The 72,089-nt window shown below is 50.3% G+C and overlaps 1 protein-coding gene across 2 annotated transcripts; it reads right to left on the bottom strand.

Moving 5' to 3' along the window:
* Nucleotides 1-31,593: 31,593 nt before the first annotated feature.
* On the bottom strand, nucleotides 31,594-71,878 carry LOC136679615 (atrial natriuretic peptide receptor 3-like). Of its 2 annotated transcripts, none has more exons than XM_066658247.1 (8): nucleotides 70,876-71,878; nucleotides 54,901-55,023; nucleotides 52,636-52,811; nucleotides 39,116-39,251; nucleotides 37,347-37,441; nucleotides 35,711-35,831; nucleotides 34,732-34,819; nucleotides 31,594-33,648 (listed from the first exon to the last, which is right to left on the bottom strand). In XM_066658247.1, exons 1-8 carry the CDS (start codon nucleotides 71,546-71,548, stop codon nucleotides 33,540-33,542), a joined length of 1,521 nt encoding a protein of 506 aa, XP_066514344.1. In that variant the 5' UTR covers nucleotides 71,549-71,878; the 3' UTR covers nucleotides 31,594-33,539. The 2 variants fall into 2 exon arrangements, with proteins under 2 accessions (XP_066514344.1, XP_066514345.1); XM_066658248.1 differs by having other exon boundaries at nucleotides 34,732-34,816.
* Nucleotides 71,879-72,089: the final 211 nt, after the last annotated feature.

Below are 72,089 nucleotides of genomic sequence, written 5' to 3'. Positions count from 1 at the left end.
CAGACCAGACCAGACTAGACCACACCACATCACATCACACCAGACCAGACCAGACCAGACCACACCACACCAGACCAGACCAAACCAGACCACACCTGACCACACCAGACCACACCACAACACACCAGACCAGACCAAACCAGACAACACCAGACCAGATAAGACCAGACCAGACCACACCACACCACACCAGACCAGACCAGTCCAGACAACACCAGACCAGACCAGACCACACCAGACCAGACCAGCCCACACAAGACCAGACCAGATCAGACCAGACCAGACTACACCAGACCAGACCAGACCGGACCACACTACACAAGACCAGACCAGACCACACCAGACCACACCAGACCAGACCAGAACACACCAGACAAGACCAGACCAGACCTGAGCAGACCACACCAGACCAGACCAGACCACACCAGAGCAGACCAGACCAGACCACACCACACCACACCAGACCAGACCACATCAGACCAGACCAGACCACACCAGACCACACCAGGTCACACCACACCAGACCAGACCAGACCAGACCAGTTCACACCAGAACACACCAGACCAGACCAGACCACACCACACCAGACCAGACCACACCACACGACACCACACCACACTAGACCAGACCAGACCACACCAGAACAGACCACACCACGCCAGACCAGACCAGACCAGATCAGACCAGACTACACCCCACACCAGACCTGACCAGACCAGACCAAACCACACCAGACCACACCAGACCACACCAGACCAGAGCAGACCTGACCAGACTACACCAGACCACACCACACCAGACCAGACCACAACAGACCAGACCAGACCAGACCACACCACACCACACCACACCAGACCAGACCAGACCTGACCAGACCAGACCAGACTACACCAGACCATACCACACCAGACCAGACCACAACACACCAGACCAGACCACACCAGACCATACCAGACCACACCAGATCACACCAGACCAGACCACACCAGACCAGACCAGACCAGAGCAGACCAGACAAGACCAGACCACACCACACCACACCAACCCAGACCAGACCAGGCCACACCACACCACACCAGACCAGACCAGACCAGGCCACACCAGACCAGACGATCCCACACCAGACCAGACCAGACCAGATCAGACCAGACTACACCAGACCAGGCCAGACAAGACCACACTAGACCATACCAGCCCACACCAGACCAGACCACACCAGACCAGACCACACCAGACCACACCAGATCACACCAGACCAGACCAGACCACACCAGACCACACCTGACCAGACCAGACCAGACCACACCACACCACACCAGACCAGACCACACCAGACCATACCACACCACACCAGATCACACCAGACCAGACCAGACCACACCAGACCAGACCAGCCCACACCAGACCAGACCAGACCACACCACACCACACCAGACCACACCACACAACACCACACCACACCAGACCAGACCAGACCACAATAGACCAGACAAGACCAGATCACACCAGACCACATCAGACCACACCAGACCAGAACAGACCACACGAGACCAGACCACACCAGACCAGACCACACCAGACCAGACCAGACCAGACCAGACCACATCAGACCAGACCAGACCAGACCACATCAGACCAGACCAGACAACACCACACCAGACCAGACCAGACCAGACCAGACTACACCAGACCAGACCAGACTGGACCACACTACACCAGACCACACCAGACCACACCAGACCAGACCACACCACACCACACCAGACCAGACCAGACCAGATCAGACCAGACAAGACCAGACCAGACCAGACCAGACCACACCAGACCAGACCACACCAGACCAGAGCAGACCAGACAAGACCAGACCACACCACACCACACCAGCCCAGACCACACCAGACCAGACCAGCCCACACCAGACCAGACCAGACCAGACCAGACCAGATCACACCAGATCACACCAGACAACACCAGACCAGACCACACCAGACCACACCAGACCAGACCAGACCAGACCACACCAGACCAGACAAGACCACACCACACCACACCAGACCAGACCAGACCACACCAGACCAGACCAGACTAGACCACACCACACCACATCACACCAGACCAGACCAGACCACACCACACCAGACCAGACCACACCAGACAACACCAGACCAAACCAGACCAAACCAGACCACACCAGACCATACCATACCATACCAGACGAGACTAGACCACACCACACCACATCACACCAGACCAGACCAGACCAGACCAGACCACATCACACCAGACCAGACCAGACCAGACCAGACCACACCAGACCACACCAGACTACACCAGACCAGACCAGACCAGACCACACTAGACCAGACCAGACCAGACCAGACCACACCACACCAGACCAGACCAGACCACACCACACCAGACAAGACCAGACCACACCAGACCACACCAGACCAGACCAGACTAGACCACACCACATCACATCACACCAGACCAGACCAGACCAGACCACACCACACCAGACCAGACCAAACCAGACCACACCTGACCACACCAGACCACACCACAACACACCAGACCAGACCAAACCAGACAACACCAGACCAGATAAGACCAGACCAGACCACACCACACCACACCAGACCAGACCAGTCCAGACAACACCAGACCAGACCAGACAACACCAGACCAGACCAGACCACACCAGACCAGACCAGCCCACACAAGACCAGACCAGATCAGACCAGACCAGACTACACCAGACCAGACCAGACCGGACCACACTACACAAGACCAGACCAGACCACACCAGACCACACCAGACCAGACCAGAACACACCAGACAAGACCAGACAAGACCAGACCAGACCTGAGCAGACCACACCAGACCAGACCAGACCACACCAGAGCAGACCAGACCAGACCACACCACACCACACCAGACCAGACCACATCAGACCAGACCAGACCACACCAGACCACACCAGGTCACACCACACCAGACCAGACCAGACCAGACCAGACCAGTTCACACCAGAACACACCAGACCAGACCAGACCACACCACACCACACCAGACCAGACCACACGACACCACACCACACTAGACCAGACCAGACCACACCAGAACAGACCACACCACGCCAGACCAGACCAGACCAGATCAGACCAGACTACACCCCACACCAGACCTGACCAGACCAGACCAAACCACACCAGACCACACCAGACCACACCAGACCAGAGCAGACCTGACCAGACTACACCAGACCACACCACACCAGACCAGACCACAACAGACCAGACCAGACCAGACCACACCACACCACACCACACCAGACCAGACCAGACCTGACCAGACCAGACCAGACTACACCAGACCATACCACACCAGACCAGACCACAACACACCAGACCAGACCACACCAGACCATACCAGACCACACCAGATCACACCAGACCAGACCACACCAGACCAGACCAGACCAGACCAGATCACAGACCAGACCACACTAGACCACACCATACCACACCAGACCAGACCAGACCAGAGCAGACCAGACAAGACCAGACCACACCACACCACACCAACCCAGACCAGACCAGGCCACACCACACCACACCAGACCAGACCAGACCAGACCACACCAGACCAGACGATCCCACACCAGACCAGACCAGACCAGATCAGACCAGACTACACCAGACCAGGCCAGACAAGACCACACTAGACCATACCAGCCCACACCAGACCAGACCACACCAGACCAGACCACACCAGACCACACCAGATCACACCAGACCAGACCAGACCACACCAGACCACACCTGACCAGACCAGACCAGACCACACCACACCACACCAGACCAGACCACACCAGACCATACCACACCACACCAGATCACACCAGACCAGACCAGACCACACCAGACCAGACCAGCCCACACCAGACCAGACCAGACCACACCACACCACACCAGACCACACCACACAACACCACACCACACCAGACCAGACCAGACCACAATAGACCAGACAAGACCAGATCACACCAGACCACATCAGACCACACCAGACCAGAACAGACCACACGAGACCAGACCACACCAGACCAGACCACACCAGACCAGACCAGACCAGACCAGACCACATCAGACCAGACCAGACCAGACCACATCAGACCAGACCAGACAACACCACACCAGACCAGACCAGACCAGACCAGACTACACCAGACCAGACCAGACTGGACCACACTACACCAGACCACACCAGACCACACCAGACCAGACCACACCACACCACACCAGACCAGACCAGACCAGATCAGACCAGACAAGACCAGACCAGACCAGACCAGACCACACCAGACCAGACCACACCAGACCAGACAAGACCAGACCACACCACACCACACCAGCCCAGACCACACCAGACCAGACCAGCCCACACCAGACCAGACCAGACCAGACCAGACCAGATCACACCAGATCACACCAGACAACACCAGACCAGACCACACCAGACCACACCAGACCAGACCAGACCAGACCACACCAGACCAGACAAGACCACACCACACCACACCACACCAGACCAGACCAGACCACACCAGACCAGACAATACCAGACCAAACCAGACCAAACCAGACCAAACCACTCCACACCAGACCACACCAGACCACACCAGACCAGACCAGATCAGACCACACCACACCAGACCAAACCAGACCAATCCAGACCAAACCACACCACACCAGACCACACCAGACCAGACCAGACCACACCACACCAGACCAGACCAGACAAGACCAGACCAGACCACACCAGACCACACCAGACCAGCCTAGACCACACCAGAACAGACCAGCCCACACTAGACCAGACCAGACCAGACCAGACTACACCAGACCAGACCAGACCAGACCACACTAGACCAGACCAGACCAGACCGGACCACACTACACCAGACCAGACCAGACCACACCAGACCAGACCAGATCAGACCACACCAGACCAGACAAGACCAGACCAGACCAGACCTGACCAGACCACACAAGACCACACCAAACCAGAGCAGACCAGACCAGACAACACCACACCACACCAGACCAGACCACATCACACCAGACCAGACCAGACCACACCAAACCAGACCAGACCACACCAGACTACACCAGACCAGACCGTACCACACCAGACCGGACCAGACCACACCACACCAGACCAGACCAGACCACATCAGACCAGACCAGACCACAACACACCAGACCAGACCAGAAAAGACCAGACTACACCAGACCAGACCAGACTGGACCACACTACACCAGACCACACCAGACCACACCAGACCAGACCACACCACACCACACCAGACCAGACCAGACCAGACCAGACCCCACCAGACCAGACCACACCAGACCAGAGCAGACCAGACAAGACCAGACCACACCACACCACACCAGCCCAGACCACACCAGACCAGACCAGCCCACACCAGACCAGACCAGACCAGACCAGACCAGATCACACCAGATCACACCAGACAACACCAGACCAGACCACACCAGACCACACCAGACCAGACCAGACCAGACCACACCAGACCAGACAAGACCACACCACACCACACCAGACCAGACCAGACCAGACCACACCAGACCAGACAATACCAGACCAAACCAGACCAAACCAGACCAAACCACTCCGCACCAGACCACACCAGACCACACCAGACCAGACCAGATCAGACCACACCACACCAGACCAAACCAGACCAATCCAGACCAAACCACACCACACCACACCAGACCACACCAGACCAGACCAGACCACACCACACCAGACCAGACCAGACCAGACAAGACCAGACCAGACCACACCAGACCACACCAGACCAGCCTAGACCACACCAGAACAGACCAGCCCACACCAGACCAGACCAGACCAGACCAGACCAGCCCACACCAGACCAGATCAGACCAGACCACACTACACCAGACCAGATCAGACCACACCAGACCAGACAAGACCAGACCAGACCAGACCTGACCAGACCACACAAGACCACACCAAACCAGAGCAGACCAGACCAGACAACACCACACCACACCAGACCAGACCACATCACACCAGACCAGACCACACCAAACCAGACCAGACCACACCAGACTACACCAGACCAGACCATACCACACCAGACCGGACCAGACCACACCACACCAGACCAGACCAGACCACACCAGACCACACCAGACCACACCACACCAGACCAGACCAGACCAGACCAGACCAGACCAGATCACACCAGACCACACCAGACCAGATCACACCAGACCACACCAGACCAGACCAGACCACACGAGACCACACCAGACCAGACCAGACCACACCAGATCACACCAGACCAGACCAGACTACACCAGACCACACCAGACCAGACCAGACCAGACCAGACCACACCACACCACACCAGACCAGACCACACCACACCAGACAGTACCAGACCAGACCAGACCACACCAGACCAGACCAGACCAGACCAGACTACACCAGACCAGACCACACTAGACCAGACCAGACCAGACCACACCAGACCACACCAGACCTGACCAGACCAGACCAGACTACACCAGACCATACCAGACCAGACCAGACCACACCACACCAGACCACACCAGACCAGACCACACCAGACCACACCAGATCACACCAGACCAGACCAGACTACACCAGACCACACCAGACCAGACCAGACCAGACCAGACCACACCACACCAGACCAGACCACACCAGACCAGACCACACCACACCAGACAGTACCAGACCAGACCAGACCACACCAGACCAGACCAGACCAGACCAGACTACACCAGACCATACCACACCACACCACAACAGACCAGACCAGACCACACCACACCAGACCAGACCAGACCAGACCACACCACACCAGACCACACTACACCAGACCAGACCTGACCAGACCAGACCAGACTACACCAGACCAGACCACACCACACCAGACCAGACCACACCAGACCATACCAGACAACACCAGACCACGCCAGACCAGACCACACCAGACCACACCAGACCAGACCAGATCACAGACCAGACCACACCAGACCAGACCAGACCACACCAGACCACACCAGCCCACACCAGACCAGACCAGATCAGACCAGACCAGACTACACCAGACCAGACCAGACCGGACCACACTACACCACACCACACCAGACCACACCAGACCAGGCCAGACCAGACCAGACCAGACCAGACCACACCAGAGCAGACCAGACAAGACCAGACCACACCACACCAGACCAGACCAGACCACACCACACCACACCACACCACACCAGACCAGACCAGACCAGACCAGACCACACCAGACCAGACCAGCCCACACCAGACCAGACCAGATCAGACCAGACTACACCAGACCACACCAGACAAGACCACACTAGACCAAACCAGACCAGACCAGACCACACCAGACCAGACCAGACCACACCAGACCAGACCACACCACACCACACCACACCAGACCAGACCAAACCAGACCACACCAGACCAGACCAAACCAGACCACACCTGACCACACCAGACCACACCACAACACACCAAACCAGACCAAACCAGACAACACCAGACCAGATAAGACCAGACCAGACCACACCACACCACACCAGACCAGACCAATCCAGACAACACCAGACCAGACCAGACAACACCAGACCAGACCAGACCACACCAGACCAGACCAGCCCACACAAGACCAGACCAGATCAGACCAGACCAGACTACACCAGACCAGACCAGACCGGACCACACTACACAAGACCAGACCAGACCACACCAGACCACACCAGACCAGACCAGAACACACCAGACAAGACCAGACAAGACCAGACCAGACCTGAGCAGACCACACCAGACCAGACCAGACCACACCAGAGCAGACCAGACCAGACCACACCACACCACACCAGACCAGACCACATCAGACCAGACCAGAACACACCAGACCACACCAGGTCACACCACACCAGACCAGACCAGACCAGACCAGACCAGTTCACACCAGAACACACCAGACCAGACCAGACCACACCACACCACACCAGACCAGACCACACCACACGACACCACACCACACTAGACCAGACCAGACCACACCAGAACAGACCACACCACGCCAGACCAGACCAGACCAGATCAGACCAGACTACACCCCACACCAGACCTGACCAGACCAGACCAAACCACACCAGACCACACCAGACCACACCAGACCAGAGCAGACCTGACCAGACTACACCAGACCACACCACACCAGACCAGACCACAACAGACCAGACCAGACCAGACCACACCACACCACACCACACCAGACCAGACCAGACCTGACCAGACCAGACCAGACTACACCAGACCATACCACACCAGACCAGACCACAACACACCAGACCAGACCACACCAGACCATACCAGACCACACCAGATCACACCAGACCAGACCACACCAGACCAGACCAGACCAGACCAGATCACAGACCAGACCACACTAGACCACACCATACCACACCAGACCAGACCAGACCAGAGCAGACCAGACAAGACCAGACCACACCACACCACACCAACCCAGACCAGACCAGGCCACACCACACCACACCAGACCAGACCAGACCAGACCACACCAGACCAGACGATCCCACACCAGACCAGACCAGACCAGATCAGACCAGACTACACCAGACCAGGCCAGACAAGACCACACTAGACCATACCAGCCCACACCAGACCAGACCACACCAGACCAGACCACACCAGACCACACCAGATCACACCAGACCAGACCAGACCACACCAGACCACACCTGACCAGACCAGACCAGACCACACCACACCACACCAGACCAGACCACACCAGACCATACCACACCACACCAGATCACACCAGCCCACACCAGACCAGACCAGACCACACCACACCACACCAGACCACACCACACAACACCACACCACACCAGACCAGACCAGACCACAATAGACCAGACAAGACCAGATCACACCAGACCACATCAGACCACACCAGACCAGAACAGACCACACGAGACCAGACCACACCAGACCAGACCACACCAGACCAGACCAGACCAGACCAGACCACATCAGACCAGACCAGACCAGACCACATCAGACCAGACCAGACAACACCACACCAGACCAGACCAGACCAGACCAGACTACACCAGACCAGACCAGACTGGACCACACTACACCAGACCACACCAGACCACACCAGACCAGACCACACCACACCACACCAGACCAGACCAGACCAGATCAGACCAGACAAGACCAGACCAGACCAGACCAGACCACACCAGACCAGACCACACCAGACCAGAGCAGACCAGACAAGACCAGACCACACCACACCACACCAGCCCAGACCACACCAGACCAGACCAGCCCACACCAGACCAGACCAGATAACACCAGATCACACCAGACAACACCAGACCAGACCACACCAGACCACACCAGACCAGACCAGACCAGACCACACCAGACCAGACAAGACCACACCACACCACACCACACCAGACCAGACCAGACCACACCAGACCAGACAATACCAGACCAAACCAGACCAAACCAGACCAAACCACTCCACACCAGACCACACCAGACCACACCAGACCAGACCAGATCAGACCACACCACACCAGACCACACCAGACCAGACCAGACCACACCACACCAGACCAGACCAGACAAGACAAGACCAGACCAGACCACACCAGACCACACCAGACCAGCCTAGACCACACCAGAACAGACCAGACCAGACCAGACCAGACTACACCAGACCAGACCAGACCAGACCACACTAGACCAGACCAGACCAGACCGGACCACACTACACCAGACCAGACCAGACCACACCAGACCAGACCAGATCAGACCACACCAGACCAGACAAGACCAGACCAGACCAGACCTGACCAGACCACACAAGACCACACCAAACCAGAGCAGACCAGACCAGACAACACCACACCACACCAGACCAGACCACATCACACCAGACCAGACCAGACCACACCAAACCAGACCAGACCACACCAGACTACACCAGACCTGACCATACCACACCAGACCGGACCAGACCACACCACACCAGACCAGACCAGACCACATCAGACCAGACCAGACCACAACACACCAGACCAGACCAGAAAAGACCAGACTACACCAGACCAGACCAGACTGGACCACACTACACCAGACCACACCAGACCACACCAGACCAGACCAGACCACACCACACCACACCAGACCAGACCAGACCAGACCAGACCACACCAGACCAGACCACACCAGACCAGAGCAGAACCAGACAAGACCAGACCACACCACACCACACCAGCCCAGACCACACCAGACCAGACCAGCCCACACCAGACCAGACCAGACCAGACCAGACCAGATCACACCAGATCACACCAGACAACACCAGACCAGACCAGACCAGACCACACCAGACCAGACCAGACCAGACCACACCAGACCAGACAAGACCACACCACACCACACCAGACCAGACCAGACCAGACCACACCAGACCAGACAATACCAGACCAAACCAGACCAAACCAGACCAAACCACTCCGCACCAGACCACACCAGACCACACCAGACCAGACCAGATCAGACCACACCACACCAGACCAAACCAGACCAATCCAGACCAAACCACACCACACCACACCAGACCACACCAGACCAGACCAGACCACACCACACCAGACCACACCAGACCAGACAAGACCAGACCAGACCACACCAGACCACACCAGACCAGCCTAGACCACACCAGAACAGACCAGCCCACACCAGACCAGACCAGACCAGACCAGACCAGCCCACACCAGACCAGATCAGACCAGACCAGACTACACCAGACCAGACCGGACCACACTACACCAGACCAGACCAGACCACACCAGACCAGACCAGATCAGACCACACCAGACCAGACAAGACCAGACCAGACCAGACCTGACCAGACCACACAAGACCACACCAAACCAGAGCAGACCAGACCAGACAACACCACACCACACCAGACCAGACCACATCACACCAGACCAGACCACACCAAACCAGACCAGACCACACCAGACTACACCAGACCAGACCATACCACACCAGACCGGACCAGACCACACCACACCAGACCAGACCAGACCACACCAGACCACACCAGACCACACCACACCAGACCAGACCAGATCACACCAGACCACACCAGACCAGATCACACCAGACCACACCAGACCAGACCAGACCACACGAGACCACACCAGACCAGACCAGACCACACCAGATCACACCAGACCAGACCAGACTACACCAGACCACACCAGACCAGACCAGACCAGACCAGACCACACCACACCACACCAGACCAGACCACACCACACCAGACAGTACCAGACCAGACCAGACCACACCAGACCAGACCAGACCAGACCAGACTACACCAGACCAGACCACACTAGACCAGACCAGACCAGACCACACCAGACCACACCAGACCTGACCAGACCAGACCAGACTACACCAGACCATACCAGACCAGACCAGACCACACCACACCAGACCACACCAGACCAGACCACACCAGACCACACCAGATCACACCAGACCAGACCAGACTACACCAGACCACACCAGACCAGACCAGACCAGACCAGACCACACCACACCAGACCAGACCACACCAGACCAGACCACACCACACCAGACAGTACCAGACCAGACCAGACCACACCAGACCAGACCAGACCAGACCAGACTACACCAGACCATACCACACCACACCACAACAGACCAGACCAGACCACACCACACCAGACCAGACCAGACCAGACCACACCACACCAGACCACACTACACCAGACCAGACCTGACCAGACCAGACCAGACTACACCAGACCAGACCACACCACACCAGACCAGACCACACCAGACCATACCAGACAACACCAGACCACGCCAGACCAGACCACACCAGACCACACCAGACCAGACCAGATCACAGACCAGACCACACCAGACCAGACCAGACCACACCAGACCACACCAGCCCACACCAGACCAGACCAGATCAGACCAGACCAGACTACACCAGACCAGACCAGACCGGACCACACTACACCACACCACACCAGACCACACCAGACCAGGCCAGACCAGACCAGACCAGACCAGACCAGACCAGACCACACCAGAGCAGACCAGACAAGACCAGACCACACCACACCAGACCAGACCAGACCACACCACACCACACCACACCAGACCAGACCAGACCAGACCACACCAGACCAGACCAGCCCACACCAGACCAGACCAGATCAGACCAGACTACACCAGACCACACCAGACAAGACCACACTAGACCAAACCAGACCAGACCAGACCACACCAGACCAGACCAGACCACACCAGACCAGACCACACCACACCACACCACACCAGACCAGACCAAACCAGACCACACCAGACAACACCAGACCAGACCATACCATACCATACCATACCAGGCCAGACCACACCAGACCACACCAGACCAGACCAAACCAGACCACACCAGACCAGACCAGACCAGACCAGACCACACCACACCACACCACACCAGACCAGACCAGACCAAACCAGATCAGACCAGACCAGACCACACCAGACCAGACCAGACCAGACCAAACCAGACAACACCAGACCAGATAAGACCAGACCACACCAGACCAGACCAGACAACACCAGACCAGACCACACCACACCAGACCAGACCACACCAGATCAGACCAGACCAGATCACACCAGACCACACCAGACCAGACCAGACCATACCAGCCCACACCAGACCAGACCAGATCAGACCACACCAGACCACACCAGACCAGACCAGACCATACCAGCCCAGACCAGACTAGACCACACCACATCACATCACACCAGACCAGACCACACCACACCAGACCACACCACACCAGACCAGACCAAACCAGACCACACCTGACCACACCAGACCACACCACAACACACCAAACCAGACCAAACCAGACAACACCAGACCAGATAAGACCAGACCAGACCACACCACACCACACCAGACCAGACCAATCCAGACAACACCAGACCAGACCAGACAACACCAGACCAGACCAGACCAGCCCACACAAGACCAGACCAGATCAGACCAGACCAGACTACACCAGACCAGACCAGACCGGACCACACTACACAAGACCAGACCAGACCACACCAGACCACACCAGACCAGACCAGAACACACCAGACAAGACCAGACAAGACCAGACCAGACCTGAGCAGACCACACCAGACCAGACCAGACCACACCAGAGCAGACCAGACCAGACCAGACCACACCACACCACACCAGACCAGACCACATCAGACCAGACCAGAACACACCAGACCACACCAGGTCACACCACACCAGACCAGACCAGACCAGACCAGACCAGTTCACACCAGAACACACCAGACCAGACCAGACCACACCACACCACACCAGACCAGACCACACCACACGACACCACACCACACTAGACCAGACCAGACCACACCAGAACAGACCACACCACGCCAGACCAGACCAGACCAGATCAGACCAGACTACACCCCACACCAGACCTGACCAGACCAGACCAAACCACACCAGACCACACCAGACCACACCAGACCAGAGCAGACCTGACCAGACTACACCAGACCACACCACACCAGACCAGACCACAACAGACCAGACCAGACCAGACCACACCACACCACACCACACCAGACCAGACCAGACCTGACCAGACCAGACCAGACTACACCAGACCATACCACACCAGACCAGACCACAACACACCAGACCAGACCACACCAGACCATACCAGACCACACCAGATCACACCAGACCAGACCACACCAGACCAGACCAGACCAGACCAGATCACAGACCAGACCACACTAGACCACACCATACCACACCAGACCAGACCAGACCAGAGCAGACCAGACAAGACCAGACCACACCACACCACACCAACCCAGACCAGACCAGGCCACACCACACCACACCAGACCAGACCAGACCAGACCACACCAGACCAGACGATCCCACACCAGACCAGACCAGACCAGATCAGACCAGACTACACCAGACCAGGCCAGACAAGACCACACTAGACCATACCAGCCCACACCAGACCAGACCACACCAGACCAGACCACACCAGACCACACCAGATCACACCAGACCAGACCAGACCACACCAGACCACACCTGACCAGACCAGACCAGACCACACCACACCACACCAGACCAGACCACACCAGACCATACCACACCACACCAGATCACACCAGACCAGACCAGACCACACCAGACCAGACCAGCCCACACCAGACCAGACCAGACCACACCACACCACACCAGACCACACCACACAACACCACACCACACCAGACCAGACCAGACCACAATAGACCAGACAAGACCAGATCACACCAGACCACATCAGACCACACCAGACCAGAACTGACCACACGAGACCAGACCACACCAGACCAGACCACACCAGACCAGACCAGACCAGACCACATCAGACCAGACCAGACCAGACCACATCAGACCAGACCAGACAACACCACACCAGACCAGACCAGACCAGACCAGACTACACCAGACCAGACCAGACTGGACCACACTACACCAGACCACACCAGACCACACCAGACCAGACCACACCACACCACACCAGACCAGACCAGACCAGATCAGACCAGACCACACCAGACCAGACCACACCAGACCAGAGCAGACCAGACAAGACCAGACCACACCACACCACACCAGCCCAGACCACACCAGACCAGACCAGCCCACACCAGACCAGACCAGATAACACCAGATCACACCAGACAACACCAGACCAGACCACACCAGACCACACCAGACAACACCAGAACAGACCACACCAGACCACACCAGACCAGACCAGACCAGACCACACCAGACCAGACAAGACCACACCACACCACACCACACCAGACCAGACCAGACCAGACCACACCAGACCAGACAATACCAGACCAAACCAGACCAAACCAGACCAAACCACTCCACACCAGACCACACCAGACCAGACCAGATCAGACCACACCACACCAGACCAAACCAGACCAATCCAGACCAAACCACACCACACCAGACCACACCAGACCAGACCAGACCACACCACACCAGACCAGACAAGACAAGACCAGACCAGACCAGACCACACCAGACCACACCAGACCAGCCTAGACCACACCAGAACAGACCAGCCCACACCAGACCAGACCAGACCAGACCAGACCAGACTACACCAGACCAGACCAGACCAGACCACACTAGACCAGACCAGACCAGACCGGACCACACTACACCAGACCAGACCAGACCACACCAGACCAGACCAGATCAGACCACACCAGACCAGACAAGACCAGACCAGACCAGACCTGACCAGACCACACAAGACCACACCAAACCAGAGCAGACCAGACCAGACAACACCACACCACACCAGACCAGACCACATCACACCAGACCAGACCAGACCACACCAAACCAGACCAGACCACACCAGACTACACCAGACCAGACCATACCACACCAGACCGGACCAGACCACACCACACCAGACCAGACCAGACCACATCAGACCAGACCAGACCACAACACACCAGACCAGACCAGAAAAGACCAGACTACACCAGACCAGACCAGACTGGACCACACTACACCAGACCACACCAGACCACACCAGACCAGACCAGACCACACCACACCACACCAGACCAGACCAGACCAGACCACACCAGACCAGACCACACCAGACCAGAGCAGACCAGAGAAGACCAGACCACACCACACTACACCAGCCCAGACCACACCAGACCAGACCAGCCCACACCAGACCAGACCAGACCAGACCAGACCAGACCAGATCACACCAGATCACACCAGACAACACCAGACCAGACCACACCAGACCACACCAGACCAGACCAGACCAGACCACACCAGACCAGACAAGACCACACCACACCACACCAGACCAGACCAGACCAGACCACACCAGACCAGACAATACCAGACCAAACCAGACCAAACCAGACCAAACCACTCCGCACCAGACCACACCAGACCACACCAGACCAGACCAGATCAGACCACACCACACCAGACCAAACCAGACCAATCCAGACCAAACCACACCACACCACACCAGACCACACCAGACCAGACCAGACCACACCACACCAGACCAGACCAGACCAGACAAGACCAGACCAGACCACACCAGACCACACCAGACCAGCCTAGACCACACCAGAACAGACCAGCCCACACCAGACCAGACCAGACCAGACCAGACCAGCCCACACCAGACCAGATCAGACCAGACCAGACTACACCAGACCAGACCAGACCGGACCACACTACACCAGACCAGACCAGACCACACCAGACCAGACCAGATCAGACCACACCAGACCAGACAAGACCAGACCAGACCAGACCTGACCAGACCACACAAGACCACACCAAACCAGAGCAGACCAGACCAGACAACACCACACCACACCAGACCAGACCACATCACACCAGACCAGACCACACCAAACCAGACCAGACCACACCAGACTACACCAGACCAGACCATACCACACCAGACCGGACCAGACCACACCACACCAGACCACACCAGACCACACCAGACCACACCAGACCACACCACACCAGACCAGACCAGACCAGACCAGACCAGATCACACCAGACCACACCAGACCAGATCACACCAGACCACACCAGACCAGACCAGACCACACGAGACCACACCAGACCAGACCAGACCACACCAGATCACACCAGACCAGACCAGACTACACCAGACCACACCAGACCAGACCAGACCAGACCAGACCACACCACACCACACCAGACCAGACCACACCACACCAGACAGTACCAGACCAGACCAGACCACACCAGACCAGACCAGACCAGACCAGACTACACCAGACCAGACCACACTAGACCAGACCAGACCAGACCACACCAGACCACACCAGACCTGACCAGACCAGACCAGACTACACCAGACCATACCAGACCAGACCAGACCACACCACACCAGACCACACCAGACCAGACCACACCAGACCACACCAGATCACACCAGAGCAGACCAGACTACACCAGACCACACCAGACCAGACCAGACCAGACCAGACCACACCACACCAGACCAGACCACACCAGACCAGACCACACCACACCAGACAGTACCAGACCAGACCAGACCACACCAGACCAGACCAGACCAGACCAGACTATACCAGACCATACCACACCACACCACAACAGACCAGACCAGACCACACCACACCAGACCAGACCAGACCACACCACACCAGACCACACTACACCAGACCAGACCTGACCAGACCAGACCAGACTACACCAGACCAGACCACACCACACCAGACCAGACCACACCAGACCATACCAGACAACACCAGACCACGCCAGACCAGACCACACCAGACCACACCAGACCAGACCAGATCACAGACCAGACCACACCAGACCAGACCAGACCACACCAGACCACACCAGCCCACACCAGACCAGACCAGATCAGACCAGACCAGACTACACCAGACCAGACCAGACCGGACCACACTACACCACACCACACCAGACCACACCAGACCAGGCCAGACCAGACCAGACCAGACCAGACCACACCAGAGCAGACCAGACAAGACCAGACCACACCACACCAGACCAGACCAGACCACACCACACCACACCACACCACACCAGACCAGACCAGACCAGACCACACCAGACCAGACCAGCCCACACCAGACCAGACCAGATCAGACCAGACTACACCAGACCACACCAGACAAGACCACACTAGACCAAACCAGACCAGACCAGACCACACCAGACCAGACCAGACCACACCAGACCAGACCACACCACACCACACCACACCAGACCAGACCAAACCAGACCACACCAGACAACACCAGACCAGACCATACCATACCATACCATACCAGACCAGACCACACCAGACCACACCAGACCAGACCAAACCAGACCAGACCAGACCACACCAGACCAGACCAGACCAGACCAGACCAGACCACACCACACCACACCACACCACACCAGACCAGACCAGACCAAACCAGATCAGACCAGACCAGACCACACCAGACCAGACCAGACCAGACCAAACCAGACAACACCAGACCAGATAAGACCAGACCACACCAGACCAGACCAGACAACACCAGACCAGACCACACCACACCAGACCAGACCACACCAGATCACACCAGACCACACCAGACCAGACCAGACCATACCAGCCCACACCAGACCAGACCAGATCAGACCACACCAGACCAGACCAGACCATACCAGCCCACACCAGACCAGACCAGATCAGACCAGACCACACCACACCAGACCAGACCACACCAGACCAGACCACACCACACCAGACAGTACCAGACCAGACCAGACCACACCAGACCAGACCAGACCAGACCAGACCAGACTACACCAGACCAGACCACACTAGACCAGACCAGACCAGACCACACCAGACCACACCAGACCTGACCAGACCACACCAGACCACACCAGACCACACCAGACCAGACCAGACTACACCAGACCATACCACACCACACCACAACAGACCAGACCAGACCACACCACACCAGACCAGACCAGACCAGACCACACCACACCAGACCACACTACACCAGACCAGACCTGACCAGACCAGACCAGACTACACCAGACCAGACCACACCACACCAGACCAGACCACACCAGACCATACCAGACAACACCAGACCACGCCAGACCAGACCACACCAGACCACACCAGACCAGACCAGATCACAGACCAGACCACACAAGACCAGACCAGACCACACCAGACCACACCAGCCCACACCAGACCAGACCAGATCAGACCAGACCAGACTACACCAGACCAGACCAGACCGGACCACACTACACCACACCACACCAGACCACACCAGACCAGGCCAGACCAGACCAGACCAGACCAGACCACACCAGAGCAGACCAGACAAGACCAGACCACACCACACCAGACCAGACCAGACCACACCACACCACACCACACCACACCAGACCAGACCAGACCAGACCACACCAGACCAGACCAGCCCACACCAGACCAGACCAGATCAGATCAGACTACACCAGACCACACCAGACAAGACCACACTAGACCAAACCAGACCAGACCAGACCACACCAGACCAGACCAGACCACACCAGACCAGACCAGACCAAACCACACCACACCAGACCAGACCAAACCAGACCACACCAGACAACACCAGACCAGACCATGCCATACCATACCATACCATACCATACCATACCAGACCAGACCACACCAGACCACACCAGACCAGACCAAACCAGACCAGACCAGACCACACCAGACCAGACCAGACCAGACCAGACCAGACCACACCACACCACACCACACCACACCAGACCAGACCAGACCATGCCATACCATACCATACCATACCATACCATACCAGACCAGACCACACCAGACCACACCAGACCAGACCAAACCAGACCAGACCAGACCAGACCACACCAGACCAGACCAGACCAGACCAGACCAAACCAGACAACACCAGACCAGATAAGACCAGACCACACCAGACCAGACCAGACAACACCAGACCAGACCACACCACACCAGACCAGACCACACCAGACCAGACCAGACCAGATCACACCAGACCACACCAGACCAGACCAGACCATACCAGCCCACACCAGACCAGACCAGATCAGACCACACCAGACCACACCAGACCAGACCAGACCATACCAGCCCACACCAGACCAGACCAGATCAGACCAGACCAGACTACACCAGACCAGACCAGACCAGACCAGACCAAACCAGACAACACCAGACCAGATAAGACCAGACCACACCAGACCAGACCAGACAACACCAGACCAGACCACACCACACCAGACCAGACCACACCAGACCAGACCAGACCAGACCACACCAGACCACACCAGACCAGACCAGACCATACCAGCCCACACCAGACCAGACCAGATCAGACCAGATCAGACTACACCAGACCAGACCAGACCGGACCACACTACACCAGACCAGACCAGACCAGACCAGACCACACCAGACCAGACCAGACCAGACCAGATCACACCAGACCTGACCAGACCAGACCAGACCACACCACATCACACCACACCAGACCAGACCACATCACACCAGACCAGACCACACCAGACCAGACCAGACCAGACCACACCAGACCACACCAGACCAGACCAGACCACACCAGACCAGACCATACCAGCCCACACCAGACCAGACCAGATCAGACCACACCAGACCACACCAGACCAGACCAGACCATACCAGCCCACACCAGACCAGACCAGATCAGACCAGACCAGACTACACCAGACCAGACCAGACCAGACCAGACCAGACCAAACCAGACAACACCAGACCAGATAAGACCAGACCACACCAGACCAGACCAGACAACACCAGACCAGACCACACGTCACCAGACCAGACCACACCAGACCAGACCAGACCAGACCACACCAGAGCACACCAGACCAGACCAGACCATACCAGCCCACACCAGACCAGACCAGATCAGACCAGACCAGACTACACCAGACCAGACCAGACCGGACCACACTACACCAGACCAGACCAGACCAGACCAGACCACACCAGACCAGACCAGACCAGACCAGACCAGATCACACCAGACCTGACCAGACCAGACCAGACCACACCACACCACACCACACCAGACCAGACCACATCACACCAGACCAGACCACACCAGACCACACCAGACCAGACCAGACCACACCAGACCACACCAGACCACACCACACCAGACCAGAGCAGACCAGACCAGATCACACCAGACCACACTAGACCAGACCAGACCAGACCTCACTAGACCAGACCAGACCAAACCAGACCAGACCAGACCAGACCAGACCACACCAGACCAGACCAGACAACACCAGACCAGACCACACCAGACCAGACCAGCCCACAGCAGACCAGACCAGACCAGACCAGACCAGACCTGACCAGACCAGACCAGACTACACCAGACCATACCAGACCAGACCAGACCACACCACACCAGACCACACCAGACCAGACCACACCAGACCACACCAGATCACACCAGACCAGACCAGACTACACCAGACCACACCAGACCAGACCAGACCAGACCACACCACACCAGACCAGACCACACCAGACCAGACCACACCACACCAGACAGTACCAGACCAGACCAGACCACACCAGACCAGACCAGACCAGACCAGACCAGACTACACCAGACCAGACCACACTAGACCAGGCCAGACCAGACCACACCAGACCACACCAGACCTGACCAGACCACACCAGACCACACCAGACCACACCAGACCAGACCAGACCAGACTACACCAGACCATACCACACCACACCACAACAGACCAGACCAGACCACACCACACCAGACCAGACCAGACCAGACCAGACCACACCACACCACACTACACCAGACCAGACCTGACCAGACCAGACCAGACTACACCAGACCAGACCACACCACACCAGACCAGACCACACCAGACCATACCAGACAACACCAGAGCACGCCAGACCAGACCACACCAGACCACACCAGACCAGACCAGATCACAGACCAGACGACACCAGACCAGACCAGACCACACCAGACCACACCAGCCCACACCAGACCAGACCAGATCAGACCAGACCAGACTACACCAGACCAGACCAGAGCAGACCAGACAAGACCAGACCACACCACACCAGACCAGACCAGACCACACCACACCACACCACACCACACCAGACCAGACCACACCAGACCAGACCAGCCCACACCAGACCAGACCAGATCAGACCAGACTACACCAGACCATACCAGACCAGACCACACTACACCACACCACACCACACCACACCAGACCAGGCCAGACCAGACCAGACCAGACCAGACCACACCAGAGCAGACCAGACAAGACCAGACCACACCACACCAGACCAGACCACACCACACCACACCACACCACACCACACCAGACCAGACCACACCAGACCAGACCAGCCCACACCAGACCAGACCAGATCAGAACAGACTACACCAGACCATACCAGACCAGACCACACCACACCAGACCACACCAGACCAGACCACACCAGACCACACCAGATCACACCAGACCAGACCAGACTACACCAGACCACACCAGACCAGACCAGACCAGACCAGACCACACCACACCAGACCACACCAGACCAGACCAGACCACACCACACCAGACAGTACCAGACCAGACCAGACCACACCAGACCAGACCAGACCAGACCAGACCAGACCAGACTACACCAGACCAGACCACACTAGACCAGGCCAGACCAGACCACACCAGACCACACCAGACCTGACCAGACCACACCAGACCACATCAGACCACACCAGACCAGACCAGACCAGACCAGACTACACCAGACCATACCACACCACACCACAACAGACCAGACCAGACCACACCACACCAGACCAGACCAGACCAGACCAGACCACACCACACCAGACCAGACCACACCAGACCATACCAGACAACACCAGACCACGCCAGACCAGACCACACCAGACCACACCAGACCAGACCAGATCACAGACCAGACCACACCAGACCAGACCAGACCACACCAGACCACACCAGCCCACACCAGACCAGACCAGATCAGACCAGACCAGACTACACCAGACCAGACCAGACTGGACCACACTACACCACACCACACCAGACCACACCAGACCAGGCCAGACCAGACCAGACCAGACCAGACCACACCAGAGCAGACCAGACAAGACCAGACCACACCACACCAGACCAGACCAGACCACACCACACCACACCACACCACACCACACCAGACCAGACCACACCAGACCAGACCAGCCCACACCAGACCAGACCAGATCAGACCAGACTACACCAGACCACACCAGACAAGACCACACTAGACCAAACCAGACCAGACCAGACCACACCAGACCAGACCAGACCACACCACACCACACCAGACCAGACCAAACCAGACCACACCAGACAACACCAGACCATACCATACCATACCATACCATACCATACCATACCATACCATACCATATCAGACCAGACCACACCAGACCACACCAGACCAGACCAAACCAGACCAGACCAGACCACACCAGACCAGACCACACCACACCACACCACACCAGACCAGACAAGACCAAACCAGACCAGACCAGACCAGACCACACCAGACCAGACCAAACCAGACAACACCAGACCAGATAAGACCAGACCACACCAGACCAGACCAGACAACACCAGACCAGACCAGACAACACCAGACCAGACCACACCAGACCAGACCAGCCCACACCAGACCAGACCAGATCAGACCAAACCAGACTACACCAGACCAGACCAGACCGGACCACACTACACCAGACCAGACCAGAGCAGACCAGACCACACCAGACCAGACCAGACCAGACCAGACCAGACCAGATCACACCAGACCTGACCAGACCAGACCAGACCACACCACACCACACCACACCAGACCAGACCACATCACACCAGACCAGACCACACCAGACCAGACCACACCAGACCACACCAGACCACACCAGACCAGACCAGACCACACCAGACCACACCAGACCACACCACACCAGACCAGATCACACCAGACCACACTAGACCAGACCAGACCAGACCACACCAGACCAGACCAAACCAGACCAGACCAGACCAGACCACACCAGACCAGACCAGACCAGACCAGACCAGACAACACCAGACCAGACCACACCAGACCAGACCAGCCCACACCAGACCTGACCAGACCAGACCAGACTACACCAGACCATACCAGACCAGACCAGACCACACCACACCACACCAGACCACACCACACCAGACCACACCACACCACACCACACCAGACCAGACCAGGCCACACCACACCAGACCAGACCAGACCAGACCAGACCAGACCAGCCCAGCCCACACCAGACCAGACCAGACCAGATCAGACCAGACTACACCAGACCAGGCCAGACAAGACCACACTAGACCAGACCAGACCACACCAGACCAGACCAGACCAGACCACACCAGACCACACCACACCACACCAGACCAGACCAGACCAGACCAGACCAGATCACACCAGACCACACCAGACCAGACCACACCAGACAACACCAGACCAAACCAGACCAAACCAGACCACACCAGACCATACCAGACCATACCATACAAACCATACCATACCATACCATACCAGACCAGACCACACCACACCAGACCAGACCAGACCAGACCAGACCACACCAGACCAAACCAGACCAAACCAGACCACACCAGACCACACCAGACCACACCAGACCATACCATACCATACCATACCAGACCAGACCACACCAGACCAGACCAGACCAGACCACACCAGACCAAACCAGACCAAACCAGACCACACCAGACCACACCAGACCACACCAGACCATACCAGACCACACCACACCACACCAGACCAGACCAGACCAGACCAGACCACACCAGACCACACCAGACCAGACCACACCAGACCAAACCACACCAGACCAGACCGCACCTGACCAGACCACACCAGACCAGACCACACCAGACTACACCAGACCAGACCAGACCAGACCACTCTAGACCAGACCAGACCATACCACACCAGACCGGACCAGACCACACCAGACCAGACCAGACCACACCAGACCACACCAGACCACACCACACCAGACCAGACCAGACCAGACCAGACCAGATCACACCAGACCACACCAGACCAAACCAGACAACACCAGACCAGACCAGACCACACTACACCACACCACATCAGCTTACATTCACAATTACATGTATTGGCCATAACATTAAAACCACCCCAGGTTTCTGCACTGATTAGCTCCACTGACCACACAGGAGCACTTTGTTGTTCTACAATTACACACCGTGCACAGCAGTTCACCCGGAGTTTTTAAACCCGGTGTCCCCTCACTTAGACACTCTTACCTCGTTGGTCCACCTTGTAGATGTAAAGTCAGAGTCCAGTAGTGACACAGTGGGGTTTACAAATTCCAGCAGCAACTGCTGTGTCTGATCCACTCGTACCAGCACAACACACGCTAACACTCTACCATCACTTCAGTGTCATTCCACCCAATCCATACCTGCTCTGTGAGGGTCCTGACCATTAAAGTACAGGGTGAAAGAGGGTTAAAAGTACGCAGAACTACCAAGTGCACCTCTATAGTTAGTGGAGCTAATAAAATGAACAAAAATCCAGGCCTGTCTTTGTAGCCAGGCATCTGAGAGAAGTGTGGACATCATCTCTCCCTCACCTTCAGGACTGGGAGCCACCTGGTCACTTAACTCTCCCATCGACAGGTTTCTCACTGAGGGCCAGGGCCCTGTGAGCAGATTTAGTCACATAGTCCACAGTCTTTTGATTAAGAAGCATTCAAGGAATTTTTCCGTTCAGTTTTCTGTTTCCAGATGTGGGGTAAAGGATGACTTTGTATCGAGTGTAATTTCATGGGCCTTAGATATTCCTTTGAACTGAGCGCGTAGCCGAGCGACCTGCTCCATTAACACTGCTTTCATACAGAAATGTAGTCTTTCAAAACTGATTTTTATACGTTATATATTTCTCCTATTTCTCTCTCTCTCTCTCTCTCTCTCTCTCTCTTTATCCCTTTCTCTGTTTCCCTTTTCTCTGTTCATCTCTCTCTGTTTCTCTCTCTCTCTCTCTCTCTCTCTCTCTCTCTCTCTCTCTCTGTCTCCCTCCCTTTTCTCTGTGCATCTTTGTCTTCATTCTTTCTTCATTATTAACTAATTAATGTATTAAATGCATGTTTTGCATCTGTAGATGACATAGATGTGTTAAGTTTTAACTGTTGAAATAGTGTGTGTGTGTGTGTGTGTGTGTGTGTGTGTTTGTCTATTTCTGTCACTTTCTGCTCTTTTTTCTCTCACACTCTCTCTTCCCTCTCTCAAAAACAGACACAAAATAAGAAAAATAGAATAATGAAAGACAGAAAGAAAGAATGAAAGTAGAAATCACTTTCTGAAACAGCACAGTGCACTACACAGAGAGCAGGGAGCCATTGGACATTCAGCATTTTAAAGCAGTGTAGATAGCTGTAGGTATTATACATGGTTTTTTTTACAGCTCTAGAGGGTGCTGTGCTCTTAAACCCCATGATCTGATTGAGACAAATGTGATTACAACTTTTATCTGGCTGATAGAAGTGGGTAATCCTGTGAATAAGGGGGTAATCTCTGATTGTGGAACTCTTCTGAAGGAGAACGAGGCTCTAACTAAAGTCCAGCAGCTCCTCTGATATCACTGCAGACTGGTGCAGAGCTGCTACAGAGCGGCGCTAGTCGCCTGGGATTGAAGCGCTGCTCTGTTTTATTTTTGTTCTGATGAAGTCATCACCTTTCACAGAGGAAGATTTTAACCAGGGGGCAAGAGAACACTCAAAAAAAACAAGGGGTAGGTGTCAAAATAAGAAATGGGATGGGGCCTAACAAAAGGAAAGTCTTGACAGCCATGAGAACACACCCCACGCTGGTGAAGAGGAACCGGCGTCCCTACCCCAGAAGAAGGATTCAAGGGTTACAAGGAAAGTGGCTCATCTTCCCAGTCCTCACGTATCCAGGGCCAGTGCACTAATGAGCATAACACAGTGTAAAGGGCATAAAGCCTGGATCCCTGGGCAATGGAAAAAGTGACGGAGAATTGGTTCAATGAGTCATGTCCCACTCCTTCTCCTTCGCAAAGACATGTTTACCTTCAGAGAAAGAGTTTACCTTTGGTCCACTGTCTGTTCCCGACTCCAGTCATTTTGTGTCTATGCTCAATTTGGCCAAAGGTTTGTGGACACCTGCTTGTGCCGGGTTCCCCATTTATTCAGTAGCAATTTCTGCTGTCCTTTTTTTTTTTTTCATTTATTTATTTCTCATTTCCAACTTTTAACAGCTCTAAAAATTAAGAATAAACAAACATACAAGTAAATAGACGAAAAAAAAAACAACAAATGAGGGTCACAAATACATAATATACTTCAGAAGACATCTTTATCTAATAATATAAGAGTTTCTTGTTCCAGTTGCAATGTTTCAGTCAAGATTCCTCTGAACAGATTGAAAGTTGGAAGCCTTTGCTGATTCCAGTTAAAGTAAGATGCATTTCTTTGCCATAAATGATGTCATTGCCATTGACAAGGATAGGGTCCAAGGTCCTTTCCAGATCAGTACCAAACAGGTGTTGTATAGGTGTCAAATCTGTTGGTATTCCCAGAGCCTTGACAGTCAAGTTGTGTATAACTTTCCAAAAGTATTTTAATTTCCTCTATTCTGAAAAGTCTTTGCAGTAGCTGCTGGAACATTACTGTGAGGACACTTTGGCAGAAACATTAATGAGGTCAGGGACTGAGGCTGGATGTTTAGTTCTGGATCACAAATTCCACTCCAACTCATCCTAAAGGTATGGGATGGTGACACTTCATTCCACAGAACACAGTTCCATTGCTCCTCAGCCCGAAGCTGAGAGGCTTTATAACCCTTTGGCCCGTGCTTCGTACTGAGCATGGTTCCATAACTTTGTCCACACTGGGTGCACTCTAAAATAGCTGAGGTCACTCATTATAAGGGGGTCCTGGACAACAAATCTGGGGCATTTCTAACAAAGCTGAGGAACTGCTGGCCCCATGTTAGTGCTGTAACCTGCATGTGAACTGGAGGTCTGCACAGGACAGGACACTGCAGCATTTAATCTGCAGCATTAGTCCCGCTCTGGCCCACACCGTAAATATTTTGGGCCGGTCCTGCCCACAGTGCCACATACTTCACCCAAAAAACCCATTTACTTCTGATGTAGTATAGATACTGGACAGAATGCCACTTTAGTTTTATTCTTAAGCGTCCTGTTTTATCTTTTGTTTATAAACAGAAATAAAGAATTTAAATTTATAATAGTGCTGTCAAGCGGTGCAGTGGTGCAGCAGGTAGAGTCTCTGTCACAACTCCAGGGTCCTGCAGGTTGTGGATTCGAGTCCCGTTCCGGGTGACTGTCTGTGAGGAGTGTGCTGTGTTCTCTCTGTGTCTGCATGGGTTTCCTCCGGGTGACTGTCTGTGAGGAGTGTGGTGTGTTCTCCCTGTGTCTGCGTGGGTTTCCTTCGGGTGACTGTCTGTGAGGAGTGTGCTGTGTGTTCTCTCTGTGTCTATGTGGGTTTCCTCTGGGTGACTGTCTGTGAGGAGTGTGGTGTGTTCTCCCTGTGTCTGCGTGGGTTTCCTCCGGGTGATTGTCTGTGAGGAGTGTGTTGTGTTCTCCCTGTGCCTGCGTGGGTTTCCTCCAGGTGACTGTCTGTGAGGAGTGTGGTGTGTTCTCCCTGTGTCTGCGTGGGTGTCACGCTCCAAAAACACACTTTGGTAGATGGATTGGAGACTCAAAAGTGTCCGTAGTTGTGAATGTGTGAGTATGTGTCACCCTGTGAAGGACTGGTGCCCCCTCCAGGGTGTGTTCCTGCCTTGTGCCCGTGATTCCGGGTAGACTCCGGACCCACTGCGACCCTTAACTGGATAATGGCTACAATGAATTAATGAATATTTCTGTCAATATTAACAAGATAACACATGGTACAGTTTTTTATGCTAATTAATCATAGTCACGTATTAATTGTTTTATTTAGCGATGTAAACACACGGTCACTCCTGTTGAGTTCAAAGGGTTAATTGCATTTTATTTATTCCGAAATATATGTGTAGCATTCATTTCCTCTCGTCAGTTTGTCCTTCATATCTCACTGTACATCTATCTACAGCAGTAAACAGTAAATATTCTATAAACATACACCTACATTTGAAATGATGAAATAGACTAAATTATTACAAATAAAGGTGCAGCCTCTAGCTTTACTAGAATACTATGAATAAAAATTAAAAATAGAACAAATAAACATTAATAAAGCTTTATATTTAACAAATGCGTAGCCTATAAATAAAAGTTATCCAACTGAATCCTGAAGGTTGTATGAGATATTATTTTTCACTGAAGGCTATAGGTGCTGCGAGTTCTGCAGCACAGTGACGTGAAATGCATCTGTTAGTCACGTGATTGTTTGCTTTGCAATAATTTAGAATGACTTTATTAGTTTATTTTAGATTAATAAGCTGCTTTCCCTTATGTTAATTATAAATGGTTATTATTGTTATATTATGGTGACCAATAAGCTATTCATCTTGTGGGATTTTTCTGGATGCTGTCCTGCTTCCTCACTCACTGAAATGGTTAACCTCGTGCTCCCACACACGACACTGATATTTAGTCTGTGACAACGAACGAGTCAAAAGTGGCCCAAAAGATGACCTCCGGTGACCTCTGGCCCTAGGTTTTGGTCTTAAGTTGCAAGCGGGAGTGGCCCCCTCAAGTGCTGTCAATCCATTTGGCAAGTGGGTCATGAAAATGGGGGATGTGGGCCAGAATAGTTTTGCTATCTGCGGTGTCCACAAAATTTTGGACGTTTAGTAAACAGGAGAGATCAGCCCTCAGTGTTTCGGTTGTCCACACCCTGTCTCAGGTCCATGAGGAATTTCTAACCTGTGAATTTGGCCATAGGCTCTGCACAGTGCTCTGCAGAAGAAGCAGTGACTCTGAATTAGTCCTGAACTACTGGGCTCACTCAAATACATCAGCTTTACTACTTACAATAAATATACACTTATTAATGTAAAGTTAATTTGTTAAGAATGTTGCTCACAGGACTGCTTTAAAATTTTGAGATGAATGAACTTTGTATGTAAAACTGATTTGTGCTCTATGAACCTATCATTAGAAGTTTAAAAATCTCAGTGTTAAGTCAGGTTAGTAACTCTCTGTGTGTGTGTGTGTGTGTGTGTGTGTGTGTGTGTGTGTGTGTGTGTGTGTGTGTGAATGAGCTCAAATTGCCATTTGCAGTTTCCATAAGATGCCAAATATTATACATCACAATATCATACATTTGTATTCCATTTTAAATGGTCAGAAAGTGGGAAATAGTTTAATTTTTCTCTTCGGCCTTCCGGTGTCAAAACATGACCAGTGTGTCTAAGTTAGTTTCTTTTATATATTCTCCATTCCCCTTTAAACGTGAGAATAGTTTTTTCTAAGTTGAAGCTAGTTAGAAGTTAAGTTCTTTGTTTGATTTTGTACATTCCTCCAAGAATACAACTTAACAAGGCCAAAGCGTTTCATTCCACCTTAAATGCTAAATTTAAAGTGGTTGGAATGGCCTTTTATTTGTTTTGATTCCACCTTAAATGGTCTGGCAGGTAAACGGTTTACCATTTAAGGCGGAACAGAATCTGAAAAAAGTGGTGCATTTACACTGCAGTGGTGTGAGGAGAATTGCATTTCATTTGCACACAGAGCATTCTGAGAATAAATGCAATTAAATTAATTTTATGTAAATCAGAAGTATGTTTTGCAGGTCAGCAGCCAATCAGAGCAATTCAATCATATGTCATATCCTCTGTTACAAGCTCTTGGATTCTGCACACACTTGCGTTGTGCTAGCGTTTTAGCAACATGACCCCCAGGCAGCCAGCAGTTAGCTAGGAAGTGTGTTGTTTCCCTGTTTTATACAGGCAGTGTAAGAAGCCAAATTTGGCACAATAAGATTCCTCATTTAAGGTGGAATGTAAAATTAGAAGCAAACTCCACCTTTTCAAATTCATCTTCTACCAGTGAAAGAATTTACAGGACAATTAGAACAGAAAGTTAATGTTTAAATAGCATCATTACGTCACCCATTTCAGTGGAACTTCAGCCTCACAATGGGCTGTACTCTATTAAGATTATAACTTTTATTTCACTTTACTTTAACTCTTAACTTTCCTGACTCCTGAAAACCTAGAATGTGTGTAGCTGGAGGAGTAGTGTATACAGCCATTGGCTCATGAGCCTCTGAACTCTAAATGCATTCGGCCATGCCTTAGGTTGATTATTTGTAAATGAGGCACTGGGATTTGGAGTTTTCTCAAACTGAAGCTGATTCATCAACTGCGCTTTAACCTCCCCTTGTTTCCACATTGTATGAATGTTTCATGAAGCAGCCGATGGAAATGTTTGTGATTAGTTGTTGTAACTTTGATGAATATGGGACAGTGTTATGCCTTTATTGGTTTTAAATATTACAATGTCATAGTATTTAATTCTTACTTTTAACGTCCCTAAAACATGCTGTAGAAAAGCACTGGGCTGACAATGGAAACAATGTAAACATTGAGTTATTGAGTGAAATTAACATGAAATATTCATTCATTTTCTGTAACCATTTCATCCTCATCAGGGTGAACTCGCACAGGGCACCAGTCCATCACACGGCACACACACTTGTTTATGAGCAAAATAAACTACACACAACGGTCAGACATCAGCAAAAATGTCAGAACACTGGAGAAATGCAAAAATAAAATCACATTCTGTACGAAATGATGTATTTTCATTTTGTTTATTGTCAATATTTATCAATATCAAGATCTACTGGAATATAAATAAGTTACAGTTCTGCCGGGTTTGTTTACAATGTACACCATAATCAAGCAAAATATGATACGCTCTGCAGCAACTGTTTTCTAAAAAAAAAAAAAAAAGTCTGTATGTTCCACACCAGGAAATAACAACAATATTAAAACCAACACTAAGCACTAAAAAACCTCAATAAATAATCACATCACATCTTTACGTCGATACATTTACTCATATCAGCACACACGCGCTGTCACCCTAGCCTCTGAATAACGTCCTACAAAAAGTGTTCGCACAACTTTTGATGACAGCTGTAAATGTGGCATTTCTCACAATTTTACACTTACAATCGACACGAGGAAAATACAGATAGATATTTTTATATTTTTAAATGTAGAATTAAATCAAGATTATTAGTAAGCATTTCCTGACATAGTAAATTTAGATAAAGATATGAATTTCTTTCAAAAATGTACATGTGCAATATAAATTCTACATATAAACATAGCTTTATTTCCAAAAACACTTGAAGGAGACATTCTTCTGTTCTTGATCAAATCTGTGTTTTTCCCCTCCAGGAGCTTCTCCATCCACGCCCACCCGCTTTTAAAGTCTTCTCTGAGACCGATCTCATTGTCCAGTATCACTCAGTGCACCCATCTTAGGGTTGGCAATCTTACATGCACTACCTGTCCAAAAGTTTGTAGACACCCACTCACTACTGTTAGAGAATTTATTCAGGCCCACTGTCGACAGCTGTGTGAACTCCACAGTAAAGCGTTAACCACTAGAAGACCATGCTCTGAAGAAGCTGCTTAAGGTCACCCTGCTCAGTGCCTAGTGCTGGCTGTGGAGCAGTGGGACTGTCTTCTCTGGAGCAAGCATCAGCTTCTCCAGCATCAGTGCCTTGCGTCAGTGTCGTTCTTATGACGGAGTGCCCTAAATTCCTCACAGAAATGGAAAGCCTATGGGTCGGGGGCAAACTTCCGACGAATTCACTTGGTTTCCGAAGAATCGCTGGATGACCAGGTGTCCACAAACTTTTGAGCAGACGTGCACAAGCTTAATATCAGCTCCGGTTACAGTTCATGCTGGTTTTGGTGTGGATCAGTTGCTCCGAACAAAAACTACACCCAGATCAAAGCAGAATTCTCACCTCTCATGTTTTTTTTAATGAGGCATGAGGAGGAAAACATTCCCTCTTCCACAAACCACTTCCTCTCCATCCATCAGGGTCACCGATATACCCCCAGCTCACCGCCGCCAGTCCCTCCCCATCCAGAGGGAGCAGGTTTCAGCTGAGTAGCCTGTACAAATAAGGGGCCTTTACGAATTCCTTCTCAAGACTAGCTCGTTGAGAAAGCACGAGGCCTGAAGTTGAACAGAAACAGACCTCCCCTAGACCCCCCCCACACCCCCCGCCTCAAGAAGCCTTCGAAGCAGCTCTCTGTGACACATACAACTTTCCTGAGTTTACGAAAAGTCAAAAACAAGAGACATGTACAAGATAAACACTACAGTATGTCTTTAAATATTTCAGGGCTCCTGGGTGGGCCGTTTGAGTCTCTGAGAGGCTCGTCTGAGACATGACACCTTCCCTGGACCTGTCTGTCCATCCGTCTTCTGTCTGTCTGTCTGTCTGTCCAGGGAACCCTACGCTGCCGAGAAGTTGGATCTGATGGAGTCCTCTCTTAACTGACGATGCTTTCCGTCGCACAGTTCCCGCCGTGTCCTCCTCTCGATGGTTATTCTGTAATTCTTCCTGAGGAACACAGCAGATTCCATCTTGGTTAAGAGAGCCATTTTAATCAACTTTACAAAGCAGGGGGATGTTTTACAGCACTAAACATCACTGGACCTTAACACAATCAGAGGAGAACACTATGGCTTTGGGATCTCTGGCAAAAAATTCCCAATGGCTTTGGGATCTATGGGAAAAATTTTCAAAGGGCTCTGGGATTTATGGGAATTTTTTTCAATGATTTTGAAATCTTTTAAAAAGACTTCCCCATGTCTTTGGGATGTAAGCGAAAGTTCTCAGAAAGCAGGTTGACTGAAAGAGCACATTCAGGGCCTGAAGCAATAAACAGCACCCCTTGTGGACAAATTCTTAAACGTCAGGGAGTGAGTGAGTGAGTTATGAGCCATTTCCATGAGGTGATTCACATTTGAAAAATGTCACATCTGAGACATGAACAGACTTTGGGTAGTTCTGTATGTTGTGGGTTGGGTTCAGGGGGGGATTGTGACTGACACATTTGGGTCCAAACATTCATTCATTATCTGTAACCCTTATCCAATTCAGAGCAGCGGTGGGTCCAGAGCCTACCTGGAACCATTGGGCGCAAGGCGGGAATACACCCTGGAGGGGGCGCCAGTCCTTCACAGGGCAACACACACTCACACCTACGGACACTTTTTGAGTCACCAATCCACCTACCAACGTGTGTTTTTGGACTGTGGAAGGAAACCAGAGCACCCGGAGGAAACCCACGCAGATACAGGGAGAACACACCAACTCCTCACAGACAGTCACCCGGAGCGGGAATCAAACCCACAACCTCCAGGCCACTGGAGCTGTGTGACTGCGACACCTACCTGCTGCACCACCGTGCCGCCCGGGTCCAAACATCAGTAAATTAATGGCAAGTTTCTCTGACATCCACACGTTCCATTTTTATCCTGATTTCCACAGGACACGAGAGGTCCCTGAAGGGTTTGCTGAGAATGAGGATGATGTAAACCGTACGCTACTCACTTCACCGTCCACAACTCTCTGCCCATGTTCCTGATTCCATTATCTAAACATATGAAAGTATTCATTTATTTCATGTCTTATTTTTACCTAAAAAAGTAGAAGGCCAGAAGTAGCGCTGTTCCGAGGAGACCCCCCACTATGATCCCAGTCGCTGCTGATAAACCTAGTCCACCTGCTTAGGAGAGAAAATGAAGTCATTAAAAAAACGGTGCGGCTTGATCTACCTCTGCCCCTTATAAACATCTAAATCCTAAAGACAGCGGCCGTGCAGTGGATTATACACTACGTGGCCAAATGTTTGTAGACAGCTTGTAGAATGAGTGTTCAAATGCTTTAAAGACACAATGAAATAAAAAATAATCACGGCAGCAGTGAGGAATGATGTGTGAATGTGCGTCCAAAGCATTTTCATTTGAATCTGAGGGGTTTAGGAAATAGAATAGGTTTCGATTTCTACAGAAGATGGGGAAATAAAGAATGCATGAAATTTCTTAATCCAGTGAATCATTTATGAGAAAATAAAGCTCTTGGTATTGAGTGTTTTTAAAGGAGATCTATTCTGGAAAAACACATGTGCAAGTTAATGTGTGAATCTGGAGCCCACCAAATGTGAAAAGAGACCACCCTCTCAGTTTTTGTCTGCTGCCTCAGTCAGAAAACATGAGCCATTTTGATTATTACCCTTCACTTCTGAGACGTCAAGTGTGGAGACCCGCCCTCTCGTCTGTGTCTGTCCAATCACAGCGCTGGACCCGTGTTTATGTGAGAGCGCAAAGGCGAGGTTAAACTCAGCAAAACAGACACAACGAGCGCGGAGAAATAAGAGCACTGAGTAAAAACGGAGAAGAAAGAAAACAGAGTGAAAACGGCTAAAAACCAGAGCTTCTACTCCTCACTGCTGTGCGCTCGGGGTCGGGGTGAACAGCGAGCGGCTCATTATCTTTGTGTTCAAGAGCATGTGTCCACAAACTTTTGGCCACTAAGAGTTGATGTGTTTTATCAAACCTTTCAAAATCTCCACACAAAGCAAATGTTTACAGGTCTTAAAGTAGCAGAGGTAATTTACATGATTTGTCTGAGTCTTCTGGGCTCTGAGGCTTGGAAGGACTTATGAGAGAGAACCTCTCAGAGTTGAAGCCAGGCAGGATCTGGATACTCCTGTTGGTGCCAAAGTAGTGCATCACAGCCTAGGAGGAAAAAAACAAACAGCTGCATCAGAGGAATTCTGCCTTTTAAAACTGTCCGATGTTGCACAGACTATGGGTTCTGCCTAAGAGTCGCTGAGAACAGAACCGGGCAAATAATGTAGCAGCTGAAGAAGCACTGGCTAATCTTAGATGCACTGGGCTTTTCAGAGAGCTGCCGGATCAGTGTTTGAGACAATGTTTTCATATTTAAATCATTACAATTCAGACACTCCTTGTTGTCAATCACAGGTAATCAAACATCTCTTATAGGATTCCCCTTACAGGATTCACCCCTGTTCCCTATGGGCAGAGGTGGGCAATACCGTTCTGAGTGTTTTGTGGATATTGTCCACACTCATTATTAAGGTAGTGTTAGGAGTATTGCCCAAGGACTTTTACTAGTGTTGCATGGTGCTCGTTACTGAGCTGGGAATCAAACCCTTGTTTGCTATGTGCATTCCTTTCTTCATTTATTGTCTGCAACCCTTATCCAGTTCAGGGTCGCAATGGGTCCAGAGCATAACTGGAATCACTGGGCGCAAGGCGGGAATACACCCTGGAGGGGGCGCCAGTCCTCCACAGGGCAACACACACTCACACACTCACACCTACAGACACTTTTGAGTCTCCAATCCACCTACCAACGTGTGTTTTTGGAGCGTGGGAGGAAATCGGAGCACCCGGAGGAAACCCACGCAGACACAGAGAGAACACACCAACTCCTCACAGACAGTCACCCGGAGGAAACCCACACAGACACAGAGAGAACACACCACACTCCTCACAGACAGTCACCCAGAGGAAACCCACGCAGACACAGGGAGAACACACCACACTTCTCACAGACAGTCACCCGGAGGAAACCCATGCAGACACAGAGAGAACACACCACACTCCTCACACAGTCACCCGGAGGAAACCCACGCAGACACAGAGAGAACACACCACACTCCTCACAGACAGTCACCCGGAGGAAACCCACGCAGACACAGAGAGAACACACCACATTCCTCACAGGCAGTCATATTATTTAATTATTGCAAGTTTTTGCTGATTTTTCTCTGCAGTTGTTTTGAAATCTCTAGTTATCCCGTCAGTGAGTGTCCCCCGATCGCAGACAGTGCCACGAGCCTCGGGATGATGGTCTAGGACCCCTGAAGCCAACCCACCTATTGTTTTCGAACTGCAAGGAGGGGTCATCCTATCCACACAGAGAGTGATACCAACTATGCTCTCCAGGATTCCCAGGCTCTGATGGCATTACCAGGGATCAAGCCAGAGACCCCCCTGAGGATAGGGCCAACTCTTAGACCACTGCACCCCTTGAGAGTGCATCACCTTTGTTTTTAAGACTCCTCTGCACACTCGGTTGTCCTGTTTTGTTTTTTTTTGTCACTTTGCCCACTCCTGAATCCAGGCATATTACTCTGTGTATTAGAGTCTCCACTCCACATTCAATATCAGTGTCCCCTGTGTTGTGCCCTGACATTTTACACACTCAGTCCATGGCCTTACCTCATAGGTTCCAGCTTCAGTGTTGGTCATGCTGATCACGGAGAAATCTCCGTTTCTGTCACCGTTGGCGTCCATAGACACCTGGCCAGCGATGCCTGGGATGCAGAATGTGAGGAATGTGGAAATTAATTATCTGGAAGAGTCAGACATTCCAAGGAAAACACCAGCGCGAGTGGACAAAATTCCAGGCGGCCGATACAACAGGAAATCTCATCTGCCTCCCGCCGTTTTCTTTGGCATGGCGAGCAGAAACGGTAATTTCATCCCCGCGCCTGTGTTTCCAAATTCTTGACATTTTTAAAATATTATTTCATTTAACAAGAGAAAACATGACCCTGTTTCCTGACCATTCCCACAGAAGAAAACATGATTGTTACACGTTTGGTTTGAAGCTGCAGACGCAGCAGAGCACCTTCTCTGGAGGAGAGGCTTATGAGTGGAAGCGGAAAAGAATATGTGATAATCCGGTTAAATCCAATTACACGCCGCTCCTCAGGAGCTCCGCAGCTCTGGGCACGAGCCGTCCTCAAACTTCATTTTCATTTATAGAACCATCTTAAACATGTCATGAAAAAATGTGTTGCTCTGTGCAAATCTGGAGACCACCAACACACACACTGTGAAGCAAGACACTGTGTGCAGAGACTTTAGAATGGCCCCACCCCCTCGTCTGAGTCTGTCCAATCACAGCGCTGGACCCATGTTTATGTGAGAGCACAAAGACGAGGTTAAACAGACACAACGAGTGCGGAGAAATAAGAGCACTGAGTAATAACGGAGAAGAAAGAGAACAGAGTGAAAACGACTAAAAACCAGAGCTTCTGCTCCTCGCTCCTCACTGCTGTGCGCTCGGGGTCGGGGTGAACAGCGAGCGGCTCATTATCATTTAAAGGAACAGGTGCTGAAAGCGGGTGTTCTGAACAGGGCTGTTTACACAGGGGAAGAACACTGCGCTGGGGTTTGGTCCTTTGCTCCACTGTGAAGAAGAGGGAGATGCATTTATAGCTTCTACTGTTCTGGGAAGGATTTATGTTGGGCTGGATGATGGGACATTTCTGTGAGAATTCTATGGTGTTTAGTGGGTTTGTTGGATGAGTTGTGGATTACAAACACCACTTTAACCACTCTAACTCATCTCAAAGGTACTAAATCAGGATCAATCATTCCAGGGAACCCAGTTCCTCTGATCCACTGAGCCCACACACAGAGTAGTGTCTGTGATCCAGAACTGATCATTCAACATCAGTAATTGACCTCACTAAAGTTTTTGTGGCTGAAAGCCATCAAACCCTCACAGAAATGACACAACATCAAGTCTAAAGCCTTCTAAGAAGGGAAGAATCTGTGCTTGATTTCAGGGGAAGTGTAGGATGAGCAGGTGTCTGTCAGTTTTTAGTGTATTAGCATGATTAGGTTTAGGCTGTGAGCGAGAGAGTGAGGTGTTCTCACGTCTGACGCTGTTTCACTAATGAAGAGGCTGATGCTGCTCCTGATTCCTGACGCATTTGTTGCCCTTGTTTACTTTTTCCATCCGGTTCCACAGCAGAACAAACCAAACGGGTGAAACCATGCTTCTCAGGAAACACTTCAGCGTATAAACAACCGCTGCTCCGTTTACACCAGAGAAGGTCATGAGGCAGTCAGGAAGTCCCACAAACATGTCACATGCAATAAAGGCCTGGATTAAGCTGTGTTTTTCAGAACCCTATTAAGAACATTAAAGAACTGTAGGGCTATTATTAATCAGCTCCCACTAAGTCATGACTTACCTTCAAAGGTTCTGTTCCACATTCGGTGTGAGATCTCGGTTCCGTTTTTCTTGGAGAAGCCGCTTTTCATGGCCTCGTCCAGCGCGAGCGCGTACAGCAGCAAAGCATCGTGAAAGGCCTCCATGAAGATGTTCACCTGCAACACACCACAGTAAACACACACCTCAAGACAGACCATTCGCTTCACTGAATGCTGCTGTGGTGTTTGGTCCTTGCGGTGTTTTGACCAAAGCAGGTAACAGACTTTTTTCACTAAGACCCAGAACTGTGTTCCCATGTGGAAAAATGGGGAGAATATGTCTCATTTATAGGGCGGCACGGTGGAGCAGCAGGTAGTGTCTCTGTCACAGATCCAGGGACCTGGAGGTTGTGGGTTCGAACAGTGTTCTCCCTGTGTCTGCGTGGGTTTCCTCCGGGTGACTGTTTGTGAGGAGTATGGTGTGTTCTCTCTGTGTCTGCGTGGGTTTCCTCTGGGTGACTGTCTGTGAGGAGTGTGGTGTGTTCTCCCTGTGTCTGCGTGGGTTTCCTCCGGGTGACTGTCTGTGAGGAGTGTGGTGTGTTCTCCCTGTGTCTGCGTGGGTTTCCTCCGGGTGACTGTCTGTGAGGAGTGTGGTGTGTTCTCCCTGTGTCTGCGTGGGTTTCCTCTGGGTGACTGTCTGTGAGGAGTGTGGTGTGTTCTCCCTGTGTCTGCGTGGGTTTCCTCCGGGTGACTGTCTGTGAGGAGTGTGGATGTGTTCTCTCTGTGTCTGCATGGGTTTCCTCCAGGTGACTGTCTGTGAGGAGTGTGGTTGTGTTCTCCCTGTGTCTGCGTGGGTTTCCTCCGGGTGACTGTCTGTGAGGAGTGTGGTTGTGTTCTCCCTGTGTCTGCGTAGGTTTCCTCCGGGTGACTGTCTGTGAGGAGTGTGGTGTGTTCTCCCTGTGTCTGCGTGGGTTTCCTCTGGGTGACTGTCTGTGAGGAGTGTGGTGTGTTCTCCCTGTGTCTGCGTGGGTTTCCTCTGGGTGCTCCAGTTTCCTCCCACACGCCAAAAACACACGTTGATGACTCAAAAGTGTCCCTAGGTGTGAGTGTTAGGTAAGCTTGTGCAAATAAAGTAAAATGAACTAAAACTAAAAGAGGACGTGTTAAGTGATTGCTAGAGAGGTCACTGCTACATCCAGTGCTCCCACCACACAGACCCCACCCCCAGCACCACTGGCTCTGGACAAGAATCAGTCAGACCCCAGCTGGTGAGACAACAAAGTGGTTGTGGCAGATAAGAAGAACATTTTCCTTTCTCAAGGGCATGGCTTTTGTTGTTGAGTAAGCAGCTGAACACAGGGCTGTGTGTCTGTATGTTTTCATGTGGATGGAGGTCATTTTAAAATGATGCTTGTGTGGAGGGGATGGTGTAAAAAATGAAGAAAGATGAAAACACACGTTCTGTTTCATACCCACGTAGGTGTGGACTAGGCCTCAGAGCGCCCCATCACTTCTACACAAGCTGTGAACATCAGTGTGCAGTGGGAGCACCTGAAAGTTTCTGAAATCACTAAAGACAAAGGGCTGTCCACAAATGTGTCGACACAGTGTGGATTATCTGCTGAAGAATGCTCCACTCTCGAGAGAACCAAGCGCTAACGCTAATAGCTGCTTGTGTTATGATAGGGAATAAGGGTCCGTTCCCGCGTTGCAGTGAGTTGCGTGTCTGTTTCCCAAAGCAAACAATAGTAAAACCCAGGGCTTTGTGGGACGGCAGCTCGGGGGGAGATTCAATAACTGGCGTCTGGGCTGGTTGTATATTTACATTCACCTTCCACTGCCTAATAGGAATGGAGCAGCAGGAAAAGCTGATATACTTCTACACGTGTTTATATACATATTCTTTTGTGGATGTGTGAGCTACGGAGAAGTCTCAGAGCGCTCTGATCATAACAGAGCCCCCCGGTGTTTTCACAGAAAGCACAGTTTGCGATTCAGCAACACCAAGTATCCACATGGACATTCCACGCTTGAAATATGTCGTGCTCTCTTGTTGCGAAACATAAACTCTCACCGACATTCGAGATCAGGCATCGTCCATAACAGTTTTCCTAACACCCCCCTGCCCCCCCCCTCCAACCCCCTCATGGACTGAGACCAGGGGTCTAATTTACAGAGGTCTCACTTTATGGCCTTGTGCAAGAGAAATAATGGTGTCAATCAACGAAAAATTCAACCGTTTTAATCACAGCAGTCTTCTACGATTAATCCTGATTATTCACACCACAAAGTGCTAGTATTTCCTTGTTTGTTTGTTTGTTTGTTTTTTGGAGGGAAGGCTAAACAAATAAATGTGTGCGTGACAAACCATTCTTTTTACTTTATTTTAACATTTCAGAGTAGTTTTTATGTTTGAATTAGACTCTTGTTGCTGAGTAAAAGTTTCAGGGAGAGAATTAACATCAAACAAAACAAAGCTCAGACACAGGCTTTAATCGAGAAAACTGCAGCGAGCAGCTCACAGCTCAGACACTGATACACCTCCACATTCAGCTTCAACAGCTTTATAAGAGGGAAACCTGGGGATTAACCAGGCATGAGGCAAAAAATGTGCCGAAGTTCTTGCAGCATTTTTGTGCATGAAGTAAGAAATAAGAAATTTGAGTGAAAACAGTGCATACAAAAGTGGAGAGATAAGACAACAGAGAAAAAAACGGAAAAAAAAAAACAGTGAAGAAATGAGAGAATGAAGCAAAAACTGCAAAAACAAAGAACAGAAACATTTGTTTGGGGGGGGGGGGGGGGTTGGAAAAGGGCTGTGTACATAACAGAATTCTGCTGTGGTGTTTGGTCCTTGTGGTGTCTTGACCAAGTAACAGACTTTTTTCACTGACACCAGGAACTGTGTTCCCTTGTGGAAAAATGGGCAGAATGTGTCTCAGCATATTGAAGCAGCTTTTCTGTGTATGCATGTTTGTGTGTGTGTGTGTGTGTGTGTGTGAGAGAGAGAGAGAGAGAGAGAGAGAGAGAGAGAGAGAGAGAGAGACATTAGGAGCTAGTTATGAGATTTAATCCACATTTCAGCATTAAAAATATCTACCCTCTGAACTAAATAGAACTGATGCAGTGTTCCGGGTATGAACACTTTTGAGTGTCCACCTACTAATGTGTTGTTGGAGCATAGGAGGAAACCGGAGCACCTGGAGGAAACCCACGCAGACACAGGGAGAACACACCACACTCCTCACAGACAGTCACCCGGAGGAAACCCACGCAGACACAGGGAGAACACACCACACTCCTCACAGACAGTCACTCGGAGGAAACCCATGCAGACACAGAGAAAACACACCACACTCCTCACAGACAGTCACCTGGAGGAAACCCACGCAGACACAGGGAGAACATAACACACTCCTCACAGACAGTCACCCGGAGGAAACACATGCAGACACAGGGAGAACACACTACACTCCTCACAGACAGTCACCTGGAGGAAACCCACGCAGACACAGGGAGAACACACCACACTCCTCACAGACAGTCACCCGGAGGAAACCCATGCAGACACAGGGAGAACACACCACACTCCTCACAGACAGTCACCTGGAGGAAACCCACACAGACACAGGGAGAACACACCACACTCCTCACAGACAGTCACCCGGAGGAAACCCACGCAGACACAGGGAGAACACACCACACTCCTCACGGACAGTCACCTGGAGGAAACCCACACAGACACAGGGAGAACACACCACACTCCTCACAGACAGTCACCTGGAGGAAACCCACGCAGACACAGGGAGAACATAACACACTCCTCACAGACAGTCACCCGGAGGAAACACATGCAGACACAGGGAGAACACACTACACTCCTCACAGACAGTCACCTGGAGGAAACCCACGCAGACACAGGGAGAACACACCACACTCCTCACAGACAGTCACCCGGAGGAAACCCATGCAGACACAGAGAGAACACACCACACTCCTCACAGACAGTCACCCGGAGGAAACCCACGCAGACACAGGGAGAACATAACACACTCCTCACAGACAGTCACCCGGAGGAAACACATGCAGACACAGGGAGAACACACTACACTCCTCACAGACAGTCACCTGGAGGAAACCCACGCAGACACAGGGAGAACACACCACACTCCTCACAGACAGTCACCCGGAGGAAACCCATGCAGACACAGGGAGAACACACCACACTCCTCACAGACAGTCACCTGGAGGAAACCCACACAGACACAGGGAGAACACACCACACTCCTCACAGACAGTCACCCGGAGGAAACCCACGCAGACACAGGGAGAACACACCACACTCCTCACGGACAGTCACCTGGAGGAAATCCACACAGACACATGGAGAACACACCACACTCCTCCCAGACAGTCACCCGGAGGAAACCCACACAGACACAGAGAGAACACACCACACTCCTCACAGACAGTCACCCGGAGCGGGACTCAAACCCACAACTTCAGGACCCTTGAGCTGTGACAGAGACACCACCTGCTGCTCCACCGTAACGCCTGGTAACGGATTAATTTCCAGATTAATTACGTGATAAATGAAGTTGACAGCACTAAAGAAAACATACTGAAATTAAGCATCTTGGAGCGCTTGCAGAGCGCTGACTGGGGCCTGGGGGGTCCCTGAGACTTTTTCCAGAATGAAGAGAGAATGCATCTTCTTTACAGCCCGTCTTGTGGAAGAAAAGATAGAGAAGACAGAAAGAAAGAGTGGAGAGGGGTATGTCCCCTCCCGCTTGTGTTTGGAACAGATGGCAGGTTGGCAGAGGTTCTGGACGGGAAACATCTTAGGTTCTTTGGGCATGAGCCTGGGAATCCTCTCTGAAAAGAGGAAATCCATCACGGAGCTGTGTGTAACATACAAGTGGCTAAGTGTTGGGGGTCAGGAGAAACCAGCCGTGAAGATGAAGACCACACAGAGCTACAGCTTTAGTGTCAGAGGAGAGAGAGAGAGAGAGAGAGAGGTAAACCATGAGGGTGACGTCTTCTCTGGAATGAGATGAGACCCCTCTCCTGCTCCTGGATTTATTCTCTGCTGCCTCACAGTCTGAGCCCTGTTTCAGAGAAGCGGTCTCTCAGGGTGACTTACTTTACCAACAGAAACACTCTCACGCCTCCTGTGGCTGCAGGATATATGCTGATGGAAGCTCAATGCCAAGCGTTGGCCAGAGGGGTGTAAAGCCCTCGGCACTGGACCTGCCCCATGTTTCTCCAGAAATGAACTCTATGACCAAAGTGGACACCAGCTCGTTATATATCTCTTCAAAATAAAGAGCATTAACGATGAGTATGCCTCCTTCATGCTGCAGTAACAGCTTCTACTCTTCTGAGAAGGCTTTACAGTAGATGCTTGAACATTGCTGTGAGGATATGATGGCATTCAGCCATGTCAGCATTGGTCAGACGACTGATGTTGAATGATCAGTTTTAAATCACAAACATTATTTCAACTCATCTTAGAGGTTGTGGACGGACCCAGTCCAAATCAGATCCAAAAGTTACATAGTGCAGTTTCTACCCAGAGTAGTAACAGCAGAGGCTCCATTTCCCTGTGACAGCTCAGTGGATCATCACAATGGTTTTGAAGATGTCATTTTACGGTAAGAATATTACATTTCATGCTGCCAGCAGTGAGGAAAGATCTATGTAATTTATTTACTCAAATTATTAACAAATTATTCTTGTTTTGCTGTTCTCAAACAAACTCACTGTGTCAGGTCTCATTTCCTACTCAGTTCCCATGTTCGCCAGAGAAACCCGGCCCCCGCCATGTTCAGGCTTTCATACCAACAAAGACGTGACACGGAAAAGCTACCGGTACATTCACTTTCAATGAGAGCTGGCGATTTCCAGCGAAAGGAGGTGGAGCGATCGTTGCTGATGCAAAGTGGGTGGAGTCAGGGATACAACAAACTAAAGTGGAGTAAATTAGGAGCGAAGTGATGTGATGATAACCAATGAGAACTGAGCATAATGTGGTGCTGGTTTTTGATTGGCCACTGTGAAAGTGTCTCCCTTATTTGCTTCCTAGATATTCGCTCCTGCTGGAGATGAAATAGATCATTGTCACCATCTCAGACTTCCCCGTGCTGTATGATGTGTCTTTACAGAGATATTGATATTAATTCATTCATTCATTGTCTGTAACCCTTATCAGGGTCGTGGCTGGTCCAGAGCCTACCTGGAATCATTGGGCGCAAGGCAGGAACACACCCTGGAGGGGGCGCCAGTCGTTCACAGGTCAATAAACACACTGACACCTACAAACACTTTTGAGTCGCCAATCCACCTATCAACGTTTTTGGAGCGTCGGAGGAAACCCACGCAGACACAGAGAGAACACACCACACTCCTCACAGACAGTCACCCGGAGTAAACCCACGCAGACAGAGAGAGAACATACCACACTCCTCACAGACAGTCACCCGGAGGAAACCCACGCAGACACAGGGAGAACACACCACACTCCTCACAGACAGTCACCCGGAGGAAACCCACGCAGACACAGAGAGAACACACCACACTCCTCACAGACAGTCACCCGGAAGAAACCCACACAGACACAGAGAGAACACACCACACTCCTTACAGAAAGTCACCCGGAGCGGGACTCAAACCCACAACCTCCAGGACCTTGGAGCTGTGACAGAGACACTACCTGCTGCTCGCTCTTTTATAATTTTATGGTAAATGTTGTGTATATTTAAAATTTAAAACGTTCATATTATTCAACAGAAACCTGAAAAAGCAGCGAGTGAAGATTTTTTTGGCTGCATTCGTTCTGAGCTTCATCAGGAAAAAGCTGCAGAAGACTGTGATGGATCTGTGATGGGACAATACTGTGTCCAAAAGTCTTTGTGAGTGTGGGTTTAGACGATTTACAGATGGAGATCAAGAGCCTTTAAAGGAGAGTTTAAGAAGATCTGCTGCTCTCCAGAACAAGTCCTCAGACCCCAGAGGGTTAAAAACATAGTCCTCTTGCTATTGGCTCAATGGGCAATGGCCCCATGTTCCAGTGTGTTTACTTGGCCAGCTACAAAGAGAGGCCCGTCCTTGAGGAGGGATGAGAATGTGTTGTACAGAGAGGGTCGACCTTGTGTGACAGCGATTGTCCCGGACGCTGTGATATCCTGCTCTGTTTATCAGCTGCAGATGAATGAGGTGGAATGGACAGTCCGTAATAACGCTGGGTGTGTAACTTCCTTTGTTTGTCTCTTTCTCGCCAACGTGTCAAAGCCAGTTCAGGCCCCAGGGGGCTTCAGCTCGGCTTAATGGTCCAGAACAAACAAGAAAAAGTTGTCTGCACATCTCCAACGAGATAAGAGCTGGACCACGGCTCGGAGGAAAGAAGCAATCTTGGGTGGAATTATGTTTATCTGCTGTCTGCAGGGACCACCGTGAATGACCACCACGAGGTATAAGACAGACTGGACCTCTGACCAGTGAATTCTTTTCAAGAATATCAAGAAATATTCTCCCCAGTTTCCACAGTGGAACACAGTTCTGGGTCTCAATAAAACATCTGTGACCTGCCCCACAGCAGTGTTCTCCCCCTGTGTAAACAGCCCTGCTTTCAGCACCTGTTCCTTTAAATGATAATGAGCCGCTTGCTGTTCACCCCGACCCAGCAGTGAGGAGCGAGGAGCAGAAGCTCTGTTTTTTAGCCGTTTTCACTCTGTTCTCTTTCTTCTCCGTTTTTACTCAGTGCTCTTATTTCTCCGCGCTCGTTTTATCTGTTCTGCTGCGTTTAACCTCATCCAGCGCTGTGACTGGATAGACTCAGATAAGGGGGCGGGGCAATTCTTAAGTCTCTGCACTTGACAGAATCAGAAAGGCTCGTTTTATCCCATGATTTCTGACTTGGGCAGCTCACAGAAAACAGACTGGGGGGAGTACGGATGTGCGGTGGTGGAGCAGGGGGTGGAGTTGTTCAGAGAGGGTGTAGTAACCCAACACATCCACCTCCTGGGGGTCAGAAAACTGACACTCCCCTTGTGCTGATGAGGAATAATCATTCTGAGGATGTTGGGTGTAGTAGGGATTGACTGCAGGGAATGTTGTGTGTGTGTGTGAATGTGTGTATGTACATGTATGTGTCTCTGCTTGTGTAACTATGTTTGAGTGTGTGTATATCAGTGTGTGTGTGTGTAAGTCTTTTTATGATGGTGCGTGGGCACAGGGCTTTGTTGGAGCCAGAACGTGAGAGTCTTTGTTCCTTATCTCCATCTCTCAGCCCTGAGCTCTCAGTCTCTCAGTGTGTGACCAACGTCCAGTGAGACGACACCACTGACCTTCACAGACCTGTCGCTTTCTGCACGAAAAACAAAGCCAGGCACTGAATTTACTGAATGCAAATTATTAGACACCAAACTTGTCCTCCTCAGATACACAGCTCCTCCAGCTCTCACCCCTGAGGAAAACAACAGCTCTCACTAAAGCTTTGAAAAATACACAGGCTGTGGAAAAGGCAACTGAACACTGGGTCTGAAAGGATGTGGAGCTGCAGAGAAGAACCAGCACTGAGTAAAGGACGGGTTCTTATACAAACGCGACTTGGGGATGAGTTGTAAGAAGCAGAAGTCAAGACCAACTTGTAAATTGTGAGACTAAACATCGAAGGTGTTTCTGAAACCTGCTGCAGTGACTCTCCTGTGGTGAACAGAAACAAGCCCCAGGCCGAGAGTGGACACACTAAACTCGGGTTCTGGTTTTATACTAAAGAGTATTATTGAATGCATTAAATACATTTTTAAGTGTTTTTGTGTAACATTCATTCGTTTATTCATAGTCATATTCAGTCTGTAATCGCTAATCCATTCCGGGTCGCAGTGGGTCCGGAGCCTACTTGGAATCACTGGGTGTAAGGCAGGGACACACCCTGGAGGGGGCGCCAGTCCTTCATAGGGCATTACTGACTGACACATTCACTCACACACTCACACCTATGGACACTGTTGATTTTGGGATTTTTGGAGCATGCGGATTGATTTGTTCCGTTTTCTTGGGATAATACTGTATCCAAAAATATGTGTAATTTCTGTTTTTTATCTGATTTAAAGCTGACGATTTCGATGTTAGTGATTGTGAATGTAGCGTCTTAAACCCTCATTTTTAGAGGGTTTTTATTTATAAATTGAAAATTGTCGTTCTTAATTCTATGCAAAAGTTACCACAAAATAACAAAATAGTGTGAGAACGATTGAATTCTGAATTACAATTATATTTTACACAAAAACACTACAACTTTTTTGAACACATACATTTACAGCATTACAGTTCTATTCCTGTCTCAGAGGCAGTGTTCTGGAGCATTAGGCTGAGGGACAGGCACATACTGTGTTACCTACTACAATACACCAACCAAATAAACACCAAACTACTGCCACATGGTGCCAGAGGTCACTTCTCGAACCACATTTGGTGAGAAGTGGGTCTACTCTGTTTTGTGATGTGGTCAAGTGAGTGTATTAGACGTGGGCCTGTTTTTGATCATATGTGGTATGTAGCACCAGCATTGGGCCAGTACTGCTGCGGCTCGGCCAGAGGTTGTTCACGCCCACGCGCCATCTGGGTGTTGTTTGTTTGTTTGTTTTTTTTCAAATAAAAGAAATTGAAATATTTGGTACTTAAGAGCTGGTAATGAAATAAATGTAGGGGGAGTTCTGCGAAGTGCTGTTAAAAAAGATAAAGGGGAAGGTAAAGGAAATAATCTTATTGCAACATTTTACATAGAGTACATAAGCTGAGTTCCAAAGCCTAGGCTGCAGCCGAGGTAGGACGTGTCCTCAGTAGGCCGGTCCTATGTATACTCCTTGTTAGTAGCCTAGGTCACACAAATGGTACGGTCTATGGAGGCTAAGGACATCACTGGAAAGATCTGATCTGCCTCAAAGAGCTAACGACTGTAGGTTAAAATAGATTGTATTTGTTTATTAATTTTATTCTGCAAGATATTACTGTTTTAATATTATTTAATGTTGTTAAAACTCATTCTTCAACCTTAAATACTCAAATGTCAGCATTCAGATTTCAGCTGGAATTAATTATAAAATACTACTAAATGAAATAATGGCTCTCTATGTTACTGTAATTAACTTATTGATTAAATGGTACAGAGACAAATATGTTTACACCTTACAGGGAAAACAAACTCTACACTTGAAACTTCTAAAAAAAACCCAGAACCCAGGAATTGTTTATTTTGTCCAACGCACCATACTTGCTCAGAGAATTGTGGGCCATGAAGGATACGTCTGTTGCCTCCTCGAAATCGCTTAGAACGTAGGCTGCATTTATAGGCCATACGCGAAGGACCCTTCACATTGAAGCAGCCTTCTATGACGTAGCGGCTGAGAAATGCAGTCGAGTTCAGCCTTAGCCCAGGATTTAGAACGCAGCTACAGACTTTAGAATGGCCCCGCCCCCTTGTTCATGTGTGAGCGCAAAGATGAGGTAAAACGCAGCAAAACAGACACAATGAGTGCAGAGAAATTGGATCCTTTTGGTGTTTTGACCATAGCAGGTCACAGACGTTTCATTTTCTTCACCCTTGGAAAAGCAGGGAATATCCTCCTTAAATTCTAAAGTGAATGTTGATCCTAAACGAAGACCTTCAAAACAAGTGAAAAAAGCAGCATGTGGAAAAAATCCGTTTTCCCTGAAGAAAATGGAGCATTCAGCTGCATTAGAGCGTCATTTCTCCTGCAACGTTTACGTATGTGATGAGTACTGTGCAAATGGCCAGGTTTTCATTCCCTGGCAGTGCACATGAAGCCCTGAAAACACACTCCAGAGCCAGAAGAACATGAGCCACTGTAAGCCCATCCCAAAAAATGTATCACCTCCTTAATGAATAAAGCCAGCGTTCTTCAGCCACTCACTCATTTGGTATGCATCCGCACAACGCCAAACTCAGCAAAACCCATCAGACGCTGCAATAGGACCAGCCACTGATCGAATTTACACTGTGTCCAAACGTTTGCAGCACTCCTCATAATTAGTGAAATTAGTGAAAAATTAGTGAATTAAGAGGAGACATTTTCTCCCATATTTTCCCACAGCGCAACACAGTTCTGGTTCTTAACGAAACATCTGTGACCTGCTCTGGTGAAAATACCATAAAGATCAACCCCACAGCAGTGTCTAAACAGCCCTGTTCAGAATGGCCTCGTTCAGCCTCGTTCCTTTAAATGATCGTGAGACGACCCGAGCGCACAGCAGTGAGGAGCGAGGAGCAGAAGCTCTGGTTTCTAGCCGTTTTTGCTCAGTTCTCTTTCTTCTCCGTTCTCAAGTCTCTGCACTTGACCTCAGACGTGGAGCAGAATCAGAACGTTTTATTCTAGGTTTTCTGCAGTACACAGAAAACTGACTGGAGTCTTGTTTCACAGTGTGTGGGTTGGTGGACTCCAGATCCTCACATTAATGTGCACGAGCACAGAACAAGGAATTTTTGTTATGTTTATGATCCAGAACGACTGGAACTACAACGTCAGAATCTCGCAGAATGCCCTCAGATTCTGACTGTGGTTCTTAAGGACACTAACCTCAGCAAAGTATCCCTGACTGGAGACCACCTCCTGCCTTCTCTGGCCTGTGTTGAGGGGGCAACTGAGCTGGTGGAAAATGGCAGGAACCCGCTGAGCCTATTAACCTTGCAGAGTCCATTTATCAACGTCTGTGTGTTTGGACATGACAGCTCCCACCGCCCCCGCTGACAAACCACTGACAGCTTTTCAGAGAGCGCTGACGAGCCACAGACAAAAGAGCTCAGCTCTGCAGTCCAGTCCCTGAGAGACTGAGAGCCTCATACCGACACTTTACTGAGTCCAGGTTCCTCATTCAGCCTTTCTCTCACGAGCCAGCTCTCACACTGAATCCGAGGCTCTGCCACAAGCCACTTACACACGGGGAAAAGTCTGAGGGGAAGTGAAGGAGAGGTGGAGGGAGAATTGTTAGAAAGGACGGTCTAGTTCACAGCTGTAATCTTCAGTTGGTTTCAGTCTCTCAACAGTGTCCGAAGAAAAAGGTGTAAGTCCAAAATAGTAACTTTACAGGAGTAAGAAACATCTGAGAATGAATTTTTAATGGAAGTAAAAACATTTTGGAGCATTTCTATTGGTTCATTCTCCATGAAATTTTCACACAGTGTGATAGACAGCTGCTGTGTTCAAATGATGTACTAAACTAATGGGAGACACCTGTTTATCTTTGGACAGCAACAATATGCAAATGCAGACCTGTCTCTGTTGGGACCGAGGATTAGAAACACTGTGAAAAGTTGCAGGTGATGTAATCATGTTTGAGTATAAAAGCAGCATCCACTAAAGGCCTAGTCCTTTAAGAGCCAGGATGGGTCAAAGTCCCCAAATCCCCAAGTGTAATAAGTGCAAATTTAAAGATTCAGGACCTCTAGGGAAATCACTGTATGTACCGATCAAGCAGCAAAAAACTAAACAGAAGTTTTTGAGTAAAGATGAAAGGATAAATGAAAGCACAGCAGATCTTTAAAATCTAAATTCATTAATGTCCTTTGTCCCCAAATGATTACTAAATGACACAAGTTCTAAAAAAAATACTTTCAATGCATTTTCACATTAATGTGCGGATCTGGAGTCCACCAACCCACACACTGTGAAAGAAGACCCCCTTGTTTGTTTTCTGTGAGCTGCAATAGTCAGAAAACAACATCAAGAACAGAGACTTTAGAATGGCCCCGCCCCCTCGTCTGAGTCTGTCCAATCACAGCGCTGGACCCGTGTTTATGTGAGAGCACAAAGACGAGGTTAAACTCAGCAAAACAGACACAACGAGCGCGGAGAAATAAGAGCACTGAGTAAAAACGGAGAAGAAAGAGAACAGAGTGAAAACGGCTAAAAACCAGAGCTTCTGCTCCTCGCTCCTCACTGCTGTGCGCTCGGGGTCGGGGTGAACAGCGAGCGGCTGAACAGTGCTGTTCAGACAGAGGGAGTATGTGCATGTGGGGTTTAATCCATGTGGAATTTTGACCAAAACAGGTCACAGACATTTCATTAAGACCCAGAAATGTGTTCCACTGTGGAGAAGAGGTATGTAACCTTTAAAAAAATTTACAATGACACAATTACAAAATAACAATAAAGAATATTCATATTCTCTTATTCTGTTACCATTGTCAAATAAAACCACATCATTAACATATACTTAACAATGACATGAGACTTGTGTATTGTCGTGTATGTTAATGTACTGCATTATATTGCAATAATCAATAGTAAAGTTCTTAACGGCTCGATTTAACTCACAACCCACTCATCTCTCAACACTTTAAAGGAAATTGAATTTTTTTGTCTGAAACGCTTTTTCTCGTACCATTTTTAAACAACAATGCTCCAGAATTTAGAACAAATTGTAAACAAAATGTAGCTGACCGTTCCCAGACAGCAATGTGCCACATTCGGGCCGTTCACAGCTATTTGGGCTCGCTATTCAACAGCAGCACTACACCGTTACATGTCCAAGACTTACGTACATCACTGCAGTCTTCACAGACGTCACCACTTGCCTTCTGCTGGGATTTCTTCATCTCTATCGTGAACTTTTCAAACTCCGGCTTTGTGGACCTCAGCAGGGTCACGGTGTGCAGGTAAGAGTATGCTTCCTTGGCGTAATCATCCAGTTTATCTCCTCTCCTCCAGGATCCATCCCCTGGGAAATAACACTTTGAATTTGCATGAACCAATCACAGCAGGTAAAACAGCACTGAGTACATTGCAGGTTTGTTTCTTTGTTGGTTGATGTGCATTTTCAATGTGTGTACTGTAGGCTAATCAAGTTACAGATGGAGGCAAGTGCCAAAGTATAGGTGTGTTAGGAGTCTTGCCCAAGGACTTTTACTAGTGTGGCATGGTGCTCTTGCCTCAGTTGGGAATCAAACCCTAGTCTACCACACGTAGGGCAGCAATATTAGCCACTACTCTATCCCAACTCCTCTTTTTTAAATTTACTGTTACATTTTTTCTATATATTAACTTTTCACCAAACTTTCTCCACAAGTGCAGTTATGGCATAATGAAATTTTGGGAGATGGACCACACCCAGTCTCGTCCCCTTCAGTCAGTACGGTATATTCCCACAACTTCCACTGTGACAAACAAACTTGAACACTCCTCTTAATTCTCTCCTCCTTTGTCCACACTTATCTCGGCCGAGGGGGATTAATTCGCACAGAAGTCCTACCAAAAGACCTCCTGAGTTCACTGGTTCCCCTCATTACTGAGTCGCCCCCTCAGTCACACACAGTGCCAGCTGCCTCAAGAGGGCGGGGTAAACACATGCTTCCTCTGGGACACGAGGGAAACCCACAGCTTCTTTTCATACAAACACTAACGCAACAGAGCAAAGTAATGCTCTGGAGGAGAAGGCACATTGCCCAGATCTGTCACATCAGCTGATAACCACCCGTGCTAGTACACAGAGCAGAGATCATCCAACAACACCAGGTCAGTTGTGCTTAGACCCCTGTCCCAACTTTCTTAATATGAAATTAGAATATATTAGCCTTTTCCTGCTAATTCTGGCTCATGTGCAGGTTTGTTGATGCCAGTTTCGAAGAGATAAAATCATCATCATCATCATCATCTTCTTTTAAACTTAATTAAGTTCAGGGTCACGGTGCCAAATGAAATTATTTGACAATATTTCTGGTAATAAACGGTTGGGAGCTGAGCACAAATACTGTATGAGAATTATAAATGACCGTGAGCTGAAACAGAGGTGAAATACACACAGACGATGTTTTGAATCCTATCGACTGCCTCAACCCCAGAGCGAGATAATGTCTAGAATAATAGTGGGTTCAGGATCTCTTCTTTACTACAGTGGAACATCTAGAGCTGCTGCTCTGCTGAGCCTAGTGTTTTGGAGCCTGCAGCCTTTGAATGCAATCTCTATTGAGCAGAGAACATCTTGACTGTGTTGATAAAGTCAGTAATCATTAGGGGTGTGATCAGGCATTGTAAAAACCACAATACAAAACTGTGACAATGTAGAGGTATCACAATGCAGCATGGGAAATGGACTCTCTTATCCAGAGCACCTTAAAACTATAATTCTTGTTATGACGTGTTTCCACTGCGTGGTACGTACACTACCAGCCTCTACTCTCTGTTTGGTCCGTGGTTCATTTTTCCCCTACCACAGTTCCCCACCACCCGAAATGTAGTCGGTAACACTGGAAACCACAACAACGGCAGTGGTAACGTTAAGCAGTTTTTACTCATGGTGTATTGGCGTGTTGTTGTTGTTTGGGACTGAACACAGCTCCGTCATCAGTTCAGACAGATCAGTAGAGTTTGTTCCTTCCTTGTTGCAGCGTCCAGCTCTCGCTGGATTCTTTCGTCGGCCACCGATCCAAGGAGCAATCAGCGCTCTGCAAGGTTTACACGCCACGGTTTAATCCCTACTCGACTCGCTCTGAACCACGAGAGAATAGCCACTAAACAAGAACCCGCTTCCAGAACCAGGACCAAAATATAAAAAACTGTGTATATCTAAGTACAGTAGGCACCATGGTGTGGAAAATCACCTTTACAGGTGTGGGTTAATGCTGTGTAAGAAGTCCTGCCCAAGGTAAAGTACCACCTACTGGTGCAGAACCCATCTGTTGTATGTACAGTAGCAGTGTTGGCCACTACACTCTACCACCGAAGAATCGAAGTGTGTGTCGAGTGCATCGTTACACACCTAGTTATCAGAACGCTGAACCAAAGTGGAGATATGAGTTTGTGAGTGTTACCGTAGGACGTGGAGTTGAAGAGCTCGATGTTGAAGAAGAGTCTGTCGCTGGTGGTTAATCTTTGACTATGAGCCATGAGCATGACTTCTCTCACAGTATCTGCTTGGAGGCACATGATCACCACTGTGAAGAAAAAGAAACACAAACTGGGTGAGTGTTGAGACACAGGAGATAACCCTTTCATCCCTTCATTCCTTCATTTGTCTTCTGTAACCACCCACTCACACACTCACACCTGTGGAGAGTTTCACACACTCACCCAGTCCTAACACACTCACACACATACACACAGTCACTCACACACTCACAAATGTGGAGAGTTCCACACACTCAAACACTCACTCACACACTCACACCTGTGGACAGTTTCACACACTCAACCTGTCACTCAAACACACACACCTGTGGACAGTTTCACACACTCACCCTGTCACTCACACCTGTGGACAGTTTCACTCACTCACCCAGTCACTCACACCTGTGGACAGTGTCACACACTCACCCAGTCACTCACACCTGTGCACAGTTTCACACACTCACCCAGTCCCTCACACACTCACACCTGTGCAATTTCACACACTCACCCAGTCACTCACACACTCACACCTGTGGACAGTTTCACACACTCACCCAGTCACTCACACACAAACACACACCTGTGGACAGTTTCACACACTCACCCAGTCACTCACACACTCACACCTGTGGACAGTTTCACACACTCACCCAGTCACTCACACACACACACACACCTGTGGACAGTTTCACACACTCACCCAGTCACTCACACACTCACACCTGTGGACAGTTTCACACACTCACCCAGTCACTTACACACTCACACCTGTGGACAGTTTCACACACTCACCCAGTCACACACACACCCACACCTGTGGACAGTTACACACACTCACCCAGTCACTCACACACTCACACCAGTGGACAGTTTCACACACTCAGCCAGTCACTCACACACTCACCCAGTCACTCACACACTCACACTTGTGGACAGTTTCACACACTCACCCAGTCACACACACACACACCTGTGGACAGTTTCTCACACTCACCCAGTCACTCACACACACACACACACCTGTGGACAGTTTCACACACTCACCCAGTCACTCACACACTCACAGCTGTGGACAGTTTCACACACTCACCCAGTCACTCACACACTCACACTTGTGGACAGTTTCACACACTCACCCAGTCACACACACACTCACACCTGTGGACAGTTTCACACACTCACCCAGTCACTTACACACTCACACCTGTGGACAGTTTCACACACTCACCCAGTCACTCACACACTCACACCTGTGGACAGTTTCACACACTCACCCAGTCACTCACACCTGTGGACAGTTTCACACACTCACCCAGTCACTCACACACTCACACTTGTGGACATTTTCACACACTCACCCAGTCACTCACATACTCACACCTGTGGACAGTTTCACACACTCACCCAGTCACTCACACACACACAACTGTGGACAGTTTCACACACTCACCCAGTCACTCACACACACACACCTGTGGACAGTTTCACACACTCACCCAGTCATTCACACCTGTGGACAGTTTCACACACTCACCCAGTCACTCACACACTCACACCTGTGGACATTTTCACACACTCACCCAGTCACTCACACACTCACACCTGTGGACAGTTTCACACACTCACCCAGTCACTCACACACACACACACCTGTGGACAGTTTCACACACTCACCCAGTCACTCACACACACACACCTGTGGAAAGTTTCACACACTCACCCAGTCACTCACACACCCACACCTGTGGACAGTTTCACACACTCACCCAGTCACACACACACACACACCTGTGGACAGTTACACACACTCACTCAGTCACTCACACACTCACACCTGTGGACAGTTTCACACACTCACCCAGTCACTCACACACTCACCCAGTCACACACACACCCACACCTGTGGACAGTTCCACACACGCACCCAGTCACTCACACACTCACACCTGTAGACAGATACATACACTCACACAGCCACTCACACACTCACACCTGTGGACAGTTTCACCCAGTCACTCACCCAGTCACTCACACACTCACCCAGTCACTCAGACACTCACACCTGTAGACAGATACACACACTCACACAGTCACTCACACACTCACACCTGTGGACTGTTTCACACACCAGCTCTCTTCCACTGCAGGGACATCCAAACCCATGCTAACAGGGGTCTAGCTGCTCCCTGGTGCTACTGCTCCCCCACAGCTGACAGTGATTTTTAGAGCTTTTAAACTCAAATAAACATTAAATATTTTTATAAACTTAAAAACCAGTTTTTAAAAGCAGAGGTCCATGGGTTTTGGAGGCTGCTGCCATGGCGACTGGGTTAACAGACACCAGACGCAGGCCTGTATCACAGAGCTCTGCCTGGCAGCGCTGGACATGTGCACTCCCCTGGTTTTACAGCTCTCTGATGAGGAAAATGTGTTCGGACGGGCTTTTCTCATTATGTTTACGACAGAAATGCTGGGACAATAAAGCGCTCTCATAAAAGGTTTTACAGGCCATGAATCTATCACAAATGTTAAAGGTTACTTTTTGAGACACGTTAAAAAAAACAATCATCATCAGCGTGGAAGTAGACCTCATGTGTCCACAGACAACTCGAGCACAATATTCACTGTCAGGGAAGTGATGTCAGAAAATCTGCCCAAAGGAGCAGTGATGGAGTGATGAGATGTTGGAGGCTGTTCTTTCAGTCTGAGGATCTCTCTGAGCCGATTATTGACCTCACCATCACACACAGTGACCGTTATTTAGGACAGTGCCAACATAGCAGACTGTAATACAGTAAAACGCTACTTACATTATTGACTTATCCTACAATATATGTATTGTATGCTGCTGGAGTCTTTAAACCCTGTGTCCACTCTCTGTCCACTCTGTGAGACACTCCTCCCTCGTTGGTCCACCTTGTAGATGTAGAGTCTGAGACAGTAGCTCATCTGTCGCTGCACAGTGTGTGTCGCTCGTCCTCTAGTCCTTCATCAGTGACACAGGACGCTGTCGGCTGGATGTTTTTGGTCGGTGGACTGTTCTCAGTCCAGACACTGAGGGGTTAAAAACTCCAGCAGCACTGCTGTGTCTAATCCACTCTACACCAGCACAACACACACTAACACACCACCACCACGTCAGTGTCACTGCAGCGCTGAGAATGATCCACCACCACATAACACCTGCTCTGTGGGGGTCCTGAGCACTGAGGAACAGGGGGGAAGGGGGGTAATAAAGTATGCAGAGCAACAGACGGACTACAGTCTGTAACTGTAGAACTACAAAGTGCTCCTGTGTGGTCAGTGGAGCTGAGAGAATGGACGGTGAGTTTAGAAACAAGGAGGTGGTTATATTATTATGAGAGGACTGTGTATATTCTCATTCAATTATCAAAACCTGGTCCCTGACATAAACCTACAATTTAAGTGTTAAGAAATTATGTCATGTGAAAGCTGAAGAATAGCTTCATTTTTTGGCCGAGCTACCACCAGACACTGTGTACGGTGTGCGAAATATTTTCCCATGGAGCGAAAAATAAACAAATAAACAAACAAACAAGCGTGCAAACACTGAAGTTTTTTTTAGAAAATCCTGGAGGTGTCCCATAAATAGGAAGATTCAGAGCGCTGGAACATTCCCTACAACTCTGTCAGTGTAGCGTAGAGCCTGAAATATCCTCAGCTGAGTGGGACACACTTCACCTCAGTCCTCCTACTCTATGGCAGCTTTAATTACGGCGTGTGCTGTAACACTGCGGCCCTGTGTCCACTCTCTGACCAGTCCATGGGGTGCAGCCCCAGCCAGCAATATTTCAGAAATCTGGATTTTCCCACTGACGCTAGTTACAAATGAGCTGAGGAATGCGAGGGGCAACACATGGCACACTTACAGCAGGGGTGCCACAGTTTGTCTGGTGGGGAGGGAGTGGGGGAGTGGCTGATTTTAAAAGTGTAGTGTTGTGAATGCATGCAGGTAATATCACTGTACAGACTCCCAGTGTACGGTTAGAGACCCCCAGTTCATGTGTTCACAGCAAGGCCCTGACGCAGAAAGGCAGCAGTGTGGAGTAGACAGGGACAGGCTGTTTAATCTCAGGAGAGGAAACTCACAGTGTCTGAAAAGCTGAAATATTTTCAGAAACATTTTGATAATAATGTCTATTTACACCGGGTGTTTGTTATGGTATTCCAGGTTGTTGCTATGTGGTTGCTACAGTGTTGCAAGGCCATTGCTATGGTATATAAAGTAGTTTCAAGATATTTCAGGTTGTTGTTATGGTGAGTGTGTGTGACTGGGTGAGTGTGTGAGTGACTGGGTGAGTGTGTGTGACTGGGTGAGTGCGTGTGACTGGGTGAGTGTGTGTGACTGGGTGAGTGCGTGTGACTGGGTGAGTGTGTGTGACTGGGTAAGTGTTTGAGTGACTGGATGAGTGTGTGTGACTGGGTGAGTGTGTGCCACTGGGTGAGTGAGTGTGACTGGGTGAGTGAGTGTGACTGGGTGAGTGCGTGTGACTGGGTGAGTGAGTGTGACTGGGTGAGTGTGTGTGACTGGGTGAGTGCGTGTGACTGGGTTTGTGTGTGTGACTGGGTGAGTGCGTGTGTGACTGGGTGAGTGTTTGTGACTGGGTGAGTGCGTGTGACTGGGTGAGTGCGTGTGACTGGGTGAGTGAGTGTGACTGGGTGAGTGTTTGTGACTGGGTGAGTGCGTGTGACTGGGTGAGTGAGTGTGACTGGGTGAGTGCATGTCACACTCATATAATCAATAACCTGCTGAACTCGCAGCAGTCAGACAGTAGTTATGTGGCTGGATTTAAAGAATCTTTGAGCAGTGGTGGCCAGATGTGCTCTGTTATGCTCTAACACCTGGATCTAATCTTCAGACGCTCCTTATGGCCTTGATTAACTGGGTCAGGTGAGTCTGAACCAGAGCTGGAGACTAGATCCAGAGCAAAATTCTGCAGGTTTCTCTGAACAAGGCTGGGATTCAGTTTGCACGGAAGATTGATTAAGATCAGCTGAACGGATTTTCAGAGCCACCAGACTCCACGTCCCCTGTCCTCAAACGTCCTGCGTCTTCTCCACACAGAGATCACACCTCGTGTATAAAGTGAGCATCTCCAACTGGTTTTAAAATGAACCAAGAAGCTACACTAGGGTCTCCACGTTCAACACCGGACCCCCAGGCCACAGAACACTGTTCTCTGGAGTAATCAAGCACCATCCAATGCCTTTGGGAACAGATGGAGTGGGGCCTGTGGTCTAGAGCTAATCATCCAACATCAGCACATGCTCTCACTGATGATTTGACTCTCACTGATGCAATCAAATCTTCACAGAAATCTTTCAACATCTGCAATCATCTGCTTATTTTAAATTGTAAATATATTAATTATTCATTCATTCATTGTATGAGCCTAACCGAAATCACAAGGAGGGAACACAGCCTAGAGGGTGTGCCTGTCCTTCACAGGGCGACACACACTCACACATTCACACACTCACTCACTGACACTTCTCAAATCCACCTACCAACGTGTGTTTTTGGAGCGTGGGAGGAAACCGGAGCACCCGGAGGAAACCCACGCAGACACAGAGAGAACACACCACACTCCTCACAGACAGTCACCCGGAGGAAACCCACACAGACACAGGGAGAACACACCACAATCCTCACAGACAGTCACCCGGAGGAAACCCACGCAGACACAGGGAGAACACAACCACATTCCTCACAGACAGTCACCCGGAGGAAACCCACGCAGACACAGGGAGAACACACCACAGTCCTCACAGACAGTCACCTGGAGGAAACCCACACAGACACAGGGAGAACACACCACAATCCTCACATACAGTGACCCGGAGGAAACCCACGCAGACACAGGGAGAACACACCACACTCCTCACAGAGGGTCACCCGGAGGAAACTCACGCAGACACAGGGAGAACACACCACAATCCTCACAGACAGTCACCCGGAGGAAACCCACGCAGACACAGGGAGAACACATCACACTCCTCACAGACAGTCACCCGGAGGAAACCCACGCAGACACAGGGAGAACACACCACAGTCCTCACAGACAGTCACCCGGAGGAAACCCACACAGACACAGGGAGAACACACCACAATCCTCACAGACAGTGACCTGGAGGAAACCCACGCAGACACAGGGAGAACACACCACACTCCTCACAGACAGTCACCCGGAGGAAACACACGCAGACACAGGGAGAACACACCACAGTCCTCACAGACAGTCACCCGGAGGAAACCCACGCAGACACAGGGAGAACACACCACAGTCCTCACAGACAGTCACCCGGAGGAAACCCACGCAGACACAGAGAGAACACACCACACTCCTCACAGACAGTCACCCGGAGGAAACCCACGCAGACACAGGGAGAACACACCACAATCCTCACAGACATTCACCCGGAGGAAACCCACGCAGACACAGGGAGAACACACCACACTCCTCACAGACAGTCACCCGGAGGAAACCCACGCAGACACAGGGAGAATACACCACAGTCCTCACAGACAGTCACCCGGAGGAAACCCACGCAGACACAGGGAGAACACACCACAGTCCTCACAGACAGTCACCCAGAGGAAACCCACGCAGACACAGAGAGAACACACCACACTCCTCACAGACAGTCACCCGGAGGAAACCCACGCAGACACAGAGAGAACACACCACACTCCTCACAGACATTCACCCGGAGGAAACCCACGCAGACACAGGGAGAACACACCACATTTCTCACAGACAGTCACCCGGAGGAAACCCACACAGACACAGGGAGAACACACCACAATCCTCACAGACAGTGACCCGGAGGAAACCCACGCAGATTTATTCATTTCTGTACACATTCTGTCTGAGTGTGTGTCTCCCTGTGAAGGACAAGCGCCCCTTTCAGGGTGTGATGAATAAATGAATGAATGTGGTTGTATTTATATTTATATTTTTTTTATTATTTCTGTATAGTGCTTTATGTATGTTATTATATATATATTATATTTATATTTGTAATGTTTACTCATTATATATGTATTTAGGGTTAGCTGAAGTATTATCTGTAATTAATAAATAATAAATCTATAAATAATGTCATATTTGAATTGATTACACTCAAGGTGAAGGTTAAAAAACACACTGCGATGGCGATAACCCCATCACTTCAGCGCTTTCTGAATCAAATCCGACGTCACAGGAGCTGGAGCCCGGCCCAGCGACGACATCCCCTTTCACCTTGTCTCGGGCCGAGAGGGAGGTGCACGTCGATCTGCTCGGGCTTGTGATTAAGATGAAGAGTTAAACATTCCATACATACGCTCTTAACTAGGAGCGAGGTCCACAATCAATGGCCTTGCTCACCCACTTCACACTGATGTCAATCTCTCGGTGAGAAACTACAGTGGAGCGGCGCTCAACGGGAAAGAAGGGCAGTCATTAATCAGTAACTGGACACTGACTGCACTGCACTGACCCTCTCATATCCTTCAGATACACGCTGCAAGGCCAGGGGCCCGAGACCCCGCTTCCTTGTTCGCTCTGACCTGGGTATTAAAGGCCAGTTAATCCCAGTAGCCCACAGTCCTTTCTCTTCTGTGAAGTATTTACTTTAGATACACTAGGAACACTGCTGCGAGGAGATGATTGCATCCAGCAACCACAGCACGGGTCTCATCCTGAAGGAACCGGTTCATACTCCACGGCCCAACACCGGGGGCTTCCCTGACCCTGTCACCACACTTACATCATAAACTTATCATACAATATATGGCAATTTCCTCAGTAATTTGTGTCTGACCTCAGTGTTTTTTACATAATTATAAACATCATGAGCATGTTCTGTCCTGTTCTAGGGTTTTCTCCGGGCTCGGTTCTGGAGACATGTGTGGGTTTATTTGAAAAAGTGGCTTTATTTACGATCACTGTCCAAATCAAACCATGTATCTCCAAAAGAGTAATTTTCCAGGAGAAAACTGTCAATGGAAATGAATGTAAAAAGATGTTATTCAGAGTCATTTTGGAGCATTTCTATTGGTCCATTCTTCAAGAAATTTTGACAGAGTGTGAAGGACAGCTGCTGTGTTCAGAAGATGTACACAGTCACTTCCCCTGTGCTAATAGTGTTAATTTAACACTAACAGGGTTGATTTAACACTGGTGAATTTGCTGTGTAGTAAACTAAACATCCACAAACACAGATACATGTTCTCCATTGGACACAGACAGATATTTAAACATTTTCTATATTTAAATTCCAATGTCTGAATATTATTAATAACAATGTCACACAGCTTCAGAAACCTAGAGGTTGTGGGTTCGATTCCCACTCCGGGTGACTGTCTGTGAGGAGTGTGGTGTGTTCTCTCTATGTCTGCGTGGGTTTCCTCCGGGTGACTGTCTGTGAGGAGTGTGGTGTGTTCTCTCTGTGTCTGCTTGGGTTTCCTCCGGGTGACTGTCTGTGAGGAGTGTGGTGTGTTCTCCCTGTGTCTGCGTGGGTTTCCTCCGGGTGACTGTCTGTGAGGAGTGTGGTGTGTTCTCCCTGTGTCTGTGTGGGTTTCCTCCGGGTGCTCCGGTTTCCTCCCGCGCTCCACACACGTTGGTAGGTGGATTGGCGACTCAAAAGTGTCCGTAGATGTGAGTGTGTGAGTGAATGTGTGAGTGTGTGTTGCCCTGTGAAGGACTAGCGCTCCCTCCAGGGTGTGTTCCCGCCTTGCGCCCAATGATTCCAGGTAGGCTCTGGACCCACTGTGACCCTGAATTGGATAAGCGGTTACAGATAATGGATGAATGGATGTTATTGCTAAAAGTTCACTGCTCTTTAAAGGAGTGAAACTGCATCACTATGCTGTTATATAATCATTATATCAGTGGTCTTAAAATGACAATAACATCATGTATCGCAGTTATTTCCAGCACTGTATATAAATCACAATTACACTTCTCTAGCCAACGATCCAGAGCATCCTTTAGAAGACGCACTTGAAAAAACCTCATTATGTCAATATTGGTATATTTTTTTCATAGTAAGCAGATGTGCCTGCTTGGCGTTGACATCTGTATTTATTCAGATGTGAATGTCGTTGTCCACAACGGGTGCATCCTGAAGTAGCAGATTTCACTCATTTTAAGAGTCCATTCAGTGCCTGACCACAAGAAAGTACATGAAAGACGATGAGTGCTGTGTCGTTTGTTCATGCACTCATTCACTCATCCTCTGTAAGTCACAGCACTAATGGTGAATGAGGAGGAGGAGGAGGAGGGAGGAGAGGAAGAGACACAGGCACAGAACCAGACCCTGCCCCGGATGGACGCAGGTAAATAACTGAATTACTGACTCTTAATCAGTTCCTGACGACTGGGTGAAGACAAACAGATCAGATCAGCCATAATATTAAAGCCACCTCTATGTATCTACCCAGGTCAGGACCCCTACAGAGAAGGTATGATTTGAACGGCGCTGCAGTTGGTCGTTCTCTAGTCCTTCATCAGTGGACGTTGTCGGCTTGGTGCACAGCTCTCAGTCCAGCAGTGACACTGAGGGTTTAAAAACTCCAGCAGCACTGCTGTGTCTGATCCACTCTACACCAGCACAACACACACTAACACACCACCACCACGTCAGTGTCACTGCAGCACTGAAGAACAGGGGGGAAAGGGTAGAACTGAAGTGATTCTGTACAGTGAGTGGAGCTGAGAGAACGGACAGTGAGTTAAGAGACAAAGATGGAGATTTAAAATTGAATGTGTGATTGTGACTTGGTGAGTGTGTGAAACTGTCCACAGGGATGTGTGTGTGTTTGTGTGTGTGTGTGTGTGTGTGTGTGTGTTTGCGTGTGTGTGTGTGTGTGTGTGTGTGTGTGTTTGCGTGTGTGTGTGTGTGTGTGTTTGCGTGTGTGTGTGTGTGTGTGTGTGTGTGTGTGCGTGTGTGTGTGTGTGTGTGTGTGTGTTTGCGTGTGTGTGTGTGTGTGTGTGTGTGTGTGTGTGTGTTTGCGTGTGTGTGTGTGTGTGTGTGTGTGTGTGTGTTTGCGTGTGTGTGTGTGTGTGTGTGTGTGTGTGTGTGAGGGACGATGCCTTTCTCATGATTCTAACTGCAGAGATGGTGCTGAATGTTGTGTTGCTGACTGCTCTCGCCCTGTGCTGCTGTAGTAGGAGAGGTGCATTATGGGAGATCACCCTGTCTGAGTGGGCAGTGGGCTCTCTGTGAACAGTGTGTGATGGGAGTTATGAGTGGGAGGGCTTCTATTCTATTATTAAGTCTCTGACATAAGTGTAATACATCCATCAAAATACTGAGTACACTTTAACACAGGGACTTGTCCATTTCAGTGTTGTGTAAGTGTAACATCAGGGTTACTGCTATAGAACAGGGCCCTCAGCTTTTATCTGTGACTCCATTTTCATAGTTAAACTACTCCATTTAATACTCTAAATATTCAATAACAAATTACATTTATTCATCCCTTAAATGAGACAAAAAATAAAAAACTGTTACTGCACGTACAAACTAATTGACTAATGTGACTAATCTCTGCCTGAGTCAGAAAACACTGTTTAAAACAAGCCACTGATTCTGCTCCACTTCTGACGTCAAGTGCAGAGACTTTAGAATAGCCCTGCCCCCTCGTCTGAGTTTGTCCAATCACAGCGCTGGACCCTCGTTTATGTGAGAGCACAAAGAAATAAGAGCACTGAGTAAAAATGGAGAAAACAAGAACGGAGAAGAAAGAGAACAGAGTGAAAACGGCTAAAAACCAGAGCTTCTGCTCCTCGCTCCTCACTGCTGTGCACTCGGGGTCGGGGTGAACAGCGAGCGGCTCATTATCATTTAAAGGAACAGGTGCTGAAAGCGGGCGTTCTGAACAGGACTGTTTACACAGGGGGAGAACACTGCGCTGGGGTTTGGACCAAAGCAGGTCACAGACGTTTCATTAAGAAACAGAACTGTTCCACTGTGGAAAAAGGGGACAATATGTCCATTTTCAATGCCCTGTAAAAACACCTGATTCCTGATGAAATGACAGCTATGTAACAGCTGTGGGCCTCTCTGTCAGAGACCAGAAGCGGTCACAGCCCACTCCAGAGGCCAATGCGTAATTCTTGGTATTTCTAACATGTCTGGATTCCTAAGCATGTGCAGATGCCTCATGAACAGCACCTACACACAACACCCAGTGGTTATTGGAACTTATTGTATATGTTAACAAAGACCAAATGCTTCACAGCATTGAGAGAAGGGTGGAGGATGGCGGTGGGGAACAAAGCAGTGCCTTTGGGGCAGATGGGAATAGCTGGAATAGCTGGAGTTCTGTTGGTATTTCACTCGTTTACATATTTGCTTTTGCTAACTTACACCTACCACAGAAAAAACAAACAACATTCCGTTCCTTGTTTAGTGGTGCTGCTTTAGGACCAAGAGGAGCAACTGAACATGAGTCTAAGCTCTCCAAGATCAATACCCAGCACCGGGTGCTATCAGATGCTCAGATCTGGGCTGAAGGGCAGTGATACTGTATTCTCTGGAGTGATGGAGCTCCACCCAGTTCCTCTGGGATGAGGTGGAGTGGTGATTGTGATCCAGAGCTAATCCTCCATCATCAGCACATGACTTTGCGAACTTACTCACGGCTGAATGCCATCGAATCACAGATGTCTTCCCAGAACAGTAGGAGCTGTAACTGCCCCAAAGGGGGAACAAACTCCTGATTAACACCCTTCCTTTTAAAAGAACGACTGGGCACAAGTGGAAGTCATAGCAAGAGAATAACAGGAGTTTCCTAACTCTCTGGACCCTCGAATTGATGTTCAATTGTTAACCACAAGACTCACTGCTCATTAACTACACAGCCACTAATAGGTCACATATTCTGCCCCTTTTCCACAAGTCAACACTTGGTCAAAACACCACAAGGATCAAACCCCACAGCAGTGTTCTCCCCCTGTGTAAACAGCCCTGTTCAGAACGCCCGCTTTCAGCACCTGTTCCTTTAAATGATAATGAGCCGCTCACTGTTCACCCCGACCCTGAGCGCACAGCAGTTAGCTTTTTTTGCTCGGTTCTCTTTCTTCTCTGTTCTCATTTTCTCTGTTTTTACTCAGTGCTCACTTTAAGAAAAAGGGTGGAACAAAAGGTTTTTTGAGCGATGCCCTAGAAGAACCATGTTTCTGTCCATAAAGAAGCATTTAAACTGCGGTTTGTTTGGGCAGGTTTGAAAGACGTAATCGCACTCAAATGCAGACCCTCGACAAGAGGTGGTGTCGGTCCAGTCACAAACGAACTCAGGAGTGGTTTGATTCCACTGAGAACGAGATCCAACCTCAATCGACCCAACTATCAGGTGAATGCCGCGGGTCTGAGCTGAACGCTCCCATAGCCAGGGGGCGCACTGTGTATCAGACCCATCAGAGCCGAATAAAGTTCAGCCGATAACTGGACAAAAGAGAAACCTGCACTAGTCCAGAACACAAGACCTTCCTCCTGTGTTTACTCTCCTGTGTTTACTGCTCCCGCCCCTGTCAGCTCTAACCAATCGCGGTGAGAACTCTCACATCATTGGCGGTGAACTGTTTTGGTGTTTGGATCATTCTGTTTGAAAACAAACCAAACCAAGGGGAAAACACTCCAAGACTACGAACCACTAAACAGATTCAGACCAGAACAAACCAACTGTGACAACACATTAAGGGTCTGTCCCAAAACCTAGTGAGCTGTCTACACAGAGAGCATTTCAGGTCGCAGTGTGCACACTCCCAACACATAGGGTGTCCCAAATCTCAGACACCTTAAAAATGCCTAGTGAGGTGCCTTAATCGGACTGAAATTTAACGCAGTGTCGAACCCTTCCTCCGCCACGAAGGCAATCCCATGATGAAGCGCAACCACAACTCCAGTGTATTGTGCTCTTCTCCCAGAGCAAAAGTAATTACAATCAGAATAAAACGGGAAGAGGAGAATCCATAGCGCAAATGCAGATGCGATGCTAGCAGCTGAGGGAAGTAAACACCGGTCATGTGCAGTGGGCGGGCGTCTCAGTAATCTGCCTCATGAGGACAGACGTCTGCTGCCGACTTAAACAGCTGCTTATGGAGTCAGTGCCTGCTTAGACGGCTCACTAGGTGTTGGGACAGACCTGTGGAGTATTTCTGAGCACTCGTCGTGTCTGTTTTGCTGAGTTTAACCTCGTCTTTGTGACCTCACATAACCGCAGGTCCAGCGCTGTGATTGGACAGACTCAGATGAGGGGGCAGGGCGATTCTAAAGTCTCTGCACTTGACGAGAGCAGAGGAGCAGAATCAGTTTTGCTTGTTTTATCCCGTGTTTTCTGACTTACGCAGATCACAGAGACACACTTGTTTCACAGTGTGTGTTTTTGTGGGCTCTAGATACACAGAATAATTTGCACATTCCACAGCATGAGAGGGTCAGGGGTCTAGAGAGCGAAGGCTGAGGCTGAGCGGCGAACACCGGGCCTTGTTTAGCTCCGTGTGGAAGGACATGGGGGAGTGTTTAATCCTGAACTGGTACCTCACATTCCCGACGTCTGCCCAGCGCTCCGCTCAGGATTCTGATCATTTTTTCCACCAGCGCTCTTGTGCAACTCTGCTGACCTCTTCCCCGTCTCACAACACGAGTCCCGGCGCCTGGAACCCAAACACACCGACCGGACAAAAGTCTGCAGACGTCTGCTCCTCCAACACCTTTTCTGTGATCGAGGGCCCTGAGTGGAGATTCATCCACTTTTCTGTGGTTAACAGCACCTGCTCTGGTGGAAAGGCTTTATTCTACGTGTTGGAGGAACATTTCTGTGAGGATTTGATGGCATTCAACTATGAGAACGACAGTGAGGTCAGGTGCTGATGTTAGAGGATTAGTTCTGGATCAGAGACACCACACTGACTCATCTCAAAGAGACTTGAACACAGGGTATGACACACTCACCCAGTCACTCACACACTCACACCTCTGGACAGTGTCACACACTCACACAGTCACTCACACACTCACACCTCTGGACAGTGTCACACACTCACCCAGTCACTCACACACACCTCTGGACAGTGTCACACACTCACCCAGTCACTCACACACTCACACCTCTGGACAGTGTCACACACTCACCCAGTCACTCACACACACCTCTGGACAGTGTCACACACTCACCCAGTCCCTCACACACTCACACCTCTGGACAGTGTCACACACTCACCCAGTCACTCACACACCCACACCTCTGGACAGTGTCACACACTCAACCAGTCACTGACACACTCACCCTGTCACTCACACACTCACCCAGTCACTCACACACCCACACCTGTGGACTGTGTCACACACTCAACCAGTCACTCACACACTCACCCAGTCACTCACACATTCACACCTCTGGACAGTGTCACACACTCACCCAGTCACTCACACACCCACACCTGTGGACAGTGTCACACACTCAACCAGTCACTGACACACTCACCCTGTCACTCACACACTCACCCAGTCACTCACACACCCACACCTGTGGACTGTGTCACACACTCAACCAGTCACTCACACAGTCACTCACACACTCACACCTCTGGACAGTGTCACACACTCACCCAGTCACTCACACACTCACACCTCTGGACAGTGTCAGACACTCAACCAGTCACTCACACACTCACCCAGTCACTCACACATTCACACCTCTGGACAGTGTCACACACTCACCCAGTCACTCACACACCCACACCTCTAGACAGTGTCACACACTCAACCACTCACTCACACACTCACCCTGTCACTCACACACTCACCCAGTCACTCACACACCCACACCTGTGGACTGTGTCACACACTCACCCAGTCACTCACACAGTCACTCACACACTCACACCTCTGGACAGTGTCACACACTCACCCAGTCACTCACACACTCACACCTCTGGGCAGTGTCACACACTCACCCTGTCACTCACACACTCACCCAGTCACTCACACACCCACACCTGTGGACAGTGTCACACACTCAACCAGTCACTCACACACTCCCCCTGTCACTCACACACTCACACCTCTGGACAGTGTCACGCACTCACCCAGTCACTCACACACCCACACCTCTGGACAGTGTCACACACTCACCCAGTCACCCACACACTCACACCTCTGGACAGTGTCACACACTCACCCAGTCACTCACACACTCACTCAGTCACTCATACACTCACCCCTCTGGACAGTGTCACACACTCACCCAGTCACTTACACCTCTGGACAGTGTCACACACTCACCCAGTCTCACACACACTCACCCAGTCACACACATATTCACACCTGCGGACATTGTAACACACTCACCCAGTCACTCATACACTCACCCAGTTACTCACACACTAACACATTCATGCACACACTCACCCAGACAGCCACACACTCACACCTGTGGACAGTTTCACATACTCACACCTGTGGACAGTTTCACACACTCACTCTGTCACTCACACACTCACACATCTGGACAGTGTGACAGACTCAACCAGTCACACACACCCACACCTGTGGACAGTTTCACACACTCACCCAGTCACTAACACACTCACCCAGTTACTCACACACTAACACATTCATGCACACACTCACCCAGACAGCCACACACTCACACCTGTGGACAGTTTCACACACTCACACCTGTGGACGGTTTCACACACTCACTCAGTCACTCACACACTCACCCCTGTGGACAGTTTCACACACTCACTCAGTCACTCACACACTCTACCTCAGGAGAAGCTGGAACCCAGGACCCTGCAGCTGTGACAGAGACGCTACCTGCAGTGCCCCCTGGCTGCCCCTTATTAAATCACGTGGCTAAGACGAGTGAATGCAGCACTCACCCTGGTGGCCTTGCATCACCTTGAAGACCTCGTCGTGGTGCGTGAGCCGTTCCCTGGGGTCTATGGCGAAGGGGACGACGTCGTGTTGAGTTTCCAGCAGGACGTGGACCCCCTCAATGGTGAAGTAGCAGTTGCGCTCCTCCTTGTCGTCGTGGAACAGCAGGAGCGCGTCCCCCCAGGTGAAGCGCGTGAACATGGCGTCGAAGGTCTCGGCCATCTTCAGGTAGCTGGGTGCCATGCGTGTGAGCAGGGAGTACTCGGACTCCTTGGGGAGGAAGCCGGTCGCGAGCGCCCCCGCCGACACCACGGGAATGTTCCAGTGCGAGGCCACGCGCGCCACCGACGCCGCCGCATACTCGCACACGGGACCCACCACCAGGTCCGGGCGCGCGTCCGGCGCCACGTCCACGAGCGCGAACAGCGCGTCCATGCCGCAGTTGGAGTTCTCGTAACGGAGGGTGAAGCGCGCGCGGCTGGCCGGCCCGTCGGATAGCCGTCGCCGCGCGTACTCGAGCGCGGGGGCCACGCGCGACTTCGAGAAGATGTAGGAGTCGTTGTGCGGCAGCAGCACGAGCACGTCCACGCTCACGCTCTCAGTCTCGCTCTGCGCGCGAGCTCCTTGCGGGAGCGCGAGCAGCCACGCGGAGACGCACAGGGGCACGAGACACAGCATGTTTGCGTACCGTGGACCTCCGGCTCGGGTTCCCGTAGAGACGGAGCCTGATTCGCGCGGGGGACGGACGTAACTCGTTCCCCCGGTCCACTAAGACACCTGGGTAACTCGTTCCCACAAGTTAACTCGCTTTAACTCGTCCGTTTCTCGCTCATTCAGTCAGAGCAGGTCACTCAATATCAACTCTCTCTCTCTCTCTCTCTCTCTCTGCTTTACGTGTTGTTGTGTCTTTCTTTCTCTACTTCAATCATCCATCACTTGCGCTCTCTCTCTCTCTCTCTCTCTCTCTCTCTCTCTCTCTCTCTCTCTCCTGTGTGGACTGCGCTGTTGCTGAACTCGCCCCACACGCTGCCTGCGCTCGCTCAGGAATTTTGAAGCATCCTTGTCATTATTATTCCTGCGTCATCACACCCTGGTCACGCCCCCTTCTTAAAGGCGCCTCGCAACCGCAGCCTTGGCCCCGCCCCCAAACCTAACAAGGTGCACTACTTCTGTACTACAGTCTCTTGAGGGAGTCTGGTACCGTTCGCCACTTCCAAGA

Source organism: Hoplias malabaricus, chromosome Y, assembly GCF_029633855.1.
Source record: "Hoplias malabaricus isolate fHopMal1 chromosome Y, fHopMal1.hap1, whole genome shotgun sequence".
Taxonomy (NCBI): domain Eukaryota; kingdom Metazoa; phylum Chordata; class Actinopteri; order Characiformes; family Erythrinidae; genus Hoplias; species Hoplias malabaricus.
The sequence above is the reverse complement of the archived record's forward strand: the minus strand, read 5'-3'. Positions and strand labels throughout refer to the sequence as shown.

Bases quoted from the DNA above. Each gene is read 5' to 3' on its own strand.
- LOC136679615 (XM_066658247.1), bottom strand. From the start codon at position 71,548: ATGCTGTGTCTCGTGCCCCTGTGCGTCTCCGCGTGGCTGCTCGCGCTC. The intron at 37,442-39,115 runs GTAAGTCATGAC...TCTGCATCCCAG, and splicing joins GTGGAACAGAACCTTTGAAG to GCATCGCTGGCCAGGTGTCT. The intron at 33,649-34,731 runs GTAAAAATAAGA...TGTGTTCCTCAG, and splicing joins CTGGCCTTCTACTTTTTTAG to GAAGAATTACAGAATAACCA.